The following is a 72089-nucleotide window of genomic DNA, read 5'->3' as shown; positions in this document are numbered from 1 at the left end:
CCTCAGTGCAGGGGTGGACAGGGAGTGCAGGTGGAGAGTGGAAGGGCCCAGGACCGAGATCGCAGACAGTGGACCAGTTGTAGCAGGGGAGAGGGAGAGAGAAAGCAGAAGCAAAGGTTTTGAGGTGCTTCCGTAAAAGTAGACGGTTCTCCCCAAGATAGTGCGCGGTACAAAACAATATGCCACATAGAACGAACAAGTACAACTTAACCCGTCTTTAAAGCTACTGTATAGTAATTAAATTGCGGTATAAACTCATCTAAAGAGTTACTTACATTATATTTGCATTTTCCATTGTGTCTGTGCGTAGGGCAGCCCCGAAATACCACTCCTTCTATGCCGACGTTATTTCTTCTAATGAACGAACATGAAATGGCTTTCGTTTCTGAAATCATATTCATTATCGTTTCTTACGTGGTCCCGGCCTGTCAAGGTCAAAATACAATAGAACCTTATACTAAGTCGTGGGCCATTCTGGCACCCGAGAAAAAATCAAAGCAGCTGACCTTCACTTTGAACGAGCACACATTCCTAGTTAGCTACATTCAGTGTAAGGCATTCTCACAGGACTTGAAATTTACACTCCATCTTTGCATTTTGTCTGCGTGCTTTGCAGCCCCACAGAACCATAAATACGGAGACATTCTATATTTTTTGAAAAATGATTTATATTACTGTTTGGTTTAATTTAATGCGCAAATGAACAAGGTTGGATAGATACACATATTCAATGGGCCTGCGACATGAGGAGACTCGAGAGAACAGACAATCAAATTACAATCATTTAAACCGTGATGTGTATTTCTCAATGAGTTCTTCTTTAGGTGGACATGGAACAGAGGCAATGTTGGGTGGCAATGCAGTTGTCCCCTGCACAGGTTCGTTCACAACTCCATTTATGTGCCTATCTAGGACGTCAACAATAAGTTTCTCAATAAACTCATATTGCATATCCTCAAACACTGGTTTGATCACCCATTGTTTACTTCTTTTAGTGAAGGCCTTATTGTAGCGAAGCGTCCCTAAAGTTCCGGTCGTCCTACTTTGTTGACGGCCAACATTATGGTTATGTGCCAAGACCGCTAAAAGAGTCCGATTTATCATGCCCTCCATGCCAAAATGCAATCGTTTTGGCCTGTACTTGAGGCACATATTGTGGAACACCTCCAAATCTCCTGTGTGGCAGAATTCCGTGAGTCCCCTCAAAGCTTTTGTTATAGTTTTATCAAATACAATCTTTTCAATGGCTTTGTGAGTGGGTGATGAAGGAATCAACCACTTCTTCTTCCGTGCCTCCTCTGTGGACAAATGGCCATGTTCACAATTGTGGAAATGTTGGTTCGTGTTCCATCGGTGAACGTTTGTACAGTGTGGCATTACTGACCGCCATTTTTCCAGTAGAATTTCCAACGACCCTCCACATGTTTTTGAGCTCCACCAAAGATGGTTGCTGATTGACTTGGACCACTGTGAAATACCTTGCAATTCTTTTTTTTACCTGCAGCCGACAATTTTTTATTGATTGATTTTGCAAGATGCCAAACGTCAAATTGGTGATTTATATTTTTGTACTGTTCTCTCATTGTCTTGGCAATTGAAACGTGTCTGTCCGTGGCTATCAGGTCGATCACCATTCCCCGCGATTGTAGTTCTTGCAATGATGCTACAAAGCCAACTTTCTCCATGGCCACTGAGGATGTACTTTGTGACACCTGCACGACCACCGAACTCACAATTTTCTTACTTTCCATGTCCTGAAAGTGGTAGGTGCAGTACTTGGCTGAAAATCCTGGGCTGTCACACTGTCCATCACCGGCTAGCCTGAACCGTTTGCCCGCGAATGTACTATCAATAGACATTTTTTCCATTCTCCAAGCTTCGCTAATGGCTGGAAATAGATAATCGGTTTGGTATTTGTAGAACTGAGTTTTCGCAATGAAATGGATTCCCACAAACTGAAAGAAAGACTCTAATTTTTTAAAACTTGAACCACTAAAAAGTGCAGCCGCTGCACAAAGTAGATTGCCTGCTGGCAGTTGTCCCAGCATAGGTTGTGCAGACCATGTGAAAGGATGATATTTTGTACAGGTGGCATGTATTTTAAGGTTAGTGCCTCGAATTGCACGAGTCACATTAATCAATGGCTCCCCACATACTTCCCCACCTACCAAATGCCCACATTTAATCCGAATAATAATATCAATCAAACAACTATCGAACACAATGATTTTGGCCTCTTTCCTTATACTGGCACTCTGCATCCCAGCTGGTTCGGCCTGTAACGTTGAGGACATGTCACTCACATGAAAGGTAGAATCTCTGATATCGTCTTCCGCTATGTTCAGTGATATTGATGGTGTTTCATTGTCGTCTACTTCATTCTCTTCCATTGCAACATCTGTTCCTTCTCCGGCGATGGGTGAATAAAACAATTTCTTCAACTTTCTCGCGGTCTTAGTTTTTGCGGGTGTGGATTCTGTGAATTGATCTCCGACTGCATCCGAACTACCAGGAGGACATTCACTATCAATGGCTGGTGGTGGTATAGCTCCGTTGTCAATCACTTCATATTCTTCCCATTGGCACGATGCTTCTCCAGTCTCAAGTCCCTGCCAAAAGGTTTGACAAGCAACATCTCTCGTTAGCTTCACTGTCTGTGTAGATCTAGTTCGTACACCCACTCGCAACTAGAGGACAGATTGGAAAAGGGGTGTTCAGTTTAAACACAATTTACAGTATTGAACTATTAACAGTGAAAAACAACATAATATAGTGACCAGGACACTAACCTTCTTTTGCTTTCTTTTCTTTGAAACTTTCTTGCCTCGAACTTCAACATCAGGACGCTGTTGCTCCGACTCGTGTGTGCATGTCTCCACTTCCTCTTGCGCTGCAACGACTATGTTTTCCTGATAAGCACATCCATCACGCACTGACGCTCCATGGACTCCCTGAAACATAGAACTTTCATTAGTATGTATAATAATATCGAAAACACAAAATGTACTTGGGGACTAATACCCACGTACATCTCAATAGCAAAACACGAATGAACGCTTTGTGTAGAACATTCAAACGACAATTATTCACGCATTGTTGATCTAGTTAGATGGAACTGTCAAGATCCATACCTCGTGCTCCTCATAGACTTCCATTGATGATATTATTGAAGATGATGCTTCAGTGACTCCCTGAAACACAGGAATTGCATTAGTATGGTTTTCTATTTTGATAAAAAGAACAGAAAGTTTGTGCAGGCGTGAACGGCTCATCTAAATAGACCTGCACAAATGATCAGTTGTCTAAAATAAATAATGGATATCTAAATATGATTCGATTTGCTCGATCGTTGGAAGTGTCACCACCCAGAAATCTGCATCAACTACTAGGGGTGATGTTCTTGTAGAAGAAGCTCCGTCATCTCCCTGAAACATAGTACTTGCGTTAATAAAGAAGGAAGTATAGCGGATGTAATCACGTCATACGATTTCGCTTCATCGAACTGTCAGTATCCATACCTCGAAATGCATAAGAACATCAAGGGACGATGTAACTGCGGTGCACACTTCTGCAAGCTGTTGCGCCGACCCGTAACTGCACGCTCCCCCTTCTTCTTGGACTAATGCTCCATCGACTCCCTGAAACATAGGACTTTCATTAGTAATGAACACAATATTGAAAAAAGAAGACACATAGGAGGGCGACGACAGAAGGACATATCAATGGCTAAAAACGAAAGAAACATTTGTGTGTAACAATCACGCTACAAGAATGCAAGATCTGATGATCTCCATCGATGGAACTGTCCTGAAACGTACCTCGAGCATCTGAGTGACATCAACGGTAGTCGTCAATACGTTGGACTCCTCAGCATCTCCCTGAAAGACAGTACTTGAATTATTTTGGATAACAATAATTATAACTGAAAACAAAGACTAGAGGACGAGTACAAGGGTGTACCATTAGGTAAAATAATTACACGATAAATTAAAACTATTGATTTACATGCCTAAAACAAGTCAGTGGCAGAATAGCCAAGTAAGATTACCCGATAGGCGCTTGAAGTGGCTGATGACTGCAATAACGACACGGATGGAGAATCTTCCGCCTTCATATTGAGTGGATACATAAATGGGGAAATTATTGTTAGCTAATGCTACACACTACCGCAAGGCCGAGAGATAAATACGTAAACTTGACTCACCAGTGGAGGGATGTGGACGAATAGAGTGGGAATAGCGGTTGAGAGCAATTTTCGCCTCGCTCGCGGTGTGTTCTTCTTTATTAGCAATGATGTGGAGTACATGTCAGAGGTAAAGTGCCTGCTGCAGATGCGGTATCGATCACCCCTCTTGTCCGCAAAGACTTCTAGGACTCTACTTTCAAGCTCAGAGGGTGGATATCCGCAATATCGGACCCATTCTCTTATCTGATCTATTGTCTTAGGGAAAACATGCATTATAGTACCTTCAGATTTATTATGGGTCTTCGAAGGGCAACCGCCAATGGAACAGGCAGGCATTGTGGAAAGTTCTGAAAAGTAAAGATCAACAATTCTCTATGAATACCAATGTGTTAAAAAATTAAATGACACATAAAAGGTTCAATGCAAGGTATGTTTTGGTTCTTGGAACTATACACGTTATTCACATGCGGATAAGTATTTGAATAACTTTAAAAAAATAGAAAAATAATTTGACTAAACTCAGAACATGTGACTAGTTCCTTGCATGTACTGTCTTGAACGAAAAGAAATTGGACGCAAAATGAGTATGGTACATGGCCTTACCTTGACGAGCAAACAGTTAGATGCAGGGATCAGAGTAGTTTCTTGTCGTTCACAGGTTGCAAACTGACGAGTTTCCTAGAAGTGGTCACGGAAGTTCACAGAGACGAAGAGCAGATAACCAGCACCTTCACGGGTTGATGCTTGGCAGGAGACACGGGGTCTGGAGGTAGACATGGGAACAACAACCCATGCTCTATAGACCACTTTGAAGTGTATATGGTCTTTGGCACCTCTTGGCCTTTATCGCTCCCTGACAGCTCCACTTGGCAGCACAAGTACCCCAGTGCGAACTGCCTTTGATAGGGCGGGGGGTGGATTGGGGCGCTGGTCGTGCAGACAAGACACAGGAAGACTCGTGAATGGAGACACACTTATGTGGATTGCAGGGGGCCGTCCAGCGTGAGGGGGGATGCTTGGCAGGAGACACGGGGTCTGGAGGTAGACATGGGAACAACAACCCATGCTCTATAGACCACTTTGAAGTGTACATGGTCTTTGGCACCTCTTGGCCATTATCGCTCCCTGACAGCTCCACTTGGCAGCACAAGTACCCCGGTGCGAACTGCCTTTGATAGGGCGGGGGGGGTGTGGATTAGGGCGCTGGTCGTGCAGACAAGACTCGTTTGCCGCAGGGCCTCACCAAGGAGAGGCCATCTAACTACATGTAAGAGGCAGGCTGAAGGATCTAGTACATGGAAGGCAGGGGGGTGAGTTTATAAATACCTCAGCCTCCCAGGAGAATATATGGGTGCAGTTCACCCTGGAGACCCTGGATGCCTAGGCAGTTAGTCAGCAGCAGGCTGGCCTGTGGTGGCAAGGCGGCACGGGCCAGAGGGGGTCATCTCTGTACCCGGTGCCCAAAAGGATGATTTATTATGATCAACCATATTGATTATTTACCTATAACCATGTTTTGTATCAATAAAATCCAACGGCCTTCCTTTTATTGCCAACGCTTGAACAAAGTGGTGTGGTAAGTATTTTTGGGGGAGGAGGCAAGGCCGGGAGGCTTGATGCCAACCCGCAAAATAACATATGTATGTCTGCTGCATATGGATTCAACGGTTATGTGGATTGAAGGTGGGCGGCCAGCGTGAAGGAGGATGCTGGCCGGAGACATGTGGTGTGACAAGACAAGGCACAGGAAGACTATTCAATGGAGACACACTAGATTCATTTAAAAAATCAAAACAACCATTGTTAAAATATATGTTGGGTTTTATTTTAGATCTTAATTTCAATTGAACATAAATAATAAACATTACACATTGTAAAGTTGCGGTTGCAGCACATCCAGGGAAAATCCGCGGTATTGTCCACTGTCGCTGGGGAAATGTTGTCTAATGGCAAGTACCGCACAGGCAGGTATTACTCTCCGAACGCGGTGTCCGAGCCTCCCGTGAAGCCACCAAGTGAAGCAACGATAGGCCACCAGCCTGTACCACCTGTGAAAATGAAAGATGCAAACTGTATTAAAATGACAACTTTATTATCACTGTCGATTCAGGTAAAAAATGTCATTCTGCTTTGAAAAAAATTCTATCTAGAAAATGCACAACATGGAACCAATTTACATGCATTCGAATGATGAGACGACCATGAAATAGTAGTGGCATCACTGACATCACAACCAGAGTATACTTACTCGTTACTCGGATTACGCGGACGAACAGTGCCGCAAAGTTCGTGCATAAGCACCATCATCATCCTCAACACGGTCCGTGAGAGGCAGGCTTCCCTGAACTCTGGCAGCTCGGTGATGCATTGCGGACTTGGCTCGCCTTCCGAAATGTAGGCCAAGCACCCGGAATTTTCACGGCAGCAGCAGTTCTCCTCCTCAGTTGGCATTAGCTCGCACCGATTGCACGTGCACCAGGTGGAGACGCCGTCCATGCGACATGGTCCAGGCTCTTCATCCGTTGACTGGTCCTCCCAACTGCCGTCCGAATCCCCATCGTTTTCGCGTGCTTGCCTTTCCAGTAGTTCTTCCTCGGTGTACTCGGGCTCGTACATATACGGCATTATTGTAGCCATTGTGTGGTAAAGAAAGTAAAATAATTTATAGTGGTGGTACTGGTATCTGTTCACACGGGCTACAATCAACGAAGGTAGCTGACCAGAGCACAGAAACGAGTCACAGAATACTCAAAGTAACACACAGAGAGTAATGGAATCGAAAATCTGCTGCTGTGTGTTGTGAAACGGTGTGTTTATACTTATTGAGGAAAGAGGCGTCCTGCCATTTCCATGGCGACAGTTCATTAGCTGAGGCGCAGCGATTGTTGACACGAAACGTGCTTTGGCGTTGGGAAATGGGCGGTACGCGTCTGCTGATGTCAGGCTCAGGGGCGGGGGATTTGATTTAGTGCCGCAAAAGCAGGTGAGCCAGGGCGATGGGGGGAAATGATAGGATTATCAGAAAATGGCGGCTGATTTCGAGTGCGTTAATGGACGAAAAGTCGGGTAAGGTCCATAGGAAAGTTTTCTACGATCTACCGAGTTATGCTTAAAAACACATGGCCGAACCGTAGGGACAATAAAAAAAAAGTCCCGGAACTATCCTTTAAGGTCTAGCAAGGCAGTTTCCATCCCGTGGAAGCCAGACTGTCGTGATCCTAGTAGGTGATTAGCTTCTAGGTATTCCTGAATTTGAATATAGGCTACTCTATCAATAATTTTAAGTAGAAAGGTTACAGTGGTAATTGGCCTATAATTGGAAGGGATGGTAGGGTCTAGTGTTTGTTTTTTAAGCAGGGGAAGGATCCAGGATTCTTTGAGGTTATTGGATACTGTATTGGTTCTGAAGGAAGCGTTTATAAGCTTGAAGATAAATGGGGCAATGTCTCTAGCCGCATCCTTTATAATTTGTGCCGGGCAACTGTCTCCCTTGCAGTTAGATGGTTTTAGAGAGAGAATGGGGTCATTCCGATCATGGAGGTAAGGTCTAAACGCAGCATGTCCGGCCGCTCTAGGAGAAGTCCTACTAGATAGACACCCCTGACCACCTAGACCGTGACACCGTCACCACCATATTGCGCCACAGACACAAGAAAAGCGAGCAGTTGAGTCGTCTGACTGTGTCATGCAAGTGCACTGGTGCCACGGGGTGGGTGCCTGCATGAACCAACTGCGTTGAAACGATGAAGCCACTGTACGGAGTCCACCGCAAAAACAAACCTGCCACAGAACCAGTGCAACGGCACACGTGAACAGATTCCCACTTTGCCAGAATAAGGCACCCACATCACACTACATCTCCACCAACTGACAAAGGGCTAAGCACACTACACCAGCACCACCCATTGGCGGACACCACAACTGCAAGTGCATATCGGAGGACACACTGCACATGCACAGTGTGGCATCCCCCAGCCTTGCACCACATTGGAGACCCATCCCTGGGAGTGGAATTCACGGAGGGCAGCAGGGGTACGAAAACATGTCACCGGCATGGCACCCCCATGGGAGTGTTGGGAATCACCATAGAATGGACCAGAGCAGGATGAATACCATGCTCCACAGACTAGAGCCATCACACCCAAATAAGAATGAACACAGTACACAGCACCACAATGATCCGACATCAGGACACCAGCATGCAACAAAGGAACATGTACCTCAAGATGTCCACACCATCGTTCACGGACCATCATGTATACACAACACCCCACTGCATTACATTGCATCGGACACATATTTGTGTCCCTGATAATGCCCAATACATCCATGGACATGTCCAGATGGCCATCATTGGAACCCTGCCATGACAGCCAAGTACTGTTCTCCACCATGACAGTCCACACACCCACCTCATTTGGCGACACATTCAGCTGTTGTTGGCTGTCCCTTGACAGCAAGCCACATGACCCCTGTCATGAACCCCCTGAACAGGCCCATGGGGCAACCAGACTATGGCCATACCCGTCCATGCGTATAGATGAAGCAGTCACCAGGCTTGCGTGATGCACATATGTGCCGGCGGACCAGGACTGGTGGCTGACCCCTCCAATGATATCTGGTGTCGAATGGGCCCATGCCATATGTGCAGATGGACAAAAAGTGCATCCATACGTGAGCGGCTATCACCCCTGACATGGTACTGCTACAACCACAGGACGATGCAGTGAAGGCGGAGGGTGCAGTGCCAACAAAGGTCCATTGAGGCTGTGCACTTGAGGGCCATGTAATGCTCTGTACTTACAGTGGACAAGGTCTCCAGGACACAAGTCAGTAGAGGGTGTCATGACATGGGCACACAGGGCAACGGACTTGTGCATACTTGTACACCATGCACTGGCAGTAGTCAATAAAGAAATGTGCAATGATCAATGTCCACAACGTTTGAACTTTGCGACATCAATTGTGTATTGTGATAATGAAAAAGAAAATAGTGCTTACATCAGCAACTGCCCATGCCCCCTCCCACCTCCCCCAACTCCAGGACACACCATCACCCCCATCCCCGCTCCGCCCAACTCCAGAACACACCATCACCCCCCTTCCCCCAACTCCAGAACACACCATCACCCCTCTTCCCCCTCCCCCCAACTCCAGAACACACCATCACCCCCATCCCTCCTCCCCCCAACTCCAGAGCAGTCGTCCCATGTAGGGTGTGGGGACCACATGTGGCAGGAATGGCTAATGTCTCTTGCCCCCCTTGTCTGGGGGAGGCAAATCCCGGTGACGCAAGGAACGCCGAGTGCGTCTCTCCGGGCTGCATTGCGTGGCCTCACTTGTCGCAGACGTGTCCTCCTGCTGTGGCTCTGTATTGTGTTGCCCTGCCTCAAGGGCATTCGCTATGCGATTCAGGACATGGCATAGCCGGGTCGTGCTGTCCGTCAGGGAGTCGCACAATCTGGTGGTGCAGTCGGTAAGGGACTGCCGCATTTGGATTAGTTCCTCATGTAGTTCTGCCCTGGCCTGGCGATTGTCCTCAATATAGTTCTCAATGAGATCGCTCAACTGGCGCACCCGGTGCTGGTCATGAGAAGGGAGACCCTCTGAGGGTCCACTTGCACCAGCATGCTCTGCAGGGGGTGGTATGGGTGGACTTGGGGGAACGATGTCATAACCCTGCGGGTCAAGTGCAAGACTGTGCACAGGTGATTGTGCATCCCCGGAGTCGCTGCATGACGCCAGGGTCACGAGGCATGGCTCCGGCATGTGCATGCTGTCTTGTTCGTCCTCCGACATGGGCCCCTGGATGGGTGGCGGGCTGGGTTCCCACTCATCCGGCGCGGTAGCAGCAGCCTCACCTGAGACGCTCGACTGTGTCGAGCTAGGGGTTCGCACAATTGCTGCCGCCGAGGCTGTGTGGGTTGCTGGTCTGCCAGCTTCAAGTGGCCTTTCCGTAGGCTGGGGGATGTTTTTCTTTCCTGCTGGCTTCGGCCTGACCCTGCCAGTACCCGCAGAGGTGCTTGGGCGGCTTCCTTGGGGCTCTGTGCTGTCATGGTCTGTGCCTGTGGGGGTATGAGAGAGGGACAACATTAGTGTATGTGCAATGTCCTATTTGCATACATGGTTGCATGGACATTTCGGTCATTTACGGTTTGTTCGGTTTGGGGGGTAGCTATAGCAGTGGTACATGTGCATGGTGATGACATATACACATGTTTGGGAGTGATTCTTTGTGCCCTGATCATGTACATTTTGGCCGGTACCATGCCTACCACGCTGGACAGTGTGCATGATGGGCTGTGCAAGTCAATGCACTATGGTTGATGTGCGTTATGTACTCGCACTTGGGCCAGCATTAGGCGTCACTTGCCTCAGCATTTGTTGGATGGGGGATGCATTGGATGGGGGGAGGGCAACACGAGAGGGTGCCTTCCATGGCCCCTGGGTCAGTTTACATCATGCAATGGACATTGCCAGTGTACACTGTCGACACTCACCTCCTTCTGCAGAAGTCGTTCCCCCGCACTCCATGGTCCCCACGCCCTCAATCGATTCAGTGCCAATGAGCTCCGCACAGGTCTCCTCCTACGGCTTGAGTTGTACTGGGGTACTTGGCCCACCTCCCGTCTGCAGGGCCTGGCTGCGGTTGCTGGAGAGGAGGCCCCGCACCCGCAGGTCATCCCACTGCTTGCGGCAGTTCCAGGGAGTGCGGGGGGTGTTGCAAACAGCGCTCACCCTCTGTGCCAGTTCCGCCCAGGTGGCCTTCTTGCGGAGGGTCGATTCCTTGCGCATGTCGCTACTGAAGACTATATCGGCATGCTCTGCCAGGTAGTCCACCATGGCCTGGAGTTCATCGGGGCAGAATCTCTGCTTGCGGATGCGATCCCCCGCCCTTTTTGGTGCTTTCGGCATGTCCTGCGGTGCCTGGTCCGGTTCCCAACTTTAGTTTCCTCACAGGGCTGCTGGCTGCTGAGGATGACAATGGATTGTGTTTTTAAAGATGGCCGCCGCTCTCCTTCCCGTTCCTGTGCGATGTCGTAATTTCCGGTTCCTTTTTTTTCGGTGACCGTAATTTACGGTCACGCACTGGCGCTAATGCTTACAGGGCGGTGTTGTACTTTACGTGTCGCTGCATGCCGGTAGGGCTTTTTCGGGGGGTTTTGCGGCAGGCCGCGCAGTCCTTTTCCGGCATGGCGTAAAGCGCGTGTCTGTGAGCTCGGAATAGGCCGTAATTTTCGGCCTACAACCAGCACGGTGTCGTACTTTACGCCATGCCGGAAAATACTGATACTTACCGGCATGACTCGGAATGAGGGCCAATGATTTTTTCTGTGTCAAGAATAGAGATTTCTTTAAAGGTAAATGGTGTAGTTGTGTTACAACCTGTGTAAGGGGATGGTTGTTGCTCAGAGGGGGGCAGAGAGGCTTTTTTAATTGCTATTTTCTGTTGGAGTGTAGTGATTTTGTTTAGGAGGGCTTTTTGAATTGCAGTGCACCATGGCTTGTCCTTCGGGACAGTGTCTGCCGGTGGAGTTGGGGCTTCCATTTCGCAGAGGATGGAGAACGGTTCCTTAGTATTGGAGCTGGCTTTTGCAATTCTATCATTGAATATATTTTTTTTTGTGTTGGTTATTTCTTTTTTGTAGTGTTTGGAGAGTTCTGTTAATTTAGCCTTATTGACAGTAGTCGGGGAGTTGCGCCAGATAGTTTGCAATTTTCTTTTCTGTAATCTTAACTCTTTAAGTTGAGGTGTGAACCATGTGTTGAGGTGGGATTTTTGGCTAGCTTTGCACATTTTTAGTGGGGCGGTGGAGTACAAGGCTTGGGACATGGTAGTGTTGAAAATTTCCACTAGAGATTTAGGGTCAGCATTATTGTTAACGTTATTCAGAGAAGGGAGGAGGTGCGGGAGTAGTTTTTCTGCTGTGATGTCCTTTTTGCTTCTTGTGGGAAGTGGGGGTACCATCTCAATGGTTTTTGGACTAAGGAGGTCGAGTGTGGCTGAGGAAGTAATGAGGTGATGGTCGGACCATGATTGTGGTACATTATCTGTAATAATAATGTTGCAGTTCGAGTCAGCCACCCAATCCAAAGTTCTACCTTTGATGTGGGTGGGGGATAGGACTTTTTGTGAGAGTCCATGATCTTTGAGAAGTGCAGCTATAGCTTGGGTGTGTTTATTTCCAGCCTCATTGAAGTCGAGGTTGAAATCTCCCAGTAGCAAGGATTGTGAGTGGTTTTTAGTGTTGCTAGCTATGATATCTGTAAGGTCCTCTTCAAAGGTTCCTAGTGGGCCAGGAGGTCTGTATATCAGGTGGATCGTTAAAGTACGATTGTTAGATAGGGGAAGTTTAGCCGTGAGAACTTTGCATGAGAGGCATGTAGTAGGAGTGGCAAGTCTAATGGAGAGGCTAGTTTTAGCGATGATGGCTAGGCCGCCACCGCGAGAGTTAGGCCTATCCACTCTGAGTATCTGGTGGCCCTCGGGTATAGCTATCATGAGGGCAGGACCTGCCGCATCATGGAGCCAAGTTTCAGTTACGGCTAGTAAGTCTAGATTCCCATTGTGTAATGTGTCTGCAATTTCAGAGGCATGGGCTACTAGGGATCTGGCGTTGATAAGTGATCCCGATAGGGATAGCGTGCCTTTGTTTGTGGGGTGGGGTTCTGCCCCAGCGTTTCCACTAACAAGGATTCACCCAAGCCTCCTGGTTATGCCCCAGGGTTCCTACTAGATGGGATTCCCCTACGCCTCCTTGTTACTTTCCTACTAGCTGGAATTCCTACACGCTTCTTGGTTCTGCTCTAGGGTTTCTGGTAAATATGGATTTACCCAAGCCTCCTGGTTACTGTTCCATAGTTTCTACTACATATGATTCCCCATAAGCCTCCTGGTTACTGTTTCAGGATTTCTACTAGATGGGATTCACACAAGACTGTTAGTTCTGCCCCGTGGTTTCATCCAAACCTCATGGGTGAAAACCCAGGGTTTCTACTAAATAGGGATTTGCCCGAGCCCCCGGTAACTATTTCAGGGTTTCTAATAGATGTGATTCACTCGAGCCTTGTAGTTAATGTTCCGGGGTTTCAACTACATGGCATTCCCCTTAAGGCTCCTAGTTAATCATTCTGGCTCTGCCCCAGGGTTTCTACTAATTAGGGATTTACCCAAGCCTCCTGGTTAATGTTCCAAGGTTTCTACTAAATGGGATCCCCCTCAAGCCTCCAAGTTAATGCTTGAGGATCTCTACTAGATTGGATTCACCCAAGCGTCTAATGTTCCAGGTTTACTACTAGATTGGATTCATCCAAGCCTCCTGGTTACTGTCCCAGATTTTTACTAGCTGGGATTCTCACAAGCCTCTTGGTTCTGCCCCAGGGTTTCCACTAAATTGGTATTTACCCAAGCTTCTTGCTTATTGGTCAAGGGTCTCTACTAGATAGGATTCCCCTTACGCCTCCTGGTTACTGTTCCAGGGTTTGTACTAGATGGGATTCATTCATGCCCCCTGGTTCTTACCCAGGGTTTCTACTAGATGGGATTCACCCAAGCCTCCTGCTTACTTTGCCAGGTTTCTACGATATGGTATTCGCCCAAGCCTCCTAGATAATGTTCCAAGTTACTACTAGATGTCATTCCCATTAAGCCCCCTAGTTACTGTTCCAGGGTTTCTTCTAGATGGGATTCACCCAAGCATCCTAGTTAATGTTTCAGGGTTACTGCTAGATGGCATTCACCCAGGCCTCCTGGTCTGGTTCTGCCCCAGTTTCTCTATCAATTAGGGATTTACCCAAGCCTCCTAGTGAATGTCCCAGTGTTTCTACTAGATGGGATCCCCCTTAAGCCTTCTAGTAGTAAATGTTCCAGGGATTCTACTATTTGGGATTCACCAAAGCCTCCTAATGTTCCAGGGTTTCCACTGGGTGGGTTTCAGTGAAGCCTACTGGTTACTGTCCCAGATGTCTACTACCTGGGATTCATACTAGCCTCCTAGTTATTGTTCAGGGTTTCTACTAGCTGGGATTCTGCCCCAAAGTTTCATCTACAAGTAGATTCACCAAATATTTTTGATTACTATCACAGGCTTTCTACTAGCTGGGATGTAGCAAAGATCTAGGTTACTGTCCCGTGTATTTACTAGGTGGGCTTCTCTCAAGCCTTTTGGTTCTGCCTCAGGGTTTCTACAGCATGGTGATTCACTAAAGCCTCCTGGTTACTCTCACAGGTTTTCTATTAGCTGGGGATTCACCCAACCTCCTGGTTACTGTCTCAGGCTTTCTACTAGCTGTCGATTCACCCAAGCCTCCTGCTTCTGCCCCAGGGTTTCTACTAGATGGGGATTTCCCCAAGCCTCTTGGTTACGGACCCAGGCTTCTTGCTGGCTAAGGACTCACCCAAATCCCTTGATTACTCTCCCTGGCTTTCTATTCGCTGGGTATTCACACACACCTCCTACCCCTGTTTACTTTCCCATCCATCTCATGGTTCCTCTCCACTGTATCAACCCATGGTTCCTCTCCCACTGTATCTACCCCTGGTTCCTCTCCCATCCAAGCACCCTAACCATGGTATCTCTCCCATGGTAGCTGCTAGTCTTCAGAGCATCCCTCTCCCTTGGTTACTCTCCCAGACTTTCTATTAGCTGGGCATTCACCCACACCTCCTACCCCTGTTTCCTCTCCCATCCAACCCGTGGTTCCTCTCCCACCGTATCTACCCCTGGTTCCTCTCCCATCCAAGCACCCTACCCATGGTTCCTCTCCCATGGTAGCTGCTAGTCTTCAGAGCTTCCCTCTCCCTTGGTTACTCTCCCGGGCTTTCTATTAGCTGGTCATTCACCCACACCTCCTACCCCTGGTTCCTCTCCCATCCAACCCGTGGTTCCTCTCCCACTGTATCTACCCCTGGTTCCTCTCCCATCCAAGCACCCTACCCATGGTTCCTCTCCCATGGTAGCTGCTAGTCTTCAGAGCTTCCCTCTCCCTTGGTTACTCTCCCGGGCTTTCTATTAGCTGGGCATTCACCCATACCTCCTACCCTGGTTCCTCTCCAATCCAACCCATGGTTCCTCTACCACTGTATCTACCCCGGTTCCTCTCCCATCCAAGCACCCTACCCATGGTTCCTCTCCCTTGGTAGCTGCTAGTCTTCAGAGCATCCCTCTCCCTTGGTTACTCTCCGTGGCTTTCTATTAGCTGGGCATTCACACACACCTCCTACCCCTGATTTCTCTACCATCCAAGCACCCTGGTTCCTCTCCCACCGTATCTACCAGTATTTTCTCTGCCACAGTGTCGACTAGTCGTGAATTTTTCAGGGCACCCCCCTGCCTCGGCTACTGTTGCAGGACTTCTACTTGCTGCAGAGTCATTCAATCTCACTGTTCAGGCAGCCAGGGTCTCCCCTCTGGGCTCTCATGCACGCATTCCATTCTTGGCTATGTATGCCCCCCCCCACGCCCCACCGTCGCTACCAACGGGGGTTCATCCCTGAATCCTCTACCCTACCCTGGAAATGATACCTGAGTTTCTAACAGCTTGACAATAATCCGTGTGCCCTCCTCACTCCCTCCCTTCACCCCTCTCTTGCTACCAGCCTGGAATAAAGGCACATGTTATTACAGCGCTTAGAAGGGGGGAATGTGACGTGCTATCGGCTAGGGATGTACACCAGTCCTCAGGGAGGGCAACACTCCCTGGACTGCTGAGTGCAGCAACAACGCGTAGACTGCTATATTTGTAGGCCATCTGATATGACCAGGATAGCGGCTGGCATGTAAACGCCTTAAGGCACCATCTGCCAATCATCTTCCGGAAGCTTGCCCCGCCCCCGCCTGGAGAAGAAGCCATTGTTCGCGCGTTAATCACATTTGTGTGGGCCTGAGTGGAGCACGCCCCGCAGATAAGGGACCCATTTGCCAGAGCGCTGAACAAAGGCGCATGTTTGCCATGTTTCTCGCATCAGTGGTCAAACTTAAAACCAGCAAATGCCTGGGACGCTGGTTCCTGGCGCCGTGACAGGTTCCGGAAGCAGGGCCAGATGGGGATAGTTGGTCGGGGCGGGAGGGTAGGGTGCGGCAGTGCAGCAGGCCTGTCTCTCGTGGTGAAAGCGGTGTCTCAGCGGGTGCAGGGAGGTCTGTGTCATATTTTGCAAGCGGTGTAGAGGTGTGGTACACACGTAAACAGGTGTGTGAGGCCTACCCCATACATGCCAACATTTCAACCCACCTGTGCGGGAGATTACGTCCGAACAATCGGGAAACAAAGATTTTCCCATAGGAATGTATTGGGCAAAGATTTATTTAAGGCGGGAGAACGTGAAAAATAGCAATATTTTCCAAGAAAAAATCGTGAGTCTCCCGCCTAAATCAGGAGTCTCCCACCTAAATCGGGAGGATTGGCATGTATGCTACCCAGTGCCTTAAGTGGCACTACAAAATGAGCCGGGCCTCATCAAGGGGGCGTGGCTTAACGGCGATGGTCACCTGCTGGCTCATTAGGCCACGCCCCTTAACAAGCCCCAGCTCAATGGGCTACAGTAGGGTGACCAGACATCTGGGTTTTCCTGGGACAGTCCGGGGAAATCACCTGACGTCCCGGGGTCCCGGGAGTTTTTTTATTTTATAAACCCTGTCTGGGGTTTCGCCTATGGTACTTTTTTTAGCCAGGACCCAATTTCGAAATTCTGATATTGGGTCTGGTGCAACTTTTCCTGTGCGAATCGGGCGTGAAATGCTTTTTATGCCCCCATTTCCTCCCCTTCCCCTCTCTGGCACTCCCCTCCAATGAGAGTAGTGGGACAGCACCTCGGTTATTCAGCCTTAATGGTGGCGCTGGAGCCCTCGCCAGCTGAGGAGGGGCAGCGTCACCATTAAGGCTGAAAGGTTGTGGCTGCTGGAAGTTGAGGCCGTTTTCCTGGTAACTCCCGCAAATGTGCAGGAGCTTCAGGAGTTAGAAAACAAGGCCTCTGCTTCCAGCGGCCTCACATTTTCTCCATAATGGTGGAGCCGTCACACAGGCATCTCTTGCTTAAAGGGATGCCTCGCAGGTGCGGCGCCACCATTATGGCTGAAAGGCATTTTTTTCTGAAGCCTGAAACTCTCGCACACGAGCGAGAGTTTCAGGCTTTAGAAAAAAAGCCTTTTTGTGTAGTGGCCAGAGCTGCCAGGGGAGATTAGTGAACCCTGGCAGGGCCCTGCCTCAAAACAAGATTTCAGAGCCTGCTAGGGCTGAGCCCTGGCATGCCCGTCCCACTTAAAGCCCTGGGCCTACCAGCAGGGCTTTAAGAACTGGGGCCAAGCCCCAGCAGTCTACAGAAAAAGCTCACGAGCCGGGGCTCTGCCAGGGCCCACCCGACTAGCCCCAGCCATGCTGTCATCTCAGGCATCCCTGTAGCCGAAGAACTGCACAGTTAAAGGACTGCCTGCAGGTTTCAGCACTTTGGAAATACTGACAGCCAGTGTAACTGTGACTTTGGCTACACAATGCTGCCCCCTAACTCTGAAACAGGAGGGGGACTGGAGGGCCCAGTCTCTCCTTTTGTTTCCTAGTAAAGGGCCATCATGCAGCAGGAAGCCTTTTAAAAGAGGCTTCAAGATGAATGAGGACTCCCTACTCAGAAACAAAAGGAGAGACTGGTCCTTCCAGCCCCCCTCCTGTTTCGGAGTACAGAGTCATTGCGCAGCTGGAAGACTCTTTCAAGAAGCACTTGGTTTTAAAACACCAGCGCCTTGAATGAAAGGGCTGCCTGCTGCGTGTGAGAGCTAGGGCGCAATGGTGCCACACCTCTGGTGCGCCCAGGCCAGAGGACAGGTATATATAATGCCAGTGCTCCCCTGCTTTCACCAGCCTTCCTGCCCCCACCCCCTTGATGAGGGGGGCTCCCATCAGGGGGCGTAGTCTAACTAAACACATACATAGGAGCCACGCCCCCCCCCAGAGAGAGAGCCTCCCACTCTTCGATTTAGCATCCCACTTAATCTACTGCCTGCCAGTCATGCTGTGACCGGTGTCTCGTCTGCTGGCTATAAATGCACAGGTGCTGGTGCTGGGGGTGGGGGTGGGGGGATATTGTTTCTGTTTTTTTGGTATAACATTTCACTTTGCTTCGGTTATTATTTAACGTGTGCAGAATGCCTGCCTTTTATTACCTTTTGATTTCTATATAGCGCTCAATGCCGGCTTTCTCCCACTTGCAAGCACTACAATAACGGGTGTTAACGTGTTAAATGTGCTCATTTTTAGGGGTGGCCGAAATTATCGCCGGCAAATCAAAATTGGGGCTCTTTGCCTCCAAATCGGTTTCTTCGGCAGCATATTTTTCATGTTCAGCCGTTTTTTAGGCGACTTTTCTTTTTCTTTGAAAACATTTTTTTCCCTGAAATGTTGCCCCCCCCAAAAAAAATTTGCTTTTCGCTCCCTCTTACAAACGAAATTTCTTAAGGGGGTTGGGGCGGGGGGGGCAGAAAAACGTTAGACATTTTGTTTTTTCCTTCTGAAATGTAGTTTTTTTTGGTAGGAAACATTTCACAACCCACAAAAAAAATTGTTTTTTCTAGAAAATCAACATTTCTGCTGGAAAGCCAGAGACAGCTAATTGCACTCTGCAGAAGCTGGCACATTTTGCCCAATTCGCCACATTCTCCATTGGAGCAAAATGTGTCCATTTCGGCTACTACTCATTTTGGTGAGCCACCGGAAGAGCGCATGGCTGAGTCAGCCGTGCCAGGATTTGAACTTGAGTATTGCAGGTTGCCCCATGGCAAAGGTGAACGCTTAAACCCTGAGCTATGACATAATAATGTGGGGTGAAAAAAAAGAGGTGGGGCCCAAAAAGGAAACAAAACAATGTTTGTTCGCTGTCATGGCCGAAGACGCCTGCATTACTGAGCAATCTATGCGAGAGGCTGGGGCTACACAACCATACGAGTGGCCTAACGGCTGGACATGAGTAAACTGAAATCAAAATAGATCAATTCTCTTCCAATCCATGTAAGATATCTCAGAGTGTTAAGGTGACTGCACCGTAGACACGCGTGCACCCCGCAGGTCAAACATCCTCATTTCAGTAAAAAGGGTTTAATGCGTGTGCTGCAGAGACGTTTGTGTAATAACGGAAGATCTGTGGTCACACACGCACTATTCAAGCCAATCCTCACAAACATGAAAAAAAAGCATACGTTCCATTTTGTTGCTAAAAAACAATTGCAAACTCCCTTTGCAAAAGGGTTGAAGGAAATGTTTTCGTGCAGGCAGCATTCTGCAGTGAGGGGTAACATGTCCCTTTGACCTTTGTATCCTTTTGTTTCAATTGGCCTCCACGCGTTAATGGTTCAGCCCGGACACAGTGACACAGCACAGGCACGCCTATAGCGCTATGCGGAGGAGGAGTTCTGCCTGTTGTCATGCTGGGTGAAGTGTCAAAGCCTGCAGGGGCGTGCAGCCCCAGTCCACTTAAAGCCCTTTCCACTGCAATTTCAAGGGGGCAGTGTTAGGAAAATTTCATTTTGTATCTAATTTTCCCTTCAGTTGTGTAATCCCCCAATTTTTTGCTGCTGTTTAAATACATTAGTCTGACTTTGCCAGGAAAGCACAGCCTTCCGCTGCACTCCTCTGGGCTTTTTGCTCACTTTTTACAGTCAGTACTGGGAGACTTTGTTTCCCTTAGTCCTTTTCCACTGTTGCAACTTTTCTGCAACATGTAACAAGTGTGCAATGTATCTTCCAATACAGCACGCTTGGGTCTCTTAGTCATTTCCAAAGGCCCTAGTTACTCTCTAAGGATTTTTTAGGAGATGTGCAAATGTGTCACAGACAGGGCTGGTGGCAGCTTATCTTTTCATATAATTTTAACCCCGTCCTGCCAGGTAAACCGCGATTACCGCGTTTGGCACAAATAGGTGGCCTGGCTCCAAAATGGCCATGCCACGAGGTTCTTTGTACTGTCCTTTGGCCATCTTTCCCCGGGTCAGTCCTTATTTGGTCATGCATTTTCCCACAAAACGCTAAGCTTTCACAGGCTTTTGCATGCCTTATGTGTGTGCCTCCAGGTTGTGGGCTGGACCGTCTAGTTACAATACACATCTTGGATGCGAGAGAGTCTGGAGTGCTGTGTTTGGCTGGGACCACCGTGGTCTGTGATTGGTCCACGCATGGAGAGTGTGTTTGTGAGCAGATCTCCCATTGGGTCCTCTTCGTTTTGGCGTGAAGGAGATTCTGGATAAGAGGAGGCCCCAAACACCCATACCATGTCGATCTCTGGAGTTCTCACTGAACAAAGGATAGGATCCAAGTATCCTGAAACTAAGAAGCCGAGTCGAGGAACCGCTGGTGACCCACTGGAAGGTTTGGCACCATGAGCCCGCTGTCGTCCCGTGGGACCCCTCTGCATCTGGTCGTCCTAGAAGGTCTGCGAAGACGCTTCCACCCATTGGAAAAGTGGGACCAACTATTCTCGGTACGTTCATCAAAACCTGCAAGTAAGCCTTCTCGGAAGTGTCCTTGGACCAACCAGTGGGCTGACCAGCTTACACAGGACTTTTGCTTTGTCTCTGCGGCTTATTCAAGGAGGCCCCTCAAAACTTGGTATACCCCTAGCTCTTTGTCTGCGGCACCCTCACACCGAATTTCGTACACTTGGCGTTCCCAGGTCTGAAGTAAGACAAGTGCGCCAGGACCGGAGCCGGCACGGTTACCGTGTTGCCCAGCCACGGCAATGATCTTTGCAGGTGCACTGCATTGGTGCCCCTCTTGCCCCTGAAGCCTTCTGCAGTGAAACTGGCCTGATCCATCCATCAGGAACAGAGAAATTGCCACTGTCCCGTTTGGGAATCATCACTGTATCTTCGGAACTGAAAGCCGCAGAGCCGTCATATTGCCGCATTTGAACCTGGAACTGAAGTGGACTCGACTGGCGAACTTTGGTCCGGAGTGTGCCAGGGGTCGGTGAGTAATCGCAATCCTAGCCGGTGGCCTCTAGAACCTCCATCCATTTTTTCGCACAAGTGGCCCCTGGGGGCCCCTCTCCTTTCCACTGCTAGTGCGAACTAGCGTACTAGTCCCGACTCTTGGAATCGACTCTGCCCTCAAGTGGAGACCCTCCTCGAATTGTGGGAACCTATTCTTCATTGCCTCACCCATCTCCCTGAGCTGCTAGAGACCCCTGAAGAGACCCCGTTTTGCCCATTGGAACAACCACATGCGCTTGCATTGCATGTACTATTGAGCATTAGGCTCCTCTCTTCTTAGGGATTGGACTGCCTCTTAGTTAGGTGTGTATTTGATGCAGAAGGGGACTAAAGACTATCTGCACTGCCTGTTTCCTTCCCTTCTAGGACATATTTCATGCCTTTAACCCTTTATATTCCATTGGTCTTGTGTATATCTTGTATTGAGAGCATTGTTGGTTTGGTAGCATTGTTGTGATTCTTTACTGTGTGTTGAAGTTACAAAGGCCTTTTAATAAATGTTTTTATATTTTTGACATATATACACCTGTCTGGGAGTGATTTTTAAGTGTCCTTGCTCTGTGTGCTCATTGAGGTCTTTCAGTCACCCTCACTCCTCCTGAGACCTAGTCTTGACCGCAGACCATAGCTACCTTGATTGGTCTGGCTTGTCCAAAAGGTTATGCTGTTCCAAGAAACTAGGCTGGCCTTCTGAACCTCTGCCCACCAGGTCAGAGTTCAGAAATCCATCTTAACAGGCAGCGACTTGCTCCATCTGCTCTGGGCTGCAGCACCCACCGCTTCTGGCTGCCGTGGCACTTGCCTGCTCCCAGCGACTGTGCAAGCAGGATCCTGCTGATCTGCTCTGGACTGCAGCGCCCACCGCAGCTGCCTGCCGTGGCCTTCATCAGCTCCCTGCAACTGAGTGAGAAGTATTCCGCTGCCTTTGGCCCTTGCCGGTTCCCAGCACTGTGCGATCAGGATCCTGCTGATTCTCTCCATCTGCTCTGGACTGCAGCACACACCCCAGCTGCCTGCCGCTGCCCTCATCGGCTCCCTGCAACTGAGTGAGTAGTATTCCGCTGCCTTTGACCTGCTCACCGGTCTTGCTACTGACTGCTGGGTCCTCCCTCTTTCGGCCCGCTGGAGTGTCTGTCCCGGCTGTCGATGACTGGCCCCTCTCAATCGCAATTGCTCCGCTCTGCATTCACAGGCTCTGCGTCTGTCTCCTATACGACTCTAGCTGGGGGCGTGGCCTCCAACCTACTTGTGCGGCTGTCACTGGCTCTACAGCTACCTTCTCTGCGTATCCTGACGGGGGCGCGGCCTCCTTCCTGGGTGCACCTCACTGCGTGGCCTGCCCCTCCAGTCCACCTCTCATCCGGACATCCAGAGTCTGCTCCTTCTGGTCACCGGCCATGGTCCCGCTCCATTAGCTTGGTCTGTCTTCCAGAATTGCTGAGGCCACTACGTCAAACTGCTGGTGCCTTCGCCTGCACCCTGCAATTTGACAGGTGGGTTCCTACTATCCTCAGCCAGCCTCTCAATCTTGCCGGCGGCCGGGCCCTCCCTCGATCGGCCCAAACCGAGCATCTCCCACACCAGCCCATCTTTGACGCGGATGCCCCTGCAGCTCTTACCAACTCTACAGCCTTCACCTCTGCTGCATTTTCCGTGAGCACTGCCTCCATCCTGTGAACTCCCGATGGTGCAACCTGATCCACCCAACCATCATCACCCACTCCTGCTCCATGCTTCAGCTGTCACAGCTCTTACCTACTCTAAAGCATTCACCTCTGCTGCTTTCCCACAAGTGCTGCCTCCATCCTGTGAGCTCCAGACTGTGGAACTGATCCACCCAACCATCAGCGTCCTCCCCAGCTCTGCGCACCAGCCCTGTGGACTTCCCGCCCCTGTGTACTAGGGACTGTGGTTCCTGATCCATCCTACCACAGCGTCCTCTCCACCTCTATGCACCTACCTTCTGTATTTCTTGTCCCTTAGTACTCCGAACTGTAGCACCTGATCCACCCGACCTCGGCGTCCTCTCCAGCTACATGCAACATCCCTCTGGAATTCTTGTCCCTTAGTGTTCTGGTCTGTATCACCTAATCCACCTGACTCTGAGTCTGCTCCAGTTTCACGCACCAGCCCTTTGGACTTCTTTTCCCTGAGTGCTCCTAACTGCAATACCTAATCCACTCTCTGCACCCTGCAGCCTCCCAACTACAAGCATGCTCTACTGTATCACCTCCAGCACCTCCTGCAGCTCAGGGTGCCCAATTCACCTATCTCTACACTAAATTTGCTTACCTTGGGTCCTGTAGCCTCCTGCCTACTTGGCTTCTCCAACTGGCCACATCCAGCTCCTCCTTCACTTCTGCTACGTCGGACTGGACTATCCACCCTGGGCCCTGCTCTGCCCTAAGCCTCCCCCAACGTGGTCTACTTTATACACACTGACCCCATCTCCACAGAGACCCCTCCCTCCAGTACCTACCATTCTCCTCCCTCCTCAGAAATACTCCTACTGGCGGCCTTTCTACTTACTGACCACTTCCACATTAATGTTTGCTCCATGTTATGCCCTGTTCCTCCATTCAGTCCCGCCCCTCTCCCATTCCCTCCCCTCCTCCCAGTGCCTTCTCCCCCATCAAAATTCTCTGTTTTATCCTCATGGCCATTTCTTCTCTCAACCTTCGATCCACCCCCACAACCACTGAACCCTGCACCCAAACACTTCATTCCAACGCCGCAACCTCATCTACCCACAAATCTCCAATTCCAATACCTTTGAAGTTGCCCTATGGAACGATCGATTTGCAACAAAACCACAGCTGTTCCTGAAATGTTTTTATGCCCCAACCTCCAATTTCTCTGTATCATGGAAACATGGATCCCTCCCCACAATACCTCTGTTCCCGCATGCCTCACCTCGTTCTCATCTTCCTTCGCACATGTCCCTCGTTCCTCAGACCGTGGAGGTGGTTTAGGTCTTCTTTTTCGTCCTCACTTTACTTCCTCTCCCTCTCCTACTCCTCTACCTACTCTTACTTCCTTTGAATTCATGTATAAAATCTTTAATTCTCCCCATGCTATTGCATTCCTCATCACATATTGCCCCCCTGGCCCTGTCGGCTCCTTCTATGAGGACAGTGACCATTTCCTCAGCCTCTTTGCCCCTAGCCCCACCCCACTAATTGTACTCGGCGATTTCAATCTCCATCTCTCCTCAAACCATCCCTCCTCTCCTCTCCTGTCCATCCTTGATTCCTACCTTCTCACCTCTCTCCCCTCTCCTCCTACTCACCAATCTGGTTCCACCATTTGTCAAACGGAAATTATATCGTACCTCCTATTGCAACGAATATATGTATATTGGCCTACGCCAAGCTGCTTATAAGCCACTTGCGAAGAAATCCGTGTTGCAAGGTCCTGACCTTAGAATCAATGTAAGCAGCTATTTTAGGTCTATCCACCATTTTAGGTTCTCTCTGTAAACCTAAAATTTTAAGTCACCTTGTGAGTTAAAATGGTGGACAATGTAATTCCGAAATACAACATGGCCGTCTTGACCTCTGTGTGTAATTAATATGTAGCTTGCCTGCAGGCCACTTGTTGGGGTCGTGAACTGAGACCTTGTCCTTCTCTGACTTGTGTGTAAAGGATTACTCGTGCAATGAAACTAATCCACGAGCATATGTTAAGAACAATTTATCCAAATACTGAACTAAAAAACTTTTATTTGACTACATTGTATTAATGTTTGAGAAGACCTTTATGAGAAATCCTAAAATACACTGTTACCGTGTAGGCTTGTTGGCGAATGTATTAAAGGCAATCTCTATGCATATAGTGGTGCAAACTCGGCATGGACCCTAGATCAGTAACGTATTAGAGGAATATTAACCCAAAGTAGGGTTGGACATCATGTTCGCAAATGGTATAAAAGAGCAACGAATTCTAATGTACAGCGTCTCTCAGTAAGCACACTGAACCACGTTGGAGTTTGTTGTGTTGTACTGAGGGCCGATAGCTATCTGTTACCTTTTTTCTCTGTAACTGTTCAGTATAAATTTAAAATCTTTGTATGTTCCTTTGTAACCTGTGTTTGGTGTATTTACTTTTGGGGCACTCAGCCTCGATATTTTGATTTTGTTTTCACAGTTGGCGCCCGAATAGGGACCCTCAAGATTGATGCCGGATTGTCGAAGGTTGACACACGCTATCGGGCCGGGATCGGACGGTGTGACAAAATAAGGGGCCCCTTCTGAACGAGACGTGACACCTCAGCAGCGCTGCACGACCCGATCCCTGGACGATTAGCTTGTGGTCCGAGACGGCATCTTGACGAGGGTCCACTTATCGAGGCGGGCAGATTTGCCGAAATCACCAAACACGAGGTAAGGTTAGTTAGGTAAGATTCTTTGTAATCCGATCGGACCACTTTAGGATTGATCAGGTGAGTCATGACCCGATTCTTAAATATCCTGATAATTTGATTTTGGCGTATTGTATCTGCAGACACAATTATTGACCAGGTAACACCAATAATTTAATATGCCTGGGAAATTGTCTACCTGCTTCAGGGTGTTGTTCCGCAGCGATAGACAATCTTTGAAATTTAGCCATCCAGCAGCACAGGAGAGGTCGCCGGCGTGTACTATGTACTGTAAGCATGGCATTGGAAGTATAGTGTTTAATGATATTTGGCACAGACAAACCAGACATGCCTCTGAACTTCAGTGGCCAATCAATGGTAGTTTTGAAATCCCTCGTATTGAGTATTTAGAGTCAATTCTATTAAAAAAAAAGGCTAGACCTGCAGCATTCGATGTTTTGCAGAATTGGTAAAAAGAAGCGTTGCAGCAACTTAAGAGTAGAGAAAAACATGTGCGCCGTCATAAAACAAACTCGCCTAGGAATATGAATAGGGCTTTCTCACTTGGAATTCAGAAAATGTATCCTTCTAAAGACCTTCATGTTTCCGACGAATTCATCAACAAATTGTTCAATGAACGAAGGCATGGTGCCTCTGCGCCACCTACGTATGTTCCTCTTCCCGCTTATGTTGCCTCTTCTTGTGGTTCCTGTTCCTCCTAATGTTCCTCTTCCTCCAGTTACTGTTCCTCCACCTACTCCTCCAACCCTTCCTATTGCACCAGTAACAGTACCTCCATTGAATTTGCGTGCCCCCTCTCTTCCAAGTGGTCCTGTGCCGCTTGTAGTCGATCAGGGTGCGGGGTCAAGGGTTGCCACTTGCAATACTGTACCGCCAGAGAAGAAACAGGATTTGATTGCATGGGCTAAGCATTGTATGGAGAGAGATGATCAAGCTAATGTTTTTGCCACACTTTTTAATATGGATAATTTTCCTGAGAAAAATGTTTTTATTGAAGGTTTAGGGATTCATTTATGTGTAATGTGGGGCAAATTAAATAATACAGATCTCCCGCAAGGGTTAAGGGATTTAAACACGTTAGCGTTTTCAAGAGACACTGTGGAGAAAGTAAATGAGCATGTCGAGGGGTTATTTGAGTATAGAAAGGAGTTGGAAAGGTTACAGAATGAGGATGACGAGGGGGAAAGTATGTATGTACAGAAACGGTTCCTTCCTTGTCGAAAATCGATATCTGAGGAAGCACAAATTTGTACGAAAGACGAGCTTAGACGGATTTCAGATATGTCGATAACTCCAGTTGAGGTTTATGACACACACAGTCAGTATACGCCAGAAATGCAGAGGAAAGTGATACAGTTAATGATAGAGTACATACAGGATGATTGTGTAAAGAGAAAGATTAGTTGTCCCACAGAGTTATTGAGTATTTATAAAAGAGCCGTTTCACTTGACACTTCTTCGACTGCTTTAGTGCTCGACTTAGCACTGTTGCTTAGTAAGCGTTCGGAGTTGCCTAATTCTCAGTTGCCTATGAGAGAGGTTCCTCCGACATTTGTCGCAAAGGTTGAGATTGCGGCCGATGCTGTGGCGGGTACAGTCGCTGTGAACATTCCTGCACATTATGTATCGCAGTTTGTTCATGTCCCGTTCTCAAGACAGGAAGGGAATACTATTAGACAATCTATTCCTGTTATTGGGAAAAATCCGACAGGATTCTATAAAGAAATAGAGTCTGTCTTGCAATCCTCGGTGTTCACCCTAGGCGATATTGATTTGTTATTTCCTGTACTCCTGCCTGTAGATTTCTGGAAACAAGTTAGGACTATAGACGACGTACCAGGGTTGGGAGATACATGGGCGAACATAACTAGATTCGATGGAGAAAGGCCAACTGGTGAAAGACCGCCCCAGGTAATACTAACTTTGCCTGATAGAATTATTACAAAATTGAAAACCATAATTGCTGAGAAAATAATTATTTGGGACAAACTTACGGCCTGTGTCCAAGGGAAGTCTGAGGGTGCTACTGAGTTCTTTAATCGGTTCGAACAGGTATTCTCGGATTTCAGCGGACAAGACTTAGGCACAGAGTTTGGGAAAAGATTATTTGTGGACACATTTGTGCGTGGATTGCTGCCTGACATCCAGTCACAAATTATGTCTTCTGAGAGCGATTGGCAGACGAAATCCCAATCAGAAGTACTGCACATGGCTCATTACTACGAGAATCGTGTCAACAATGAAAAAGATAGAGTTGAAAAACGAAAAGGTGATTTAAAGACTAAAGTATTATTACAGCAAATTGTTAGAGGCCCCAGAGGGGGTAGTTCGCAGATTAGAGATCAGTATGTTCCACAAGGGAATGTGCCTTTGGGTCCTGTGAACATTAACCAGTGTGCCTATTGTCAACAAGAGGGTCATTGGCGTGCACAATGCCCCGTCCTTCGACAGAGGTCAAATACACATTTGGGAATATGGGTAGACGATCCAGAGGTCGCCCGCATGTAGGGGGCCCTGGTAGAGGTCAGTTTGCACAGGATCCTCAGCAACCTTTTTCACAGGATAATCAGACTCCGAGTGTGGATACTAGGAACATATTTGATCATCCTTCTGCTGCATATCTATCTGAAGAGCTTCCTTTTGATGATATTCTGTTTCGTTAGGATTGCCGAAGCAGGGTTTGGAACCTACACCTATTCCTGTCAATCAGAAAGGTCCCTGCGTTGAAATGATGGTGGGAAATAGGAAACATTGGTTTTTGATAGATACTGGAGCACAGAAGTGTTCCATTGATAATTCACGGTTCCAAACATTCCACTGTCAGGGCAAACCAATGTTTCTGTAGGGATTTCTGGCACACCAGTTGTTTGTCCAGTTTCTTCTCCGGTACCTATTTCTTTGGGTCCCTTTACGGACCACTGTCCATTCCTTTTGACTTCGAATTGTGGAGAGAATTTGCTGGGCTTGAACCTGTTGAAAGAATTGAATGCAGTAATTTATTGTTCTTCCGATGGAGTGCGCTTGACAATTTCACCACAGCAAATTTCTGTCTCTCAATTCTTGACTAGACCTTTGCCGCCAGAATTCATTGATGTACCAGAGTTCTTATGGGCAGTTGACAACAATGATGTCGATGTTTTACAGATTGAGCCTGTTAAGATAGTCTTGAAACATGGAATTGAGCTGCCATGCATTCCACAGTATAAGATCTCAGTTGAGGGCAAGCGAGCTTTGAAATGCATTGTTTACAATTTTGTGCATCTCGGGATGATTGAGGAAATTTCAGGAAGTTTGTGCAATAGTCTGATTTTACCCATGTACAAGAAAAGCGATAATGCAATTCCATTCAGTTTCATAATTGATTTACGTGCCATTAATAAAGTCGTCTCTCCGCAATTCCTAATTGTGCCTGATGTGACGACAATATTGACCATGATTCCAGCTACAGCTACTTACTTTAGTGTTGTGGACCTGAAGAATGCTTTCTTTAGTATTCCTATACACAAGGATAGTAGATACTTGTTCGTGTTCACCTTAGGGGGATGCTCGTTCACATTTACTCGTGCACCTCAAGGGTACACAGAGAGTCCTAGCATCGACAGTAGGGCTTTGAAAGAACAGCTTGATACCCTTGAATTGCCTTCTACTTGTACATTGCTTCAGTATGTTGATGACCTGCTTTTAGCTGCTGACTCTGAGAGCACCTGTTAGGAGGGCACTGTGTTGTTGCTTATTCATCTAGCTAAACATGGTCACAAAGCTTCGCTTACAAAGTTTCAATATTGTTGCCAGGAGGTCGCCTATTTAGGCTATCGCCTGTCAAAGGAGGGAAGAAGATTGACACCTGAAAGAATAAAACACATTTCTGGCATGTCTGTCCCAAATACGCAGAAGGAAGTTAGAGTCTTGATAGCTATGGCTTCTTACTGTAGGTTGTGGATCCCAAACTTCTCACTAGTGATCAAACCGATGTTGGCTTTGACAAAGAAGGGCATTTCTTCGCCATTGCCATGGAACACGGAACACCAGCAATTGTTTGACTTGCTTAAGACTGCATTATGCTTGGCACAAGTTTTGGGCACACCAAACTATGAAAAGGCCTTTGTGTTGTTTGTGCATGAATGCGATGGATGTGCTTTGGCTCTATTAACGCAGGAACATGGAGGGAAGAATAGGCTGTGCAGTTACTTTTCTTCCGCCCTTGATCCTGTAGCATGCGCTTTGCCAAGATATTTGCGAGCTGTCACTGCTGCTGCTGCGTCTGTAAAACAGAGTGAGGGAATGTCCTAGGCCATGATCTAACCTTGATGGTGCCTCACTCTGTAGATGTTCTACTGAACCAAACCTAAACGCAACACCTCACTTCCGCACGGTTGACGAGATATGAATTGATCTTGTTTGCTCCTCACATCCAAATTAAGAGGTGTTGTGTTCTTAATCTGGCTGAACTCCTACATTTCCCGCAAGGTACTGCTTGCGGCGATGAAGAGTCACATGACTGTCTGTATACTACCAAACAAAAGACAAAGGGTAGAATTGATTTGAAAGACACTCCTTTGGACAATCCGCAAGGAGAGCTGTTTTGTGATGGCTCCTGCTTCAAACTTCCGGATGGTACATCCACAGCTGCTTATGCAATCACCACATTAAGCACGGTTGTGGAAACCAAGAGAATCATGCATAACTGCGCAGGCCGCAGAGATTATAGCATTGACCCAAGCTTGTGAACCTTCCAAAGGGCTTACAGTAAACATATATACTGATAGTCAGTATGCCTTTGTGGTGGTTCACAACTTTGGGAGACTTTGGTCAGAGAGAAGGTTCTTATCTTCACATGGCACAAAAATCCAGCATGGCTCCCTAATAGTACAACTACTCTCAGCGCTTGCGCTCCCTATTCAGTTAGCTGTAATAAAATGTGCAGCACATCGAAAGATTACGAATAACATAGGAAAAGGGAATGCTTTCGCTGATCAGATTGCTAGACAAACTGTTACCGATCTCTTTACGGAGATGTATGTTTCAAGGGAGACTGTAAATGCCTATGCAATGGACGAGGGTGTTGGGTCTGTACGGGATATCGAAGCTGATGCCACGTTAGAAGAATCCAAGAGGTGGGCTGAAGGCTTGGAGAAACTCGATGATGACGGGTGTTGGGTGGACATAGTTGAAGGGAAACGGCTACTCCCTGACGCCTATGTAATGATGATGGTCATCATGGCCCATGGTCCTACGCATATAAGTGCCCAGAAAGTCACGAAAATGTTAGAGAAAGTTTGGGCAAATGACAACATTTTTAAAAATTGCCCAGCGCTATGTTCAGGACTGCATGATTTGCCTACAACATAATGTTGGAAAGGGGACAGCAACTCCAAGGGGAAGTTTTGGGCCACCCTCTGTCCCCTTCGAAGTCATCCATTTAGACTTTATTGAAATGCAACCGTGCAATAATATGAAGTACGTATTAGTGGTCATCTGTGCTTTTAGTAAATGGGTCGAGGCTTTCCCTGTCAAAGATGCTACAGCCATGACTACTGCGAAAACCATGTTAAAAGAATACTTCCCGTGGTTCGGGCTACCAAGAGTCATCTGGCCGGACAATGGTCCACATTTTATCGCTGCTGTAATTCTGCAGATATGTGCGGCATTACAGATTGACAAACCGTTCCATTCGGCCAGACACGCTCACAGCGCCGTATTAGTAGAGAGACACAATAGAAAGACACAATGGTATCATCAAGAACAAGCTCGCTAAGACGTGTGCCGGCACTAAATAAAAATGGCCGGACGCCTTACCGATCGTGTTATTAGCCATGCGTACAACCCCTCAAACTAAGACCGGACTCTCTCCATTTGAGGTGGTAATGGGGAGACCGGCCAATATCTGGAACCTTCCTAAATGTAGATCTTTGAGAAATGTTGAAAATGTATTACTTTCAGATTATTGCAGCCAGTTGACTAAAAACCTGTGTTTGATTTATCACCAGGTGCAGGAGGCTTTACCTGTGCGATACGAGGGCCCGGGACACAGCATACGGCCTGGGAACTGGGTGCTCATCAAGGCATTTGAGCGTTCTTCCTGCCTTGCACCTCGCTGGCGGGGCCCATTCCAGGTCCTGTTGGTCACACAGACGGCGGTGTGGGTTTCTGGCAGAAAGAACTGGATCCACACGTGGCACGTCAAGACACTTCCTCACCCAGTGCCACACGATACAGAAGAAACAGAACCCCTCGCTAACGCTGCAACCAACGATCCCAAAGCAGTAGATAGCACTCAGAGTGTATCGGAGAATCTTTCTGAGCCTGTGAGGCTTGGGAAACCTGCCATTTTGTCTCCACACTCTCCAAAAGTTTTGCTTCCGGAAACTGTTGTTTCAAAATCGGCATCTTCACTTGTTTCTGATACGTTGCTTCCAACGGGAAGTGACGACACATTGTTTCCGGATCAATCAGACCGGGAAAAGCAAGGTACAATCTGCGTCCAAGAAAATAGACTTACGGCACGGTTTTGCTGTGCATCTGATAGACTTACGGCACGGGTATGCTGTGCATCTGATAGACTTACGGCACGGTTCAGCTGTGCATTCGGAGAAGGAAAGGATCACTGAGTGCTTGTTTTTGCCCAAATTTGAGAAAGGGGATTCTGTTGGCTAGGGTTGTGGAAAGACTAAGAAGTTGCGTGGCTGGGAGGTCACCAGCAACGAACATTGGGGGTTTCCGTTTGAAGACTACAATGCCTGCCACTGCTACCACTCGTATGGGACTTGTAAATGATTGTATGACCAACCGGGATAATGGACAAAGTACTTGGGCCCCGAAAACGTATTGCTTTTTATAATAATATTTGGTTTTATAATAGTCACTGTCTTAGGCTTATGGTACCTCGAGGAAACTCATCCTTTAGAGTCCTTGTTACCGACTGAAAATGTACCTACTGTTCCTACTCCCTTTGTACATTTGCATACTCTGTCCCCTAGGGACTCCCAGCCTAGACAAAGGTACCACAATAATACTCTGCTACTTATCATGAATGCCACGCATGCCATTTTTTAATAAGTCCAACTGTTGGTCTGCTCACATTTACCGCAACACGGGGATAAGGGGCTAGGTTGGTATATTCATCCTTTACCTTTGACATTTGCTTGTTATGCTTCTCTTAGAGCACTGTTCTTTGGCCGTTGGAACAATAGCATCTCGGGGAACTTTGATGGCACTAATTTGAATAGCTTTGAGAAACGTGTTCTGACTTCCCTGGGATGCTCGTTTTTCGCAAATAGGAGTAAGCTCAACGTTGCTTCTATTAGGCCTTCTGATAGACTGTCTCGTCCTTTCCAATCTTTGATTTCCTTTAAGATGGCTCCGATAGGCAATAAGGATGCCATGCCTCCTTCTTACACTGTTAACCATAGCCCCGATTCAGTTTCTTTCTGCATACAGAGGAATGGTACTCAGTCAATGGGAGATTTCAGAGGTTGTGCCAACGTTGCAAATTTGACTGGGAAAGACAGACCTTTGTATGTAGGCGAACCTGTCTACTTTGTTTGCGGTAATGTAGCATTTCCATGGTTGCCCAGGGATTGGCAAGGAACCTGTTATTTAGGGATCCTTTTACCTGGGGTATTTATAGCTAGTACAGTAGAGGTTTCAAAGGCTCGTCCACGGCGGGATGAGAATGGTGACACTCCAGCACAGGTCTTGGGAGATGTAGCAAAATCATTTGTGCCATTTTGGGGGCAGATAGCGAATTCCGAGGACATCAGAAGACTAGCTAGAGTACTGGAGAGAACCATCAACCGGACCACGGAACATAAGACTAGTAGCGCTTCAGAACCGGATGGCATTAGATGTCATTCTGGCTGAACGTGGTGGAGTGTGTAAATTAGTGGGGTCCGCTTGCTGTGTCTTCGTGCCAGATTCCCCCCAACTATCTTCAAGGCAATACAGAATCTGCACGTCCTTAGTTCAGAAGTGCATGTTCCTGAGGGAAACTGGGATCTTAGCGATTGGTCCTGGGTCTTCTTGCGATCTTGGGGTTGGAAGGCACTTTCGGTCTTACTGATCATTTTGGGAATTCTGTTGTTCCTTTGTTGTTGTATCCAGTGTCTACCTAGTATATGTTCGATGCTAGGGGGACGTTGCGCGCAAGCGATAGGTACAATAGGACATAAAGTGTATGCCCCAGATAAAACCTCCAAGGAATACGTGTTAAAGGAAATTTTAGCGAATGACCTGATGGCAATAGATATTTCTGACAGCGATTCAGGGTGCATGGACGATGATGCATGGAGTTATTTGCAAGGAGATCAGAAGTAGTTTAGCACTTGGCATAGGCCAAAAGGAGGGTTTGTCAAACGGGAAATGATATCGTACCTCCTATTGCAACGAATATATGTATATTGGCCTACGCCAAGCTGCTTCTAAGCCACTTGCGAAGAAATCCGTGTTGCAAGGTCCTGACCCTAAAATCAATGTAAGCCGCCATTTTAGGTCGATCTGCCATTTTAGGTTCTCTCTGTAAAGTCACCCTGTGAGTTAAAATGGTGGACGATGTCATTCCGAAATAAAACATGGCCGTCTTGACCTCTGTGTGTAATTAATATGTAACTTGCCTGCAGGCCACTAGTTGGGGTCGTGAACTGAGACCTTGTCCTTCTCTGACCTTGTGTAAAGGATTACCCGTGCAATGAAACTAATCCACGAGCATATGTTAAGAACAATGTATCCAAATACTGAACTAAGAACACTTGTTTAACTACATTGTATTAATGTTTGAGAAGACCTTTATGAGAAATCCTAAAATACACTGTAACCGTCTAGGCTTGTTGACGAATATATTAAAGGCAATCTCTATGCATATAGTGGTGCAAACTCGGCATTAACCCTAGATCAGTAACATATTAGAGGAATATTAACCCATAGTAGGGTTGGACATCATGTTCGCAAATGATATAAAAGAGCAACAAATTCTAATGTACAGCGTCTCTCACTAAGCACACTGAACCACGCTAGAGTTTGTTGTGTTGTACTAAAGGCCGATAGCTATCTGTTACCTTTTTTCTCTGTAACTGTTCAGTATAAATTAAAGATCTTTGTATGTTCCTTTGTAACCCGTGTTCGGTGTATTTCCTTTTGCAGTACTCAGCCTCGATATTTTGATTTTGTTTTCACACATTGAACTAATCTTTACCTCCTCTTTCACCGCTTCTCCAATATCTTCTCTACTCATCTACCTATCCGACCACTCCTTACTCTCCTTTTCCCTTTCTTCCCACCCACTCCTCTCCCTCTCCTCCATCCTCCAACCTCTTTTTCCGACGTGACCTACGGAACTTCAACCCCTCTCGTTTCCTCACAACCTGCTCCTCCACCATCCCCCCTCCCACTTCTCTTCTCTCTCAGCCACTGAAGCCTCTTCCACCTTAACTTCCTCCCTCACCTCTACTCTTGACCTTCTTACCCTCTTTCCCCATTCCGCCCTACTCGCCGACCTGCCCAACATTGGCTCTCGGCTCATCTTTCCTCCATGCGCCACCTTCTTAGGTGCCTTGAACGACTCTGGCTCAAACGCCCCACCCCCTCTAACCAAGCTGCATACTTCTCCTATCATACCCTCTATGACTCCTGTCTCAACTCTGCTACATGCACTTCTCTGACCTTCCCCATTCTCAATCCTCTCCTCCTTGCCGTATCTTTCAAACCTTAACTCAACTTCTCTCCCAACCTACCCTCGATCATTCCATCGCCTCCCCTCTCTGCTTCTGATCTTGCTACCTTCTTTTCTAACAAAGTCCTCAATCTCCTCCAAACTATACTCCCTTTCCCTTCTTACTCTCCTCCTCCTCGTCCCCTCGTCCCCCTCCATTTTCCATGTCTTCCTTCACTCTTATTACTCAATCTGATGTTACCCTCCTCCTTTCTAAAACTCACCCTACTGCTTCTCCCACTGACCCCATTCCTACATCCCTCATATCACCTCCTTGTTCAACACCTGTCTATCCACATACACCTTTCCTACTCCTTTTAAGCATGCTACTATCATCCCCATTCTCAAAAAACCTTCTGCTAATCCCCATCTTCCATCCAATTATCATCCTATCTCTTGTCTACCCTTCCTTTCCAGACTTCTTGAACACATTGTCTATTCTCAACTCTCTGCCTTCATCTCCAACAATTCTCTCCTCCCCCTACCCAATCCGGTTTCCGCCCTAAACACTCCACGGAAACTGCTTTCATTTCTGTTCTTAACTCTCTCCTATCTGCACGCTACCCTAAGCATTCCTCTATTCTTATCCTCCTTGACCTCTCTGCTGCCTTTGATACTGTTGACCACCCTATTCTCCTTAACTCTCTCTCTTCGTTTGGCCTTAATGAATCTGTCCTCAACTGGTTCTCCTCCTTTCTCTCTAACCGCACCTTCTCAGTCTCCTGGGGTGGCTGCATCTCCCCTATCTATCCTTTCAACCATGGCGTTCCCCAAGGATCTGTCCTTGTCCCCTTTCTCTTCTCACTCTACACTTCCTTCTTAGCTCCTATTATCTCCTCCTTTGCTTTCTCACACCATTTCTATGCCGATGATACCCAGCTCTTCCTCTCTTTCTTCTCTTTCTCCCCTGACATCCACCATAAGCTTTCTACTTACCTCTCTGCTATTAAAGCTTGGATGGCCTCTCATTTCCTTACTCTTAATGCAGATAAAACCGAAGTCCTATTCTTCTCTGCCAACACACTTCCTCCTCCCTCCCCTCCTTCTTTCATTCTCTTTCCCCCTCCCAACTCCCCTCTCTCCTCACGCCCGCAACCTTGGTCTTCACATTGATCCCCACCTCTCTCTTTCTCACCACATTTCTCTCACTGCCAGATCTTGCCGCTTTCACCTTTATAACATCCGTAAAATGTGACCCTTTCTAACCTTTCACGCTACTAAACTCTTAATTACCTCCCTCATCTTCTCCAGACTCTTCTACTGCTCTACTCTTTTGTTTGGACTCCCCTCCACTCACCTTTCCCCCCTCAAATCTGTCTACCACTCTGCCAACTGCTCCCTCTGCCTCCTCTCACTCCATGACTCCATCTCCTCTGTTCTTATCTCACTTGGTTGGCTCTCATTTCACTCCCAGCTCAATTTTAAGTTCCTCTGTCTAGTCTTCAAATCCCTCTATGGTCTTGCCTCACCCTACCCATCCTCCCTTCTCACTTTCTATACTCTTTCTCGTTCACTCCGCTCTGCTGATGTTTTCCCTCTCTCTCCTCCTCCACCCTGCGCCCCTTCTCGCTTCCGCTCCTTTCAACTACTCGCTCCTTTCCATTGGAACCGCCTACCCCTCCCCATCCTATTCCCTCCTACCCTTCATTCCGCACTTCTCTAAAATCTTATCTCTTCCATTCTCCCCTAACACCTTTTTCTTCCTCTCTTAGTTCTGATTCTACCTCTATCCACACCTCCTACCCCCTCTAACCTTACCCCTTTCCAAATGCGCTTAACCTCATCAATAATGTAAATTGTTCCTCGTACTGTTTTCTGTTTTCGATTCAATTGTTATGTAATGCTTGTTGTATTTTGCTTGTTCCTCTTGTAAAGCGCTTTGGCGTAAAGCGCTATATAAATTATAATAAATACAAATACAGTGACCTGTCTCTTCCTCCGAGTTTTTCTTTAGTGAATGTAGGCATCATCTATATAAAGGGATTACATGACTGTTTTTAAGATAAAATGCAAACAGATTTTCAACTGCATATATTTTCTCTTAAAAGCAGTCACCTTAATCCTTTTCTAATAGCAAACCATGACATTGCTTGCACCAAAGACATCATTGGACGCACCCACCTTTCCCGAGCCCCCACCCACACGTGACGCCCACGTTAAAAAAAATCAAGTCAAATGACGCCAATGTGAGCAAGATTTAGCTCCTCTGCCCATACCTCGATGTGATTGGCTACTATCAGTCTGTTTGTAGCCAATCACATCGAGACGCGGGTAGAGTTACTGGAAGGGCCTGAAATCCAAGAGACTCTAGCTCTTCCCCAGAACAGGGTAAAAGTTCAGTGTGTCCAGGATAAACCCGCAGGCTAGGCAGGTATGCTTTCTGTTTTGGGGTCCGACCTACTGCGGCTTGTGCAGTTTTCAGGGACTCTTGGCACTGTGGGACCTGCAAGGGATGGCGTTGGGGTGAGACGTTAGTACGAGCAGCAGGAAGAGGAGAGGCATATAGCTGTATCTGAAGAGTTGAATCATTCTGATCGGAAGGACCTGGGCTCTGCCTGTGGATAAACTCCTCGGTGTTTTGGGCAGTGCAATGCTCGGCGAGACCAGACCTGCATATACACTGGGGCAGTTATGTTTGGTATCAAGTGAGCGCTTGTCTGGTGACCTTGTCAGGGTCGGCACAGGAATGGAGATTGCGGGCAATCAGTGCCTCAGTATTATAGTGATGTTGGTTACGGGGGCGTCTGGAAGGATAGTTGGCGGTTAGTATTGGCTTTTGCAGAAAGATGTGGAATTGGGAGCTGCCTTTAGAGGCCAGATTACATCAAATTTGCAGCGGTACAAGTGCAAAGTGTCACAGTATTAGCACAAGGACAAAGTTTGACCTAGTGCAAAATAATTGGGGCTATAGTAGAAAACCTTTGCACCAAGACAAGTGCAATTTTCCATGGTATAAGCACTAGGGCAAACATTTCTCTAGCATAAAAAACATACATTGTCAATGCATTTTCGCACCAGGGCAATGTTTGCCCTAGTGCTAATGCCATACAATATTATCACTAGTGCAACTTTTCCCTGGTGCAAAAATGCATTGAAATTGCATATTTTTTGCACTTTGGCAATATTTGCACTTCATTCCAAATTGCACTTACACCACTGCAAAGGTTTTCAAATATGGCCCCAATGTTTTTCGCACTAGGGCGTATTGTTATCTGTGGTGGGCTGACGTGGACCCTCGCTGCTTTCAGGGGTGGTCTGGCCTACAGGGAGCCCTGGAGATTTCCCAGTGTGCTCTCTGCATCATGGGCGTCGCATGTGGGGACCCTGGTCTTCTGCTCTTCTTACACTCTCTCCCATGCCACCCACCCCCCTCTTTCCATCTGTCCTCATCCACCAACCGCAAACAGGGTGACCAGATATCCCAGAATTAGGCCCCCTGTCCATTCCCCCCCCCCCCCAAGAGTGTTTTTTTTTAAATTTAAAAACCCCATCCTGATTTTAGGAAAGGGTTGGGGACCACTGCAGGGAAGCAATAAATCAAGGGGAGACTCATTCATAATGACCAGTTTTCTTGCTTTCACATTGGCTCTTCCACCTCAGGGTATACTTGAACCCGCAACCGTCTTGCGCCATTGTAAAGCCTGTAATAACTAGCAAAGCAAAAGCTCCTTTGTTTTTCACATGCTTATTGTCAGACCGAATCTGCACTTTATATGGCAGTAGAGAAGTGCTGGGAATTGTACTTATTTTAATGTGCAGTCCTCCCCAGTGGGGCAGGGGTGAGTGTACTGGGCAGTGGGGGGGGGGGTGATATGATATGATAGGTTATTTATAACACCCTTTATACCCAGAGGTTTCTAAGAGCAGACTTAGTTCCAAGGCGAGCGCATTGCTCTTGAGCTATCCTCCCGAGACTGGGTTAAATGGGATGTGGAACTAGTCCTACTTTTAGGTTTGTGGCCTGTCCCTGTTTTTTATTTTCAAAATCTGGTCACCCTACCCACAACCATTAGAAGTCAAAAATGTATACAAAGCTTCCAATATTCCTTGCTCTTAACAAATGTTGGATGCCAGTATTTTATTATGTGTACATACTTTTTTGTTCCTAAAATAGGGGTACATGTGCTTTAAAATACACCATTTAGGCCAATTGTTTGCTGTGTGGAGCCGCGTTCACCCATGCAGTGTACTCCATTTCTGCCTGCCCCCCGCGTCTGTGCTGGCTACGCCCCTCATGCACACCACTCCGAAACTATATAACATAATTCGTGGGGAAAAGCCCCAGTGAAGTTTCGGCTAATTCCCTACTGCTGTCTGCGGCTGTCCATGGCTAGTAGCCTTCATTGCTTTGTCCTTTCATGCACCATGTTCTTCTTTTCCTATACATCATGCCGCAGTGCAGTGCTGATTCAGTTCCGCTGTACCTGCCGCAGCCGTACCCTTGACTTTCCTCCGCTTTCAAGCCACACCCCTTATCTGGTCTGGGCTATTCATTCCTTGCTAAAATCTTGGCGCTACTTTACCCATTCCTGTATCAGTTTAATGCCAACTACCTGTTTCCTTTCTTTGAATTCTGCCCTGCCTTCTGGCAGGGACGCTCTAGGGAGGATAACGCAGGGGCAATACGCTCGCCTTGGAAGCTAGACAGCACGGAGCAGCACAGGTTCGATCCCCGGTCCGCGCTTAGAAACCTCTGGGTTTTAAGGTGTTATTAATAAACCAACTAATCATATCATATCATATACCATTCCTTCTCACTATACTTTCAGTTTCTTAATAGTTCTGTTCTTAATCCTCTGCTTCTAATCACCTTGTATTTTCTTCCTTTGAGTATCAGTACTCCCTTTTCTCTACTCCCCATTCTTTAGTTTTTTTGTTGATCTATCACCCCCTGGTCCTGTGGAATCCTTCTGTGAGGTTCTTCATGTTCTCCTGTCTTTCCTCTTACCCCCTGACTTTCTTTTGATTGTCTTAGGCGATTTTAATCTCCATCTTGCCTCTATTGATTCTTTTGTCCCCCTCTACTCTATTCTTGATTCATATCACCACCGAACATTTCTACCTGGCCTCCTCATGTTCTGACTCATCTCTGGTTTTGGTCTTTTCTACTGTCTAGATTACTTTGACAGTATCGGCTTGACCACAGTAGTCCTCTGATTACTTTCTTCTATTCTTTACACTCTCATTTCTCCTTCATTTTCTCGTCATTCTTCTTTCTCCACTTTTCTCCGTCCCGATCTTTGACGCTTCCATGTCCCAACCGTTCCAGAGAGATAGCACTAGAGCCAACAAGGGAATTGATATGGAAACTGAAAACCTATACAGATGGAATCATAAACAGAAATAAGTAGGAACGGACAGGCGCCGTGAGCCTATGCTGAGAATCACAATGAAAGTACACAAACACAAAGTAAACTCATATGTAAAAAGAAATCAGCTATGCAGAATAGGCAAGCTCCGCGAATGTACGGAGCAGAAATGGGAGTCGCGAGAGCAGCTCGCGTGTAGAACGAGGAAAGGAAGCAGTGCGGAACGGCAGGCGCCGTGAAGGTAGGAAGGAGAAATGGAAGTCGCGAGAGCAGTTCGTGTGCAGAACGAAGAAAGTAAGCAGTGCGGAACGGCAGGCGCCGTGAAGGTAGGAAGGAGAAATGGAAGTCGCGAGAGCAGTTCGCATGCAGACCGAAGAAAGTAAGCAGTGCGGAATGGCAGGCGCAGTGAATAGAGATATGGAGTCTAAGCTAGCGGAAAGAGGAAAACAAACAGGCGAACCGAAGTAGAGTAGCAGGGAAAATACAGCGAGTAGCCGTAGAGGTTAGAAAGGACTGATAGCAACGATACTATAGAATGACAGAATTGAAATCACGAGAGAAGGATTCAGAAAAGCGGAGCGCAGTAACGAGAGGTAAACAGATACAACGCACTGGCTGGAGGGGCGGAGCCGGAAGATATAGTGCGTGCTGCCATCTTGAATGAGGACTAGAACGTTACCCTGAAAGGTCACTGCCTCCAACCCTTCCAAAGTCTCCACCTGCCGATCCTGACAGCATACCCCCTTCTCATCAGGGGTCCCCCAGGCTTGCCCGGGTGAAAGTGGTGAAATCTCCTTATCAGTCTGGGGGCATGAATATGGCTCACCGGTTCCCAAGACCTCTCTTCCAACGGGTAACCCTTCCAATGTACCAGGTATTGTAACCTACCCCTGCGGTACCGAGAATCAACCAAGTAGGCCACTTCGTATTCTTCTGGTGTTGGGTTCACTTGAGCACGTACCCTGTGGACTGGTCTTTGGAAAGGATCTTCCTTGTATTCCTTGAGTAAGGAGACATGGAGAACCGGATGTACCCTCCTGAGGTAATCAGGGAGTCTAAGCTTAAAGACCACTGGGTTAATCCGTTGTACTATGGGGAACGGCCCGAGGAACCGTGAGGAGAATTTGCCGGAATGTACCCACCTAGGCAAGAAACGGGTAGACAACCAGACCAATTGTCCAACCTGCCATGTAGGATTGAGGCTTCTGCCCTTGTCTGCCCATCTCTTTTGTGCTTATTGACTGCTCAGGTGTGCTTTCTGAGCTAGCTCATGAACTTCTTGTAAGTCCTTCAGAACCTCAGCCACAGCCGGAATCTTGGTGGAAGGGGCGCTGAGCCAGGGCAAATGTTGGGGATTGTACCCATAAGTACAAAAAAAAGGACTCATCTGGATGGTAGTATGCAGAGCATTATTGTAGGCAAACTCTGCTTGCAGAAGGAAGCGAAACCATTTCTCCTGCTGCGGGCTACAAAAACACCTCAGGTACTGTTCCAGACTGGCGTTCAATCTCTCGGTCTGTCCATTACTCTGAGGGTGATAACCCGAAGAGAGAGCCCTGTGAATCCCCAGAGTCTGGCAAAGAGAAGCCCAAAACTTAGAAGTGAATTGAGGTCCTCTATCTGAAATCACTGTCCGAGGTAACCCATGTAGGCGCACTATATCTCGGAGGAATACTGCCGCTGTCTCAGAGGCTGAAGGAATGTGTTTGAAGGCGGAGAAGTGATCCAACTTACTGAAAGAATCGACCGTCACCATGATCACAGTCATGTTTTCGGATGGGGGAAGATCCACAATAAAATCTGTGGAAATATGTTCCCAGGGGCGTTCAGGCAAAGAGGGTTGCTGCAATAACCCTAGCGGTTTTCCAGTTCGAAGTTTGTTGGAGGCACAAACCGAACACGTAGATACATACCGATCCACATAATTCCGAAGAGCTGGCCACCAAAAGCCCCTGCGTAGCAGGTTGTAAGTCTTTCTGACTCCTGGATGACCTGTTAGTGGGGTGTCGTGGCGCCAAGAGAGGACAAGAGTCTGGAGTCTCTTGGTGGGAATGAACAGTGCTTCACCCTGATAATACAACCCGTCCTTACCAAGAACGACCGAGGAAGGGAGTTCAGAGCCTGTTTGATACTCAGGTATTAGATCTTGAAGAAAAGAAAGAGAGGATGCAATTATCCTGCGTCCTGGGAAGACCAATTCATGTCCCATGTAGGTACCTGAGCATTCCTCTAGACTGCGAGACAAAGCATCAGCCTTCATATTCTCTGTGCCGGGGATATAGGTGATGTTAAAGTCATACTGCAAGAAAAAATAAGCCCACCGGGCGTGGCGTGCGTTAGTGCATTCCATCTGTTGTAGGACCCGAAGGTTACGATGGTCTGTTCTGATGTCAAAGCTGTGGGCGGCTCCTTGCAATAAATGACGCCACTCTTGGCATGCTAACTTGATTGCTAAAAGTTCCCTTTCTATTACAGAATAATTGCGCTCACTTGTAGTCAGGGTCTTGGAATAGTAGGCCACAGGATGTTCTACACCATCTTCTAGTTTCTGTAGTAGGATTGCCCCGACTGCACCCAAAGAAGCATCGGTTTCCAGAATGTATGGTTTAGACTGATCCGGTTGGACCAGTATGGGTGCCCTAGAAAAGCATTCCTTAAGGGCGATAAATGCTCTTCTGGGCTCTTCACAAAAGACGAGTCTTACGCCCTTCTTTAACAAGGAAGTTAGAGGAAGCACGGTGTTTGAGAAATTGGGTATGAATCTTTGATAAAAGTTTGCTAAACCCAGGAAACTCTGTAGCTCCTTTACATTAGTAGGTTCTTTCCAGTCTCTGATTGCCCTTATCTTGATCGGATCCATCTCTATCCCTTGCTTAGACAGGATAAATCCTAAGTAGGACACTGACGTAACCTCAAATTGACACTTTTCCGGTTTGATCAGTAGCTGGTGGGACTGAAGACACTGCAACACCTGTATGACAAGTCTTCTATGCTCTGCAAGGGTTTTGGAAAAGATTAAGATGTCATCTAGGTATACCACCACCGTTATGAACAACATGTCAGAAAACACCTTATCCATGTACCTTTGGAATACGGCTGGGGCGTTTACCAGGCCAAATGGCATCACCCGGTATTCATATAAGCCAAAGGGGGTGCGGAATGCAGCCTTCCACTCGTCCCCCTTTCTTATACGCAGCAGGTGATAGGCACCTCTTAGGTCAAGCTTCGTGAAGTAGACGGCTCCTTGTACCGCTTCTAATATGTCCCGAATCAATGGCATGGGATATCTGTCACGGATGGTAACCTTATTCAAGCCTCGATAATCTATACACGGACGTAGCTCCTTGGAATCCTTCTTGGGGATAAAGAACAAAGACGCCCCACAGGAGGACCTTGATTCTTGAATAAGTCCGTTCTGAAGATTATCATCCAGATAGTTTCGAAGGGCAGTCCGTTCAGGGAGCGATAAGGGATACATACGTCCGAAAGGAACCACGGCTTCTGGTATCAAGTCGATGCTGCAGTCCTCAGCTCTATGCGGGGGCAGCTTCTTGGGTATAGCATCCATGAATACCTCGGCAAATGCCTGATATTGTAGAGGGATAGAAGAAACGATCACTGGATTGTGGATTGGTCTTCCTGTTTCAGCTCCGACATCTGTGGTTCCGGCAATGGAAAGTTCCATACAGTGGGTCTGACAGAACTGTGAGTCAAAGTTCACCTTATTATCTGTCCAGTTGATGTGTGGGTTATGTTTTCTTAACCACGGAATCCCTATTATCAAGGGAAAATGAGCTGCTCTGATCTGGTCAAACACCAGAATCTCTTCATGGTGGCCCATCATCATCTTGAGCGGGAATGTTTCAGAGGTAATGGGTCCAGATGATAAAGATCTGCCGTCTACACCCTCAACTGGTATGGGAGCAGACTTGAGTCTGGTAGCTACCTGGTGTTCGGTTGCCCATCTTAGGTCCATGAAATTCCCCGCTGCTCCACAGTCCAACATAGCTAATACCTCAGTGGGGGCAGAACCAGACAACCAAAGTTTAACCTTGAACACCATCAGACTGTTCTCTTCCGGGTTGTTTAAGGTTCTTGTGTTGATGCAAGGGTGCTTGTCAATTCCCCCGACACTTCCCTTGCAGCAGAGCGGGGGCTGAAGTTCTCCTTCCGTCGAGGAGGTACATCCGGGCAGTCTCTCAGTAGGTGTTTGGAGGAACCACAGTGCATGCATAACCCGGAGTTCCGTCTTCTCTTTCTTTCTTCTGGAGTCAGGGGGTCCCGGGTGGCTCCAATCTGCATGGGTTCTTCTGCTATGGTTGAGGGTCTTGTGAGAGGAGAAGGGGAAGGGAAACTTAATGCCTGAGAGGTTCCTCTAGGTCGTCTTCTTTCCTGTCGCCTTTCCTGTAGACGAAATTCAATCTGGAGAGACAGAGTTATCAGATCCCTGAAAGAAGCAGGTTGGGCTACTCTAGCCAGCTGATCCTTAATTTCATCATGAAGGCCTCGTCTGAAAATGGTCTGTTGGGCCGAATCTGGCCAGTTAGTCTTGGCTGCTAGTCTCTGGAAACGGGAGATGTAAGTTTGCAAATCCGTGTTTCCTTGGCGAACGTCCAGAATGGCTTCCAAAGCGGAATAGAGTACTTCCGGTCTGTCAAACCTTTCCTTAAACAGCTCCAAAAACCGGTCGTAATCTTTTAAGGACGGGTCATTGCTTGTAACGAACGGCGTTACCCAAGATAATGCGTTTCCAGAGAGGTTAGCGATGATGAACCCGACCCTTGATCTGGCCGTATCATATGCATGGGGCCTGAAGGCAAAGTACACCTTACAGGCATCAAGAAAGTCCTTTAGACCACCAGGATACCCATCGTACTTTCCGAAAGAGAGTGGCATAGTTGGCAGGTCTCCATAGTCATCACGGCGTAAAACGACCTGTTGTCGGAGTGCAACATTCTCCGTTCTCAGGGCTTGCACCTCCGCTGTTAGATTCTGCATCGCAGCTACCAGTTCTTGGTATTGCTCCAAGGAAGCCATCGTGTGAGTGTGGCGTTGTATGCTGTCAGGTTCCGGTTCCAGTTCCCCCTTCTCCTCACCTGAATACTCGGAAGTACGTTCCTTAAGTGCTGTTTCAGGCTTCTTCTTGTCCTTCTTTCTTTCTTTGGGCGGACTTTCCTTTAGTCTCCGTCCTTTTCTTTCGTGTAAATAAGGTCTGGCCCCTTCAGAGGCCACCGTGACAGAGATGAGAACCTGCTCAAGGGGACCTCCAGGAGGGCCAGCCTCGCCCCAGGGAAAAAGCCAGAAGGCAGAAAAAACCCTGGTTCTGGTGCTTTGCAGATGTGGGGAAAGTTGAGTTTCCAAAGACCAAAGTCCTGAGATGATCCAACGGGATGAGAAGGGCAAAAGAAATAAGAGGATGGAACCTAATAAAAAAAAAGGAGGAAGTACCAAAAATACAGAGAGATAGCACTAGAGCCAACAAGGGAATTGATATGGAAACTGAAAACCTATACAGATGGAATCATAAACAGAAATAAGTAGGAACGGACAGGCGCCGTGAGCCTATGCTGAGAATCACAATGAAAGTACACAAACACAAAGTAAACTCGTATGTAAAAAGAAATCAGCTATGCAGAATAGGCAAGCTCCGCGAATGTACGGAGCAGAAATGGGAGTCACGAGAGCAGCTCGCGTGTAGAACGAGGAAAGGAAGCAGTGCGGAACGGCAGGCGCCGTGAAGGTAGGAAGGAGAAATGGAAGTCGCGAGAGCAGTTCCTGTGCAGAACGAAGAAAGTAAGCAGTGCGGAACGGCAGGCGCCGTGAAGGTAGGAAGGAGAAATGGAAGTCGCGAGAGCAGTTCGCATGCAGACCGAAGAAAGTAAGCAGTACGGAATGGCAGGCGCAGTGAATAGAGATATGGAGTCTAAGCTAGCGGAAAGAGGAAAACAAACAGGCGAACCGAAGTAGAGTAGCAGGGAAAATACAGCGAGTAGCCGTAGAGGTTAGAAAGGACTGATAGCAACGATACTATAGAATGACAGAATTGAAATCACGAGAGAAGGATTCAGAAAAGCGGAGCGCAGTAACGAGAGGTAAACAGATACAACGCACTGGCTGGAGGGGCGGAGCCGGAAGATATAGTGCGTGCTGCCATCTTGAATGAGGACTAGAACGTTACCCTGAAAGGTCACTGCCTCCAACCCTTCCAAAGTCTCCACCTGCCGATCCTGACAGTATCAGGGGCTCTGTACTTGATGATTCCATTCTTCACTTTTCAAGTGCACCTTTTCTGTTTCCTCTGCTGGGCATCCTCTTCGGTCCTTCCTCTTCGATATGGAGTCCATCAGGGTTCAGTACTGGGTTAGCTTTTTTTTTCACTCTATACTATTCTTCTTGCTTCTATTATCTCCTCCTTTGGTCCGTCTCACCTTTTCTACGTAGATGATTCTCAGATTGTTCTCTCATTTCTTCTTTTTCTGACACTAATCATTCCACTCTTTCTGCCTGCTAATGGCTACCCAACCTTGTAGGTCTCACCACTATGTACATCTCAATCCATCCATGACTGAGGTCATCCTCTACCATACTTAATCTATTCCTCCGTCCTTACTGTAAGGAAGGCATGCTACCAACAGTAAAACAGACACAAGTGACCACAGTTCAAGGGTGTGTATTGAACGTTTGCAAGGGTATGATAAACCCCTATCTAAACCTAAATCTAAGCTGGGAGCAAGTTACGACCATCCAATAATAAAGAAGGCAGTCCTAGTGGAGTTGTGTCAATATAAAATGGCCTATACTAAAAAAAACTATTGCTAATCCTTACTACTAATTTACAAATAGTGTGGGGGGGAGTTCATGAAAAAGGAAGAAGTGATAACAAATGATGAGTCAGGATGATTGGGCCGTTGGCCTCCCGTTAACTCGTTTTCAGCACAGGGCAAGACGGGCGACCCAAGCAAAGCACACTCTCTGGCCCTGCGGCACAAGGATACAGTTCAATTTCCACAATCAGGACCTTCTGTGTCCAAGTCTCTTTACTCCTGGCAAGTCTCTTGACTCAAAGGGGCTGCTATACAAACATAATAAGAACACGTTCCTTTCTCTCCGTTTGAATGCAATTTGGGTGTTCACCCTGAATCCTCCTCAGCTGTTCTCAGATCCCTTCCAAACCCAAAGTTCAACATTGAATCCCCTTCAGTCGGGCTCAGATCCTTCCAAAACAAAAGTTCAATGTTGGATCAGCCTCAGTCGGGCTCAGATCCTTTCAAAATAAAAGTTCAACATTGGATCCCCTTCAGTCAGGCTTAGACCCCCTTCTTTTGGTCACTTAGTCAACCTCAGCCAGGCTCGGACCAATTGCGATGTACTTTAAACTATCGAAGTCTTTTGAATGTGCGCACAAGATTTAGCAAGACCTGTTGCATGACCACTTGGACCTCAGTATTCCTTTTCTTACACTCAGTATCAGTTGGATACCCAACACAGACTTTCGAAAGAGTACCCATGTGGCACCGGACCACTCTGTGTATGGTATCTTTTCTTAACTTCCAAAGTTCAATTATAAAGTTCAATTATTCCACTCGGTTTTCATTCACATCTGTTTTGCTCTTTACAAATGCCTCACACACTGTTCTCTTTGTACGATGTTGCCGCTTGCAACCTTGGTTCAAAACACAAGATGGTTTGGTATCAGTCTTCCCGACTCACCGGCTGTGCTGCCTTTTCTGAGGCCGCTTGGTTGTTGGAGCCACAGACAGTATAACAGCGGCAATCGCTCCTCCCCGCCTTGGCTATCGACACAGGAGAGCCCCGGGTACCTCCGCCACACTGTACAGGTTTTATCAGTCTTTGTTCCTGGTCTTCAGTTTCTTACTTTCCAAGACTCATAAAAGTAACAGTCTTTAGAGGTCACGGGTAATTCCCTCCTTGTGACTCTCTCTGGTCTCGCCATCTTTCTCCTTGTGTAAAAATGCCATTTTGGAACTGCCTTTTCCTCGTGTGGCTTGCCTCGCTCAGAGTGTGCTTTCATGCTCCACTTTTTATCTGTCTGGGGAAGTGTGATGGAGATCAGGTGTGTGTAATAATCCATAATTGCCTAACCTTGCCTGTCCATGGTTTTGGGACAATTCAGGTATACGGCTGTGATGTTAGTCCATTGTCGCTCACGGCAAACGGTCCATGAAAAAGAGTTTGTGTTGGAAAGGGGGAGGGGGCTTGAATTCCTAGGTATCCTACCTGGTAGAATGGGGAAAAGGTGTTACTGAGAAGAGGATACCGTGTCTCACCCTCCGGTGTCACACATCCACTCCCAGAGGACCCCTCCTCCAGGTGATCCTCCCGCACTGGTCGACCCCCAGGAACTGGATCGAAAAGTGACGGTTGTGTCCCTGCCATCTGGATGACAGATCCCAGGGGACTAGCGGGTGAAACACCTTCAGTTTTTCAGCTTACCTCCTCCTATCTCCTTTCCTCCTTCTCTGCTTCCTTTTGTATTCTTCCACCCATAATCCTGGGGTCCTTTTCAAATCTATTCTTTCTGTTTCCTCTCACATTTTTGCCACTTCTCGTCCTTGCCATTCTATCTTTTTAACATCTGGAAACCTTGTCTGTTTTTTTATTATTTAATGCTACAAAAACTATGGTTTCTTTCCTTGTCTTCTCTCAGCTTTTCTATTGCTCTAGTCTTCTTCTTTGTCTTCCTGTCTATCAGCGTGCACCCCTTCCTTCTGTTTACAATTCCTGTAAACGTCTTCTTTTCTGCCTTCTCCATCGTGATTCTATTTCCCCTACTCTCTTATATCGTCACTGGCTTTCTTTTGAACCTCATTTACTGTTCAATTTTCTTTGTATTGTCTTTAAATGCCTTCATGGTATTGCTCCTTCTTATCTTTCCTCCTTGAGTTCTTTCTATTTCCCCCTCCATTCCCAGTGTCAATTTCTCCTATCTCTTCTTACTCGACCTCAGTGCGCCCAGTCTCGTTTCCGCTTGTTTACCTCCCCGCCCCATAACATTGGAACGCAGCCACTCTTCCTCTATGATATTTATCTTCCTTTGCTCAATGTTATTCTCATCTCAAGGAACACTTGCTATCCACTTGAATGATGATTTAATTTTTGTGCATAACGTTTTGTACCATTGTTTCAAGTTTGTAAAGAGCTTTGTCATATGGCACTATACAAATTAAATAACAAATACTCTTATGTTCCCAGTCCACCCCTGCTCGGAAACTGACCTGCAGCAGCCCCGCGGTTGGGGTTTTGGGAGGCTGAGAAGCCGGAGGATGAGCAATCATGACACTTGAGTGAAGGGAAAAGGTGAGCTCTCAGTTCCCACTGCCATGGCCTGTCTAGACTGAAATGAGGGCCAGACAGGGGCTAAACTCAATAGGTTGCAACGTGTCATGCCAGGTGATGCCTCATCGCACCATGTCAGTCACTGACCTTGTGGTCTCACTACTGTATTAGGCCAACAACCCATATCTAGCCATTCTGGTTACCTCCTACACCAGCTTCAAAGAATAAAAAACGCTGCAGCAAGACTGCGTCTAAAACTGGAAAATGGGATCACCTCACCCAGGACCACAGATGCTCCACTGGCCCCCCAGTCAAATGCAGCATCCAATTCAAAGCATTTTACCCCCTGCAATGCTTGCCACGATAAGGGCCCAGAATACAATTATGAAGGCGGTCATCCTGTGTGAACCCGCCAGAACCCTTCCACCCAGCAATGTAGCAATGGTAACAGCTCCTCCTTCAACCGGACACTTGCACCACAATGGATGGACTCACTGAGGTCTGTCTTGACCATGCATCGTCCACAATAGACACAGGACATCAAGATGCCCCTCAAGGACAGGCCTTGACCAACCTTAACACAGAGAGCGTTGCAATGTGTTCAGTCTCCTTCAAGCGCCTCCACCATCAGCTTCATTCAGTTCTCTCTTCTCTCACAATGTCACTGCTTTACCTGCCCACTGGCCAATCCCACCTGGGCTGGCCTTGCCCATCGACCACGGACGTGGGATATCAAGACCTCTTCACAAGTACTCAACTCGACTATACATACACCACCCACCTTCCAGATCAGGGGCTCTCCTAGACTACCCGCCCAGGCCCCAAATCAAACTTGTGTTCACTCCTCTGGACCCACAGACACCAGAGGCATAGCCAGTATAATGTAGTTAGGCCCACCACAGTGACATCAACATCTGCAAATACCCACACAGTGCTGCTGATTAGGCATTTATATATTTTAGGTGTGTCTTGCCCACTCAGGCCCTACCCTGTCTATGCCTCTGACAGACACCCGAGGTGTCACCGCCAGTAACCGCGTAGAAACACACCATCACTTAGGGATCAGGTATCTCCCCCTGCACCCATCTAGACCGCAGGATTTGCACCTGCCTTTGCCCCTCGTTCGGCATTAAAAGCCACACAATTCCTGTCTTTGGGCCAGAACAAAGACAGCACACACTGGACCATTGAACTTGCATTAATAGTGGTAGCCTCAGTAAAAAAAAAAAACATGGCCCGGGTTCACCCTGGTGTAATGACAATTTTTGCACCAGTGCTAACACTGGACCTAACATCAGCACACATGTTGCTGTCGTTGCTCCAGCCCAAACAAATACTTCCGCTGTGCACCTATTAAAAGGTGCACTAATCTGACTGCTGCGCTGTTGCTGCAGCCAGCAGCGTATTCCTTCTGTAAAAGTATTCCAAGATGCAAACTTCCAACAACCCCAGTATATTCCACTGTATATAGCCTAAGAATTTGCCATTCTGACAAATCTATTATGCTTTCTGTTTGTTGACTCTAGTATATTGCAGTATGACAAGCCAGTATATTTCACTGCCCCAATATACTCCCAGATTGTCAATTAAGGCCGCTCTCTGCCCCAACTTTCAGTGCTATGCGGTTGACACTCAGCTCATTCTCTGGCTCCCTTCCACCACTTGTTCTCCTTCTCTCATCTCTGACTGTCTGTCAGCTATCCAGGAGTGGTGTGCCACTAATGATCTCTGCCTTAATGCCAGGAAGATTGGCATTAATTTTACCTACTGTTTTTATTTATTTTATTCATTTTTTACTGTTGATCTTATATACTGCACTGACCCTCCCCCTACCCACATTTTCCCTTTCCCCGCTCCGCTACACTTGCGCAATCTCAATGTCACCTGGCCTAGTAAGGTCGTTGTCCCTGTCTACCCTCTGTTCCCCCTCCCTTGCCTCGTCACGCTTTGAAACACTTGTGTATAGGCGCACGTTATAAATGTCATATCATATCATTACCAAACCCGGTTTATCTAGATTTTTTGACAATGCCACTATAATACCTATTTGAAAATGTTAGTTTATTGCCAATATGACAACCAATGTATATTTCACATATGTTATGTTATGTTGATTTATACAGCACCCCACTACCATTTGCATAGTTTCCAGGTGCTCACATGGCACTGTAAGAAAAGGGGGTGTGGTAGGATCAGATCAATCGACTCTCATGCTGCCTTCCACAAGGCTTTAAAAACTAGGCTCTTTGTCTGAAAGGGCTTATCCCACTGACTATGACATACTATGCTATGCGGTATACGGTACTATGTAATATAACCATGTAAGCAACTGTCTTGAAGCTTTATTCTTGGGCTGCTTATTGTAACCCTCAAGCAAGCCTTCTTAAGTATCCGTTATAGTGCCTCGATGCCTGTGGGCTGCAGTGCGCTCTACAAATCCAAAAATAAATAAAAAATAAATAGGTAATTGAGGGAAGAGGGATAGGATAGAGGTTGTGCTCTTCTGTTGATGCTCGCAGAACCAGGAGAAACTGGCATCTGATTGTGTCTGTTTTCTGGGTGTGCATTGATTGTGTGCACTTGCTTGTTGTGTCCGGCGGGGTATGGTTGGGTTGTTTGTTTGCAGATTTTATTTTGTGGTGAATGTGTGGTTTGTGTGTTTTGTGTGTAGCGTGACTGGCCCTTGCAGGAGAGGAGCAGGAGCGTGCTGGTTAGTACAGTGGAACACTTCAGAGGGTAGTATGCTTTCAACACAGAGGCATGATTCAGAGGGCAGCAGTACCCTATTGAAACTGGTGTCTATGCTCAGAAATACAGCTGAGTTAAAGCATGGTGGCTATGCTCAAAAGTGCACCTTAATTCCATACAGTGGCTACACTCAGAATTCAGCTAAATGCAGTACAGTGGCTACACTCTGGTTTCAGCTATGTGCAATACAGTATCTACAATCAGAAATTCAGCTAAATGCAATATAGTGGCTACACTCAAACTTCAGTGAAATGCAATATAGCCGCTACACTCAATATTCATCAAAACGCAATACAATGGCGAAACTCTAAATCCAGCTAATTGCAATACAGTGTCTACACTCTGTCTATACTCAACAATTTAAATAGCTTCAATACAGTGGCTAGCTTTGGAACACACCACAATACACCACAAAGGCAAGATTTGCATGGTAGTAATAACGTAATAGAATAGTGGCAGGGTTTCCGAGGCACAGCACTGGCCAATACTCCCAACTCTTTCCACCCTACCAGGTAGTTGTAGTAGACAGCTCTGTAAGGCGCCCATGGCAAACCAGAAAACAGGCTATGGCGAGGTGCCCTTTGTCTGTGGGCTGCCAGGGCAAGGCTGCCCTGGGAGACACTGCTAAGAGTGCTTATTGGTACAGGCCAGGGTGTGAGTGGGGTGGGTAGATGGACTGATGAATGGATTGAGGGGAAGAACAAAGGCCTGGGGAGCATGGATGGCTGCACACTAAAATTAAAAGCACACTACCTAGGCTGGTTGCCCACCAGGGGAGTCCCAGGCCCTGGAGCTGGGTGGCCAGGCAATGTCGCGCTAACAGGCACAAAGAGCAAAAAAGGATCACCTTTGGGCAGTGTTGGAGGAAGCTGTTGCTTCCTGGTGCAGAGAACCAATCAGGGCTATGGTGGGCAGGAGTTGAGCGGGGAGATGGGCTGGGGAATGGATTGACAGGAAGAACAGAGGCCTAGGGAGCCTGGATGGTGGCACAGTAAAATTCAAAGCACGCTAGCAAGGCTGGTTGATTACTAGGGTGTCTCAGGCCCTGGTGATGGGTGGCTAGGCAATGTTGTGCTAATGGGCACAGAGAGCAAGAAAGGAATGCGTTTGGACAGCGTTGGAGGAAGTTGCTGCATTCCAGTGCAGCGGACCAATCAGGGCTAGGATGGGCAGGAGTGGAGCAGGGAAAATGGCTGGGGACTGGATTGAGGGGAAGAACAGAGGCTCGAGGAGCCTGGAATCGGGTGTGATAAAATTAAAAGCATGCTACCAAGGCTGGTTGCTCACATGAGGAGTTTCAGGCCCTAGAGCTGGACGGTCAGTTAATGCTGCGCTTGCAGGCGCAGAGAGCAAGAAAAAAAGCAATGTACACAATACGTCAATCTCATTAAACTCCCAGTTTGAAAATCATAGTACATTCCCTTCTGATAACCCCAGTAAACAATTAGTGGCACAATTGCTGTATTTTTGCTTTTTCTTTTTTTAAATCACTCTAATCTCCCCAAGTATCACGATCCCAGTATTTCCTGAGGGCACCATTTCATGGTACTGTCACTTTGTAGAGGCCCTAGAATTCGGAATGTTTCACAGCCACCCTATATTCCCAGATTGTGCTATTCCTATGCATTCCTGGTTTTAAAATCCTTGTCTTTTCAAGTTTGCATGATCGCATTATATGACCAGTTTGACAATCCTTGCATTTACCCATTGTGGCCACTATCCCATTACACATAATTCCAGCATGTATTCTAAGTGTTCACAATACCAGTATGTACACATATGCAATAACCATGTATACTTCCAGATAACCAATGCACAAGCTTTGGTGAATTACTCTGTGCACAATTCCACTATAATATAAGGATACTGTCAACACTTCTAAAGAAATGCTAGTTTTAGAAAATCCCATTGTACTCCTAGTTTACACAGTCACAGAATATTACCAGTTTAACATTTATAGTTTGCATGATTCCACTATATTCATATTTTGCCCACCATAGTACAATATATATTCTGAGTGTGTCTGACCCTGGTACATTCCCATCTTGAAAATCCCAATATGTTTACAGTGTGACAATTCCCATCTTGAAAATCCCAATATGTTTACAGTGTGACAATTCCAGAATGTTGGAGTTGGATAACCACAGAATATTACAGGCCTGCACAACTTCTTTATTCCCAGGTATACGATCCTGGTAAATTTCCAGTTTGCCATTGTAATTGTAATTGGCTGTTTATAACGTGCTAATACCCAGAGGTTTCTAAATGTGGACCCGGGGATTGAACCTGTGTTGCTCTGCATCGTCTTGCTTCCAAGACAAGCATGCTGTCCCCGAGCTATCCTCCATGAATAATGTACTCCAACTCCGAAAAGCCCAGTATGTCCGTAAGCAACTGGATTACATAACCAGTTTGCATAGTTATGGTATATTGTTAGGCTTAAAATCCCACTGTACTTCCAGTTCACAAAATCCCAGTAAGATCATTCCTGTACATTCAAATTCTAGAAAACTCTGCTATGGTCACAGTTTACAATCACAGACTACTCCCTGCATGATAACGCCAGGGGACTCTTGTCAAAACTATCACAGTATACTTCCATTTGAAAACTCCATCAAAATCCCAGTTTTTAAAATCCCTATAAATTCCAAGTTTACTATTTTAGCATATCATACTTGTTTTAGTGACAGAATAATATTAGTTTGGTGAGTTTACAGAGGTCGATGCGCCGTGAAATGAAGAGATGAAACCTCTTGGGTATGGTTTTTTCCTTATTTAATGGAAAGATTTTGTACATTTTGCAGTTGATAGCCTTTGTGGATGACATGTGTTTCGGCAGGTGTACATTGCCTTTTTCAAATCCAGGCTAGATATGCATACAGACATAAACAACATATAGAAAAAATAACGACAAAACATAGCATGAGCAAATATCCCATACTAATCATTTGTACACAGTATACATACTTCATTAGCATAACATACATTGATACAGAAAAAAGTGCTCTGGTCATTTGCAAATAGTGTGACTTTTGGGCTTTAGTCCCATGGTTAAATTCACTGTGCTTCGGTATTTGTTAAACTTGTTAAACAGAAAAAATATAAAGAGACATGGAGGGGAGAGAGGGAGAATAAGGAGAGAAAAAGAAGGTGGGTGACTAGGAGCGGGACAAGGGAAACAATTTGGTGCATTGATTAAAGTGATTGGGAAAATGGCGTGATTGAACATGATGAAGATTAGGGTAAAAAAAGTATGGTAGTTCAAGCATGGCAGGTGTTCTTACCCATATAGATAACAGCATAATGCAAGAGAAAGTCAAAAAATGTCATGGGTTCAATTCCTCTGTGTAGAGATTAGGGAAAACCCATTAATTTCCAATATTAATGTTGTTTGGAACATCTATAACAAAGATGGAAGAAGACATTTTTTTCTCATGTAACGTCAATGCACTATTTCCTAAATTTGGACCGCACGTCCTTGTAAGAACTAATAGTACTGGGGTAAACATAATCGTGATATGATTGAGAGAATGGCTGCATTTAGTAATGGTATCATATCCGGCTTTGATGCAGTCAGTAACATTGGAGGAAAGTTCAAACAAAGAGAAAATAGCATTTCGAGTAACAAGTGCGCTGCATTTTGCAGCACGTGTGAAATTGACTCCCTGGAAACAGGACGGCAAGACCCCCTAGGTGTGAGTGGGTGGGTGCGTACTCTTACCTGGTGCAAACGTGTCCTCCGTTTTGCCAGGTGGGCCGTATGTGATAGTCCTTTTTTAATGTTTTATATGGTGGCCATATTTAGGGAAATCAAAGAACGTGTGGATATCGGTTGATAGTAGAAAGTAGCCCAATCTAAAATGGAGGTTAGGGATTTTTAGAAAATTAAAAGAAAGATCATTCGTCATTAACTGTGAAAAGTTGTCCATATAATCTTTATTAATTTGGGAACATTAATATTTTGTAAATAAAATTAAAATGTTTGCTAGGAATTCCGGATAAGCTTTTGTCTCATCAAAACTGAGGCATTGTGGTTAGTGTAGTTAAAATGACGCCTTAATACAGGGATGGTAGAAAAAAGAGGGAGCCACAGTTTTAGGGTGTTAAGTATGTGTCCCTATGTATGGGTGTTAGGTATGCTGCACTCAGTCGAAAAATGGACACCAAGAAAGATATCAAATTCATTGGGTTACAAAAAATTCAAAGAAATAAAAGAGGAGGCAACCAAGAACAATATCTCAGAAGAGCTGAAGCCAGATTTATTGGGCACTATCAATCTGTAGAACTTGGTCTTAATTCTGATAGTGAAATGGTGCATTTCCTATAATGTACTCCTTCACTCGGTAAGAATATGTGTTGTTCAACCTGCAGCAATGTCCATATTTTGTATTTGGTATTTCTTCTAGGCAGTGCGATTTTAATGTGACCTCTGTAAGCTCACCAAACTGAATAAACTAAATGATTTTAATGTGAACACTTGTGAATACACAGTACTCTCTTTTTTCTCATAGATCCCGTGGACATATTATTTCTATCTTGCATCTTCTTTTTTCGACTGGGCGCAGCATACCTAACACCCATACATAGGGACACATACTTACCACCCTAAAACTGTGGCTCCCTCTTTTTTCTACCATCCCTGTATTCAGGCGTCATTTTAACTACACTAACTACAATGCCTCAGTTGTGATGAGACAAAACCTTATCCGGAATACCTAGCAAACATTTCAATATTATTTACAAAATATGAATGTTCCCAAATCAATAAAGATTATATTGATACATTTCCACAATTAATGACGAATGATCTTTCTTTTAATTTTCTAAAAATCCCTAACCTCCATTTTAGATTGGGCTACTTTCTACTATCAACCAATATCTGCACGTTCTTTGATTTCCCTAAATATGGCCGCCATATAAAACGTTAAAAAAGGACTATCACATACGGCCCAGCGTTTCAGACGCGGACCACCTGGCACAACGGAGGACACATTTGCACCAGGTAAGAATACGCTCCCACCCACTCAAACCTAGAGGGTCTTGCCGTCCTGTTTCCAGGGAGTCAATTTCACACGTTGAAGAATGGGCAGACTACAGAGAATAAACTATAAGTATTTATTTGTTTAACTCATAAAAGTAATAACCATGACTAGTAAGACTATCAGTACATAAGGAGACATGAACTGGACGCTTCTCCTCTCTTCTCTTCTCCTACTGACAATCCGCTCCACGTTCCGAATTCCATTCTCCTTCACGTCCTCGTTCCCTACAGCTCGTGCATTCATCTCGTGCTGGATGCACGAGCTAGCGCTCGATGTACGAGCTAATGTAATGTCAGGATACTACACATCCCCCTTCTTTATAGAACAAGAAAACTTGAACTTGTTTAATTTGTTTAACTTGTTTAGTCTACATAGTCAGAGAGATATTTCGGTGGTCTGTAGTTTCTTCCTGTTCTGGATCTCATCTTACCTTCTTCTCCTGGATGGTTATCTGGACAGGCTGCCAAGGAAGACACACTCAAAGAAATTCTACTTCTCTCTCTGCTCACTTTCACCATTTCATCAGAATTATTCTCCACACTCTCACCTCTTGAGGTCATAACTCTCTCATTATTCCAGACCCTACCATCCTGTGTCTTAACAGCATGGGAATAAACCTCTACCACTCTAAATGGTTTGGACCATTGACATCCATCTTGACTCAGATTTGCAGGAAGTTTTATCCTGACCCAACTCCCCACTTTAAACTCAGGTCTTTTCCTGAAACACTTTTTGCCATGCAAACCTTTGTTATTCAGTTGTCTCTACATAACACACTCTCTCCCTCCCTCTATATTGACCTCATTCCTCACTTTGACCTCATTCCTCACCAGATCACTCATCCACCCTGGGAACATTTCTGTATAGCCTTTCCTCCCTCTACTCAGTTCAAAAGGGGTAGCACCTGTATAGCTGTGAGGAGTGAATCTGTGAGCAATTAAAGTTTCTTTGACTACTTCTTTCCACTCTTTCCCGTTCACCCACGCCAATTTGATAGCGTCTTTTATCACTCTATTAAATTGCTCCACAATACCATTGGCCTGTGGGTGGTAAATGGCACAAAACCTATGATTGATAGCTCTGTCACTCAAATATTTTTCCATTTCCCTGGATTTAAACTGAGATCCATTGTCTGTGAGTACCTCTTTCGATACCCCTCTCTCTCACACAATTCTTCCATAAAATCTATAACATCACGTGTAGTAACCTGTGGCAAGAAAGCAATCTCAACCCATCTGGTTAGCATATCAATGACCACTAAGCAATAGGTCGAACAACCATCACTCCAAACTGGGCCAACCACATCCATAGCAATCACACTCCACGGGCTTCCAGGAACCTCTCTCAATACCATTGGATAACTAGCACCCCTGCATATTTTATCACTTTTTGAGCAAAGGATACATTTCTTAACTTGATCTTCAATCTGGCGATCACATCCAGGCCACCAATAGGTATTCCTAATCCTTCTCTTCGTCTTTACGATGCATTGGTGTCCCTCATGGCCCATCTCCATAATCTTCTCTCTCAAATTGGAAGGAGGTATCACTTTATCACCCTTCATTAGATATCCACTTTGTAGATATAGATCTTCTCGTACATCCCAGAATGCCTTGACACCAGTGCGATACATCTCATTTTTCCTCCACCTTCCTTCCTTGACATTTTTCACAACTTCTAATAGAGTCTCATCCTTCTTCATTTCTTCACTCCATTCTTGTTCAGATAGAGCTTGACTTGACACAACACAAACTGTTTCTTGTTCTCCGGGAATATCTTCAGCATCATCCAAGCTAGTCAGTCGTGACAGACAATCCGCTGTGACATTTTTTGAACCAGGAATATGGACAATTTTGAAGCCGAATTCTTGCACTCTCATGACCCATCGTCTGATTCTACTAGACATTCTATCAAGACCTTTGGTACTGAAAGTCTCCACTAGGGGCTTGTGGTCTGTGTGAATAGTAAATTGTACTCCCCAGACAAAGGACCGAAACTTCTCAGTGGCCCATTTAATTGCTAAAACCTCCCTTTCAATCGTGGCATAGTTCTTCTCTGCTCCCTTTAATAACCTGGACGCAAAATCAATTACCAATTCTTGTCCATTATGATATTGTGATAAGGATGCACCGAGACCTACTTCACTTGCGCCTGTCGTTATTATAGTTTTCCTACCTCTAACGTAGCTTTGCAGTGCAGGCTCTGGCTAAAGCCTCTTTAATGAAGTGAAATTCTTTCTCACTCCTCTTATTCCATACAAATTTTTTGTTCATTTTCAATAGACTTCTCAATTCAACTGTATGGTCAGAAAAATGTTCTATGAATTTAGCATAGTATTCTGCCATCCCTAGGAACGTTCTGAGTTGTTCCTCGTTATCTGGTGTGATCATAGATTTTATGGAGTCTGCCAGGTCCTTCTTCGGTTTGATGCCTTCTCCAGATATCACATGTCCCAGGTATTCTATTTCCTTCCTGTTTATCTTAGATTTGGCTTTACTCAGCACCATTCCTGCTTGGCATAATTCTCGTAAAACCTTATTCAACCTCATGTCATGCTCATCTTGATCATCTGCATAGATTAACACATCGGCTTGAAAGAACACAACTCCTTCCAAGTCTCCAAGGATCCTTTGCATAACTCTTTGAAAAACTGAAGCTGCCGAGACCAAACCAAACGACATTCTTCGAAATTGGTAAAGCCCTTCTGGCGTGATGAAAGCAGTCCAACACTTGGATTCCTCATGTAGTTTGACTTGGTGATATGCTGCCGTGAGATCTAAGGTGGAGAACATTTTTGAAGGTCCTAGAGAGAATATCATTTCCTGTATGTTGGGCAACGGATGCCTGTCTGGAATCACACATTTGTTCAACTCGCTCATGTCAACGCACAATCTCACTTTTCCTGTAGGCTTCCTCACTATGACCAAAGGTGAAACCCATTGTGCAGCATCAACCTTCTCGATAATGCCATGCATCTCCAATTTGTTCAGTTCTTCTTTGACCTCTCCTCTAAGAGCTAAAGGTACATTACTGAGTTTCTGGACTATGGGTTTTGAACCGTCTTTAGAAGTATGCGATGTGAAAAACCTTTTAGACACCCAATCACATCATCTCTGAATATCTCATTCTTGATCTTCTGTATATCTTCAATGTGAGTCCCGTCAACTTGGTAAACTGCTTCATCGGCATTGGGATCTAATAGCACTTTGAGCATTTTCTGATGGGTCCAACTAAGCAGGGCAGTCTCCCCTCTCTTTGAGACAAAAAATACGACCACTCGCCTATCTGCCTTTGAATTCCAAATTTGCATTGAACCATCCAATTAGATCTATTCTGGCCCCACCATAAGCTTTGGGCCTTACATCTACTTCATGTAGATATTCTGGTCCACATTTTCTCCACATTTCTTCTGGTATAAGAGTATATTTGGCCCCCGAGTCCACCATCATAATAACAGGGAACCCATTCACAGCAATTTTTGTCCTGGGACTTTCAACATGTTTATCTTCATCAGTGACCATGAACACACACTCTTCCTCTTCATCGTAATCTCCAATCCAGTTCGAATTATGTTCCTCACTCGGGTTACTCCTGCAACATTTGGCTAAATGCCCTTTACCTCCACATCTCCTGCACATCATCTTTAGAGCAGGACACCCTTTGTTGTTTGCCCAGTGACTTGGACTACCACATCTATAACAACCTCTCTCCCTGGTTCTCATTCTTCCGCTCTGAGGAAACTGTTCCTTATCTTGACGATCTCCTCCTTTCAACATGGGCACTCTGGAGTTCTCAAACCTGTTATTCCTTCTGATTTCTGTTCTGTCAGGTCTTCTCACAATTATATGATTTTTGTATACTTCCCCACTACTGGAAGTTCTGTGCTGTGGATTTCTGGCATTATACGCTGTCTCACCATAGTATGGTATAGTTTTCTTCTTCTTGCTGCCTTTTATTGCCCTTATTTCTTCATCCTGATCAGATTATACACTACTGATTGATGATTTAACTGACATGTCTTTCAGTCTGTTTTCCAAAGTGGACACACACGTCTCAGTGTGCTCCACCTCTTTGGCTAGTCTTAGTACTGTATCATGAGTGGGATCGTCCTCGGACCATAGCCTCTCCATAACTTTGCCGCTCCTGCATTCAGGCATAAATTGATCCCTAATCCTCTCGTCAAGTTGGTGATCAAATTTGCAATTACGGGCTAACTTCCTCAAAGCAGTAACATATTGTTCCACAGATTCATCTTTCTCTTGAACTCGTTTTCCAAATTTACATCTTTCTAGAATTGTGCTCATCTTCTTGTCATAGTGTTTATTGAGTTTGACAATGGCAATTTCATACTCGTTCATGTCCCCTATCTCGTCTTCCGTTAAATCAGGTAAGTCTTCAAATTTTTCTTGTCCAGCTGGACCTAAACAGTGCAGCAATAAGGATTTCTTCCTTTCTGTACTGTAGTTTGCCCCACACGCTACACATGCATAGTGTTCAAAGGCTTTAAGCCAGTGTTTCCATGAGAGTGTAGGTTCTCCTACTTCTGGTAGAAACATGTGAGGAGGTTGGACTCCTTGCATTGCCATATTGTTCTGTGTTTATAGTAGTAGGTTGCTGAATCACTGTGAAGAGGAAGAGCAGGGAGGATTAATGAAGATTACCATTTGGTTAAGTACTGCGAAGAGGAAGAGGAGTGAAATGATGATTACCGGTGTGATGTAATAAGCGTTGGCAGGTTGCTGAAATCACTGGGAAGAGGAAGAGCAGGGAGGATTAATGAAGATTAACATTTGGTTAAGTACTGCAAAGCAGAAGAGGAGTGAAATGATGATTACTGGCATGAGGTTGAAAGTGAGGTAATAAGCGTTGGATGGTTACGCCCCCTTCCAGCGTAACGTAGAAACGTCATGTGCGTGTATCTTGATGGGCTGTAGGTTTAATAAAGTTCGTGGTATCGAGTGAGTGTAGCCCGCCCCTTTCCTTTCTCAACGCTCGTGATTGGGAGAGCGTATGCAGGCGGGACGTGGACAGTCAATGAGGCTTTCAAAGCGTAAACAGCAGGAAGTTAACAGTTGCTGTGAGTGACATCTCCCACTGGCATGATAATATCAGCAGCGAGTCACTCGAAAGGATCGTTGAACGCTGAGCACACAGAGGATTTACGGACACAGTTAGCAACGATAACAAGTTCCTACCTACAGTGCGGCCGGAGATCCTTCTCAACGGCCACAAAGAGTTTTCCTCATCGCCACTGAAGAATGGGCAGACTACAGAGAACAAACTATACGTATTTATTTGTTTAACTCATAAAAGTAATAACTATGACTAGTAAGACTATCAGTACATAAGGGGACATGAACTGGACGCTTCTCTCTTCTCTGCTATTTTCTCTTTGTTTGAACTTTCCTCCAATGTTACTCACTGCATCAAAGACGGATATGATGCCATTACTAAATGCAGCCATGCTCTCAATCATATCACGATTATGTTTACCCCAGTACTATTAGTTCTTACAAGGACGTGCGGTCCAAATTTGGGAAATATGACGTTACATGAGAAAAAATGTCTTCTTCCAACTTTGTTATAGATGTTCCAAACAACATTAATATTGGACGTTAATGGGTTTCTCCGTAATCTCTACACAGAGGGATTGAACCCATGACATTTTTTGGCTTTCTCCTGCATTATGCTGTTATCTATACAAGTGAAAATGGGTAAGAACACCTGCCATGCTTGAACTACCATACTTTTTTACCCTAACCTTCATCATGTTCAATCACGCCATTTTTCCAATCACTTTAATCAATGCACCAAATTGTTTCCCTCGTCCCGCTCCTAGTCACCCACCTTCTTTTTCTCTCCTTATTCTCCCTCTCTTCCCTCCATGTCTCTATATATTTTTTAGTTTAACATACCCAAAGCACAGTGAACCTAACCATGGGACTAAAGCCCAAAAGTCACACTATATGCAAATGACCAGAGCACTTTTTTCTGTATCAATGTATGTTATGCTAATGAAGTATGTATACTGTGTACAAATGATTAGTATGGGATATTTGCTCATGCTATGTTTTGTCTTTATTTTTTTCTATATGTTGTTTATGTCTGTATACATATGTAGCCTGGATTTGAAAAAGGCAATGTACACCTGCCGAAACACGTGTCATCCACAAAGGCTATCAACTGCAAAATTTACAAAATCTTTCCATTAAATAAGGAAAAACCCATACCCAAGAGGTTTCATCTCTTCATCTCACGGTTCATCGACCTCTGTAAACTCACCAAACTAATATTATTCTGAACAGATGGAGTGGAGGGTCTCTATGTCTCTGCAGCAGCTTACATGGATGCAACGTCATTTGTAAATACGTACCTACTACAACTAACAAATTAGAAAATCTCTAACTACAGGGCGCGAGGTACCCAAACAAGGTGTCAACCAAAAAGCCCCTCAAAACCGAATCTTGTTTTAGTGTCAGTTTGACATCCCCAATATATTTCCAGTTTTCCCAATCCCAATACTATCCCATTTTAACAATCAACTGTACACCCCTAGATGCAGAATTCCCATTCAACAATCCCAAAAAGTGACATAATCCATCTGTCCTCTGTGTTGCCACAGAGCTCTGCATTTTTGGGGTCATTATTTTTACTCTGATATGACACCACTAGGAAGCTGTGGCCTCTTGAGACTGAGCCCTGATCCATTGCGATTCTGTGAAATGATAATTCCAGCATCAAGATAGACACTTCCTGCATACTGTGGTTTGGGCTGACTCGAGAACACTGTACATTGTATACACAAATGCTGATTTTGCATAAATGTGAACACTTAAATTTAATCACTGGCAGTAGATGTAAGAGCATTTTAGTGTCCTTAGGCATTGGACACTACCGTCCCCTGTGAATGAAGTTGAAATACGTAGTGTAAATATTCAAGTTTAGATACTAATTTTCAAACAATATTTAAGAATTAGGCATTCACTACATCATAGTTAATATTTAATAAAAGTACAAAAATGCATGCATAAAAATAGCTCTACACATTTCGGGAGGTTCCCTTCTACAGGAGAAAAATAAGTCTTTGGTATTTCAATATTATGTAAGGGGTAAATTAAAGAAGTGTAATCAATATTTTTATTTATATTTCCAAAGTTTTTACACAGTAATTTGACTTTAACATTTGTCCATTTTCATATAGAGTTAGAATGTTAGTCACCTGGTATGCTTGTGCCATATGCCTTCTTCCAATCATTTTATCAAAAGAAGATTTTTCAAAAGAATTATGTTTTGGTTAACAATGTCCGCTTCCTGTTGTCATGGACTTGCGTCTAAAAAAGGAGGACAATTGCTCTGAGTATCCTTAATGGTACGTATAATGGACCAAATCAAAATCCCAAAAATAAATAAATAAGCTTACCTATTTCTATGTTTAGGGGTAATGGCTGGTACACATTAATCTTCAAGATACTTTAAAATACAAATAGGAAACTAGATTCTTATAAAATAATAGAATAGAGGAAAATCAGAACATTCCGGAGGGACACCTTAGACTAGTCAGGGGAATTTGTATGCACATGGTGAGAAAACAGAATCAAAATATCGAGGCTGAGTACCCCAAAAGGAAATACACCAAACACGGGTTACAAAGGAACATTCAAAGTACTTTATTTTATACTGAATCCAGTTACAAAAACAGAGCAAAATCAGATAGCCATCGGCCCTCAGTACAACACAACGAACTCCAGCGTGGTTCAGTGTGCTCAGTGAGAGACGTTGTACATTAGAATGCATTTGCTTTTTATACACTTGGTGGACGCGATGTCCAGCCCCACTTTGGGTTAATATTCCATTTAATACATCACTGATCTAGGGTTCGTGCCAAGTCTCAAACAACCGCATATAACTGGTTTGCCTTTAATACATGTATCAACAAGCCTATGCAATATCTGTGTATTCTAAGATTTTCCATGCAGGCCTTCCTAAACATTAATACAGTGTAGTTAAACAGATCTTCTTCGTTCAGTATTTGAATGCATTGTCTCAACATATGCTCGTGGATTAGTTTCATTGCACGAGTAATCCTTCTACACATATGTCAACAAAGGACAAGGTCTCAGTTCACGACCTCAACAAGTGTCCTGCAGGCAAGTTACACATTAGCTATGTACAGAGGTCAAGACGGCCATGTTGTATTCTGGAATGACATCGTCCATCATTTTAACTCACAGGGTGACTTTTACACAATGAATCCTAAAATGGCGGCTTGACCTAAAATGGCGGCTTACATGGATTTAAGGTCAGGACCTTGCCACACGGATTTCTTTCGCAAGCGGCTTTCGAGCCTCTTGGTGTAGGCCAATATTAATACATTTATTAAAATAGGAGGCACAATATACTTTCTCTTTCGACAAACCCTCCTTTTGGCCTATGCCAAGTGCTAAAAAAAACTACTTTGGATCTCCTTGCAAATAACTCCATGCATCATCGTCCATGCACCCTGAATCACAGTCGGAAATATCTATTGCCATTAGGTCATTTGATAAAATATCCTTCTACACATATTCTTTAAAAGTCTTATCTGGGGCACACACTTTATGTCTTATCGAACCTATCGCTTGTGTGCAACATCCCCCTAGCATCGAACACATACCAGGTAGATACTGAATACAGCAACAAAGAAACAACAGGATTTCCAAAATAATTAATAAGACCAAAAGTACCTTCCAACCCCAAGATCGCAAGAAGTCCCAGAACCAAGCGCTTAGATCCCAGTTTCCCTCGGGAACATGCACTTCGGAACTAAGGACGTGCAGATACTGTATTGCCTTGAAGATAGCTGGGGAGGAATCTGGTGCGAAAACACAGCAAGGGGACCCCACTAATTTGCACGCTCCACCACGCTCAGCTAAAATGACATCTAATGCCATTCGGTTTTGAAGTGCTACTAATCTTATCGCCTTTTGTTCTAACATCTTATTACAGAGTACGTCTGTGGTCCGGTTGATGGTTCTCTCCAGTACTCTCGCTAGTTTTCTGATATCTTCTGAAGTCGCTATCTGCTCCCAAAATGGCACAACTGATTTAGCTATATCTCCCAACATTTGTGCTGGGGTGTCACCATTCTCATCCTGCCGTGGACGAGCCTTTGAAACTTCTCTTGTACTAGCTATAAACACCAAAGGTAACAGGATCCCTAAATAACAGGTTCCCTGCCAATCCCTAGGCAACCATGGGAATGCTACAGTACCGCAGACAAAGTAGACAGGTTTGCCGACATACAAAGGTCTGTTCTCCCCACTCAAATTTGCAACGCTGGCACAACCTAGAAAATTTCCCTTTGACTGAGTTCCATTCCTCTGTATGCAAAAAGAAACTGAATCGGGGCTATGGTTAACAGTGTAAGAAGGAGGCATGGCATCCTTATTGCCTATTGGAGCCATTTTAAAGGAAAACAAAGATTGGAAAGGACGAGACAGTTTATCAGAAGGCCTAATAGAAGCAACATTCGGTTTACTCCTATTTGCAAAAAGCGAGCATCCCAGGGGAGTCAAAACACGTTTCTCAAAACTATTCAAATTGGTGCCATCAAAGTTCCCTGAGATGCTATCATTCCACCGGCCAAAAAACAGTGCTCTAAGAAAAGCATAGCAAGCAGTTGTCAACGGTAAAGGATGAATATACCAACCTAGCCCCTTATCCCTGTGCTGCGGTAAATGTGAGCAGACCCAACAGTTAGATTTATTAAAAATGGCATGTGTAGCATTCATGATAAGCAGTAAAGTATTATTGTGGTACCTTTGTCTGTGCTGGGAATCCCGAGGGGATAAAGTATGCAAATGTACAAAGGGAGTAGGAACAATGGGTGCACTTTCAGTAGGCAACAAAAGTTCTAAAGAGTGAGTTTCCTCGAGGTACCACAATCCCAAGGCAGTGACTATTAAAAACCCAAATATCATTATAAAAATACAGCAATACATTTTCAGGGCCCTGGCATTTTGTCCATTGTCCCGGTTGGTCACCCCCTTATTTACAAGTCCCATACAAGCGGTAGGTTGTCCACCCAACACCCGTAGTCTTCAAAAGGACACTCCAAAGTTTGTTGCTGGCGACCTCCCGGTCGAGCGACTTCTTAGTCCTTCCACAACCCTAGCCAACAGAATCCCCTTTCTCAAATTTGGGCAAAAAGCAAGCCCTCGATGACTCTTTTCCTTCTCCGAATAAACAGCCGAACCGTGCGGTAAGTCTATCAGATGCACAGCAAAACCGTGCCGTAAGTCTATCAGATGCACAGCAAAACCGTGCCATAAGTCTATCTTCACGGTCTTAGATTATACTGTACTTTTCCTGGTACTGTTTGATCCGGAAACAATATGTCGTCACTTGCTGCAGAAAGTAGCGTGTTGGAGGCAAATGAAGGGGCTGAATTCAAAACAGCCGTTCTCGGGTGCGAAATTTGTGGAGAGTGCGGAGACAAAATGGCAGCTTCCCCAAGCCTCCCGGGCTCAGAGATATTCTCCGACACACTCTCAATGCTGCTTACTGCTTTGGGATCATTGGTTGCAGTGTCAGCGAGGGGTTCTGTTTCTTCTGTAACGAGTGGCACAGGGTGAGGAAGTTTCTTGATGTGGGACGTGTGGATCCAATTCTTTCGGCCAGCTACCCGCACCGCTGTCTGGGTGACCAACAGGACATGGAATGGGCTATGCTACCGAGACGCGAGGCAGGAGGTGCGTGCAAACGATTTGACGAGCACCCAATCCCAGGCCATATGCCGTGGCCCGGGCCCTCGTATCGCACAGGTAAAGCTTCTCGTACCTGGTGGTAAATCAAATGCAGGTTTTTAGTCAATTGGCTACAATAATCTGAAAGTAGTACATTTTCGACATTTCTTAACGAGTTACATTTAGGAAGGTTCCAAATATTGGCAGGTCTCCCCATTACCACCTCAAATGGAGAGAGCCCAGTCTTAGTTTGAGGGGTTGTGCCCATAGATAATAACACGATCGGTAAGGCGTCCGGCCATTTTAGTTTGATGCCGGCACACATTTTAGCGAGCTTTTTCTTGATGATACCGTTGTGTCTTTCCACTAGTCCGGTGCTTTGAGCATGTCTGGCCGAATGGAACCGTTTGTCAATTCATAATGCTGTACAAATCTGTAGAATTACAGCGGCGACAAAATGTGGACCATTGTCTGACCAGATAACTCTTGGCAAACCGAACCATGGAAAGTATTCTTTTAACATGATTTTTGCAGTAATCATAGCTGTAGCATCTTTAACAGGGAAAGCCTCAACCCATTTACTTAAAGCACAGATAACCACCAGTACATATTTCTTATTATCGAATCGTTCCAATTTCAATGAAATCAAAGTGGATCACTTCAAAGGGGACAGAGGGTGGCCCAAAACTACCCCTTGGAGTTACTGTCCCCTTTCCCACGTTGTGTTGCAGGCAAATCATGCACTCCCGGACGTAGCGCTGGGCAATTTTTTGAAATTTTGTCATTTACCCAAACCTTCTCTAACATTTTTGTCATTTGCTGAGCACATACATGCGTAGGACCATGGACCATGATGACCATCATCATGACATACGCGTCAGGGAGTAGCCATTTCCCTTCTACCATGTCCACCCAACACCCGTCATCATCAAGTTTCCACAAGCCATCAGCCCACCTTTTGGATTCTTCTAACGTGGCATCAGCTTGGATATCCCATACAGACCCAACATCCTCATCTATTGTATAAGCATCTACAGATTCCCTTGAAACATAAATCTCCGTAAGGAGATCGGTAGCAGTTTGCCTAGCTATCTGATCAGCAAAAGCATTCCCTTTCCCTATATCATCTGTAATCTTTCTATGTGCTGCACATTTCATAACTGCTAACTGAGTAGGGAGCGCTATTAGGGAGCCATGTTGAATTTTGGTGCCATGCGAAGTTAGGAACCCTCTCTCTGACCAAAGTCTCCCAAAGTTGTGGACCACCGTAAAGGCATACTGACTATCAGTATATATATTTACTGCAAGCCCTTCGGAAAGTTCACAAGCTCGGGTCAATGCTATAATCTCTGCAGCCCGTGCAGAATTATGCGTGATTCCCTTAGTTTCCACAACCGTGCTCAATGTAGTGATCGCATAAGCAGCTGTGGATGTACCATCCGGAAGTTTGAAGCAGGAGCCGTCACAAAACAGCTCTCCTTGCGGATTATCCAAGGGAGTATCTTTAAAATCAGTTCTACCCTTTGTCTCTTGTTCAGTCATATATAAACTATCATGTGGCACTTCATCGCCGCTAGTAGTATCTTGTGGGGAAAGGTAGGAGTTCAGCCGGATTAAGGACACAACACCTCTTAATTTGAATGTGAGGAGCAAACAAGATCAATTCATATCTTGTCAACCGTGCAGAAGTGAGGTGTTGCGTTTGAGTTCGGTTCAGTAGAACATCTACAGAGTGAGGCACCATCAGGGTTAGATCATGGCCTAGGACCATTCCCTCACTCTGTTTTACAGACGTGGCAGCAGCAGCGACAGCTCGCAAACATCTTGGCAAAGTGCATGCTACAGGATGAAGGGCGGAAGAAAAGCAACCGCACAGCCTATTCTTCCCTCCATGTTCCTGCGTTAATACAGCCAAAGCACATCCATCACATTCATGCACAAACAACACAAAGGCCTTTTCATAGTTTGGTGTGCCCAAAACTGGTGCAGGGCATAATGCAGTCTTAAGCAAGTCAAACGACTGCTGGTGTACCGCGTTCCATTGCAATGGCGAAGAAATGCCCTTCCTCATCAAAGCCAACATCGGTTTGATCACTAGTGAGAAATTCGGGGTCCACAACCTACAGTAAGAAGCCATACCTATCAAGGCTCTAACTTCCTTCTGTGCATTTGGGACAGACATACCAGAAATGTGTTTTATTCTTTCAGGTGTCAATCTTCTTCCCTCCTTTGACAGGAGATAGCCTAATTAAGCGACCTCCTGACAACAATATTGACATTTTTTAAGCGAAGCTTTGTGACCATGCTTAGCTAGATGAATAAGTAATGACCCAGTGCCCTCCTTACAGGCACTCTCAGAGTCAGCAGCTAGAAGTAAATCATCAACGTACTGAAGCAAAGTACAGGTAGAGAGCAATTCAAGGGTATCTCTTTCAAAGCCATACTATAAATGCTAGGACTCTCTGTGTACCCTTGAGGTGCACAAGTAAATGTAAACGAGCGTCCCCCTAAGGTGAACGCAAACAAATATCTACTATCCCTGTGTATAGGAATACTAATGAACGCATTCTGTAAGTCCACAATACTAAAGTAAGTAGCTGTTGCTGGAATCATGGTTAGGATTGTCGTTACATCAGGCACAATTGGAAATTGTGATGCCACGACTTTATTAATGGCACGTAAATCAATTATGAAACGGAATGGAATTAAATTATCGCCTTTCTTGTACACAGGTAAAATCGGACTGTTACACAAACTTCCTGAAATTTCTTCAAGCACCCTGGGATGCACAAAAGCGGAAAAAATACATTTCAAAGCTTGCTCGCCCTCAACTGAAATGTTATACTGGGGAATGCGTGGCAGCTCAATTCCATGTTTCAAAACTATTTTGACAGGCTCAATCTGTAAAACACTGATATCATTGTCGTTGACAGCCCACAAACTCTCTGGTACATCAATGAATTCTGGAGGCAAAGGTCTAGTCAAGAATTGCGAGGCAGAAAATTGCTGTGGTGAAATCGTCAAGCTCACTCCATCAGAAGAACAATAAATCACTGCATTTAATTCTTTTAGCAGATTCAACCCCAGCAAGTTCTCTCCGCAATCCGCAAGTCAACAGAAATGGACAATGGTCCGTAAAGAGACCCAAAAAAATAGGTACCGGCATAGAAACCGGACAAACAACTGGTGTACCAGAAAACCGTACAGAAACATTGGTTTGCTCTGACAGTGGAATGTTTTGAACCCGTGATTGATCAATGGAACACTTCTGTGCTCCAGTGTCTATCAAAAACTGATGTTTCCTAATTTCCCACCACCATTTCAACGTAGGGACCTTTCTGATTGACAGGAATAGGTGTAGGTTCCAAACCCTGCTTCGGGCAATCCTAACGAAACAAAATATCATCAAAAGGAAGTTCTTCAGATAAATATGCAGCAGAAGGATGATAAAATATGTTCCTGGTGTCCACACTCAGAGTCTGATTGTCCTACGAAAAAGGTTGCTGAGGGTCCTGTGTAAACTGACCTCTACCAGGGCCCCCTACACCTGGGCGACCTCTGGATCGCCTACTCATATTACCAAATGCATTATTTGACCTTTGTTGAAGGACGGGGCATTGTGCTCACCAATGACCCTCTCGACGACAATAAGCGCACTGGTTAATGTTCACAGGACCCAAGGGCACATTCCCCTGCGGGACATACTGACCTCTAACCTGAGAACTACCC

The sequence above is a fragment of the Ambystoma mexicanum genome, chromosome 3p, assembly GCF_040938575.1.
Source record: "Ambystoma mexicanum isolate Mex_15411 chromosome 3p, UKY_AmexF1_1, whole genome shotgun sequence".
NCBI lineage: Eukaryota > Metazoa > Chordata > Amphibia > Caudata > Ambystomatidae > Ambystoma > Ambystoma mexicanum.
This window is presented reverse-complemented; position numbering follows the sequence as displayed.